This window comes from Phaethon aethereus (genome assembly GCF_964289735.1).
Source record: "Phaethon aethereus genome assembly, chromosome: 5".
In the NCBI taxonomy this organism is placed as follows: domain Eukaryota; kingdom Metazoa; phylum Chordata; class Aves; order Phaethontiformes; family Phaethontidae; genus Phaethon; species Phaethon aethereus.
In genome coordinates, this window is record NC_138579.1 from 70,386,402 (window position 1) to 70,453,301 (window position 66,900).

The 66,900-nt window shown below is 45.5% G+C and overlaps 1 protein-coding gene across 1 annotated transcript; it reads left to right on the forward strand.

The window, feature by feature from the left end:
* Positions 1–25,397: 25,397 nt before the first annotated feature.
* Positions 25,398–60,336, forward strand: DAGLA (diacylglycerol lipase alpha; the record flags this gene model as incomplete). Its single annotated transcript, XM_082000572.1, has 19 exons — positions 25,398–25,492; positions 26,037–26,248; positions 28,663–28,764; positions 29,358–29,496; positions 35,804–35,891; positions 40,290–40,424; positions 41,118–41,195; positions 42,439–42,563; positions 43,755–43,911; positions 44,234–44,317; positions 44,449–44,526; positions 48,633–48,713; positions 50,928–51,070; positions 52,661–52,741; positions 53,802–53,874; positions 54,957–55,153; positions 55,516–55,645; positions 56,659–56,840; positions 59,409–60,336. The coding sequence occupies 19 exons, from the start codon at positions 25,398–25,400 to the stop codon at positions 60,334–60,336; spliced, it is 3,108 nt and encodes a 1,035-aa protein (XP_081856698.1).
* Positions 60,337–66,900: the final 6,564 nt, after the last annotated feature.

A 66,900-nucleotide genomic window follows, 5' to 3' on the forward strand; every position in this document is an offset into this window, starting at 1 on the left:
AAAAGTGTTGTTTTTCAAAATTCAACCTGCTGCTGTCTAATAACTTTCCTTTACGCTTGGCTCATCTTTGTCGGTGTCTAAAACGTATGTTCTTTCCTTTATGAAACACAACTCGGATCTCTGTGTTTGAAAGTTCAGATGTGAGCAGTCGTAAATGAAGTTAACTCAGTGCCACTCTCCGTTGCTGAGTGGTTCTGGAATGGTAAGTGGACCACTTTGCTTGTCTGCTGTTGAACTCAGAACCAGACCTCTTCTAAAAGTGCACCAGCTGGTCTTCAAGAACTTCAGCCTCAGAGCCCCTGGAAATGGCAGAGTTTTCTAGACCAGTTGCCCGTCTCTTGTTCCAGGATATCCCTACGAAGGCAATCTGTCCTTCCATTTCAACAGTCCTGTGTGACTGCTTTACCTCTCAGCCAGATTTAATCTTTTAAAAGACAGTACCCTTTTTGTGACTCTGTCCTGTCTGATCCAGTTTGTCACCATTTCCATGGTATCCAAGCATCCGCTAATGACAACCGCCTCACTAAATGAGAGCATTCAGATAGAAACCTCTGTATTTTTGCTTGGAGGGGAAGCATGTGCCCATGATCCCCTGTCAGAGGAAGTTAAAAAAGTTCCCATTTGCTCTGCTGAATGGCAGATAAGTTACATCCTTAAAAGAAAATGAAGAAGCAGTAATTTGCAACTCCTCTCTTAAGTTCCTGTTGTAGTGGACGCTCTTTTTCTTCCCTGAATAGAATGGAGAATGATGACAGATTTCTTTGAGAGAGTCTCTCTGTGCTGTGGGATTGCTCTTCCCCTCACCTTTGTCATTTTCACTTATTTTCTAGCAGAGAAAGAGGCTGCTCTTTCTTTTCAAGTCTTCCATCCGAGGTTAATATGGGGCTAAAACTATTTGGCACATGAATAATGAATAGGAAGCAAGAGATGCCTTTCCTGCGATATGTGCATGTTCTAAAACTGGAAAGAGTAGAGCTTTCCTCGAACTTTAGTGACATGAGAGGAGTGCAGGGCAAAATGTGTTAGTATAATTGCGGTGTTAGAACTTGATTCTGAAGGAAACTGTGGGTTTCTTCCTCCAGAAGCCCTTTCCCCTCTAAATTTCCTGCCTATGCCTGGTTCAATACTTTGCTTTTGGAAAAAGGTCTTTTATCCTTATTGTTGTGGGTTTTTTTGTTGTTTTTTGTTTTTTTTTTTTTTTTTTAAAAGGAACACTTTCTTCCAGATCTGAGAGCAAACCCTTTTGAATACCTCAGGGTCCATAACTGAATTTACCCGAATAGGAAACGACATTCACAAATACAGTGTTGTCCTCGGTGCTTCACAATGTTGCTGGCCTGGAAGAGTCTCAGGTAAAGATCTTTGCTGGTTGCACATAACTTAGTTTACCTTGCTTTATAGGACCCCAGCTCTCTGCTGGTGGGGAAGCAAATTTATCGATTCTCTGAGGCTTTGTCTTTCTCTTGGATGAGGGCGGAGGAATTAGTACTGGCAATTTTGGAGGTGGGAACCACGTAGGATGCTGCAGAAAATGCTCGTTCTTCTGTGAACGGGCGGCTGAGTAAGTGTGCATGCATTTGAAGTGCCTCATGGGAGCCTGCTGGTAATATTTACAGAGTTTGTGAATTTGGAGTATGTGGCGTATGAGTTTGCATGCAAGCCCGGGAAATGTCAAGTATGTTTAATTTGCCCCAGTGAAAGGGGGTGTGTGTGTGTTTAAGCTTGTTTGGGGAGGGGTGGGCAGAAAGCCTGAAAATCCACTGTGAGGTGTGTAGCAGGTATTTGGGGAGAAGAAACATGAATATGCATACTTCGGCAGTTTCTCTATAATCTAGTGTGCCAGTTTGTAGGACACGTTGTGTGTGTATGTGCAGGCCATGTGCTTGAGTGGTTAGACATGCGTTGAGGAAAGCAACAACTCTACCCATGCCCTTCATGGTGTAAGGAACCCGTATTTTTGTGTCCCTGGTTCTACTGGCTCCTTGTGTGTTCATTCCCGGGAATGGCTTGAAAGCCTCTGGTTAGGAGCTTTAAGGTATATTGCATCTGACCTTTATTGTTTGGGACGTGCAGCGCCTATTTTGTGATAAGTTACCCTGACCAGGTCCTCAAGGGGATGGTATCACCACAGAAATAGTGATTTTTTTTTTTTTTTTTATTATTATTATTTTTTTCCTTCTACTGGGAGTGGTAAAGAGCAGAGGAGTTCAGCCTGCTGCTGTGTGCTGTTTGCGTAACAGATTGTCACATCCTTGCTCTCCTGCGCTGATGGGTGTGTTTGGGCCTGCTGATGGAGGAGCCGGGGGGGGGGGGGGGGGGGGGTCTGGGTGAGGTCAAATGGGTGTTTCAAGACAGTAGGCTTTAGCAGAGAAATAAATTGGTAAAGGAAGTGTCCAGCATCGGGGACAAGAAAAGGAAATGGGCCGTTATGGGACTTGAACTTTTGGCACAATGTGCACTAAGAGCCTGATAAGGACCTGCTGCTGTTCTGCATTTTGAGGTTATGCTGTAGAAGCTGGGGAGGTGAAGCAGCAGATCTGTTCTGAGGCTGCTTGCAATGACTCTGAACTCTCAAAAATCTTTCTTGAGTGCAGAGAGTGGAAGAAAATTCACTGTTTATTCTCTGAAATGAGTAAGCATGCTAATAATATAAAGCGTTAGATTACTTTCTGAAGTTATGTTACAGCTACTACTGGATATACAGGGTGCTTTTGTTAGCTCCTCTGAGGTAAGTTGCCTGGGTAGGCTGAGGAAGAACACGGAGTTGCCCAAGGGAACATGGAAGTCTCTCCAACACCGCGTATTCCGGACAGTCCTTCTCCAAGCTACCTGAGCTATTTATTCTCTTGAAACATTGCAATGTTGTGCAATGGACAAGTCAATGTCCTTTATGTCCCCAGCTGCTGTTGTATTTATCCTATGAAAACTGGTTTTCCAGCTGCTCATCCTTCTTTTGTAGTTAACTCTTCATGTATTATAACCAAAAAAGACTTGAAAGGAGTATAGTGGATGGGTTTTTAATAGAATGGAGGACAGCAAGAGACAGAAAATTCTTGGTCGTGCTTCCCACTTAAATGTATTCATAGGGAATAAGGCCTGTCATTTGTATGATTGCAGCACTAGACAAGGAGGCATGCTTTGTGGAAAATAACATAGTTAAACCGAAAGGGAAAAAATTGCATTGGTTCCTGTTGCTGTAGCTGCAGACCTTTTGTATTTTGTGTCGCTGTTTGGTATATTGTGGCCCTGAAATTAAATCCTTTTGAGTGCAAAAGCATGAAAGGGTGTGGTTAAAGCTATCGGGAACCTTTTCACTTTAAATTACTTGATTTATGACATGAAAATCTCAATGTTAACATAGATTTGTTTTGCAAACCATTCAACTGTAAGTTACATGGTGTTACGCCAAAACACTCCCTCTTGACTAGCATGTGAAAATACAGCTCTTGAGCCTTTGGTCTAGACCACAAGGGCTAAACGCTCCCGAAGAAAGAGTAAGTTGATCTTTCAGTTCTTTCAGCAGGCACCATTTCAGTAACATGCTTCATTTAATGTTAATATTTGAGGAAGTCTTTTGGGTGGGGAGTGTGAGTGAACCCCCTTTTCTGTTCCTGTTCTGTTCTGGACTACTTTTGTCATTCCAGTATGTCTGGGCTCGCAGCTTTTGTGTCAACAGTATGAACTGCAGATTGGTCTTTGCATCTGGAGGTGCAAGCCTGTCACTGTGGAGAAGGTGCCGTGCCGGAGGGTGGGATACTGGAATTCCTGGTTGTCCAAGCCTGGAGAAAATGAGTCCATTTGTTTCCTTGTACTTTAGATGAATAAGCTGGCGTTTGCTCAACTGCCTTGCACCTGACTGCTGCCTCTGTGCAGGAGTTTTCCAGAAGTTTGCATTTCATAATGGAGTTTTTGTTTAACCTCTAAATTTTTGAAGAGAAAAAGTGACGGATGCCAATTAGGAGAGAGGAAAAGGGAGGAAGATATGATTATCCAAGACTTGGTGGCCCTCAGGACTCTGTGGCTGCTGCTCCCTTTTTGTAGGAGTAGGAGAGATGAGAAAAGTGTTATCTTTATCTTTTCTTCAAATACGCATAGCGTTCCTGCTGCAGAGAAACAAGGCTACTAAGACTTCATTAGATATTTCTGCTACTGGAAAAGGAGATGAAGTTGGAAGCAGCTGTGGCTCTTGCGTTCCTATGGGAACAGATAGGCGATGCAAGGGCTTGAATTCTCAACTATAAGGGAATTTGTCAAAAAAGGTGGGAAAGAGATTTAATTTCTGAGCTGAGTGGGGAAACTAATATTCATTCTCTCCCCGATTGGCTTCTGACTGCAAGTTTTCCTCTGCTGAAGAGGAGAGAAGACTTTCTGCAGTGTCTTCAAGGCTGCTTCAGTGCTCCACAGCCACAGAGTTAATGACAAGTTGGACAATAAGATGCATGAGTCCACCCTGCTGCTGTTTTACCGACTCAGCAGTTCAGTGCTCTTTTTGTATGGAGGGTGGCAGCAAAAAGACCGAATGCGTCTGCTGGATGAGACTGCAAACGCAGCTCTGTTCCACATAGCAGTGGTGCTTGTGGAGCATGGTTGGTAACCCGGTCTGAATGAATGCTCCAGACTAATCTATTTCTGAATCCATTCTTATCACCCCATTTAAAGTAGGTAAGATGTTCAGGGCAGAGACATCCTGTTCTGTTTCCACTGCACTGAGCTGCAGCCTGTTGTTAAAGCAGTTCCTAGCAAATGCAGGACTTTGCCCAGTCCTGGCTAGCACGTCTCTCTTCCTGGAGAGATCGGCTGACATGCTGTAAGTAGGTTCTCCCTGTTCAGAAAGGTTGGGTGGTGTAAGATTCATGGTGTATCAAGGAAAACAGCCGCGTTATGTGACCCAAGAGGAATTGCAGGCCCAAAGTTCGGTTGTTCTGTCTGGGAATTGAAAAGGACCTGGCAAAAAGAAAGGAGCTTGATTAATGAAGAGGTTTAGGTTTCTAACAATAAGTGTCTTGTTTCCAGCTAAATTCAGTGGAAAGCAGGCACCTGCTTAGGGGTGGTTCCTTGCTCGCTCTTGGATGGGTGCGCTTCCTGGTCACAGCAACAGCTTTTTTTTTTTTTTTTAAGGAGAAGAAATCTGGTGGCTTTGCCAGTTTGTCACAGTAGCTAAAGGCTCAGGGAAAGAAGGGGTTTTGGTCTTAAAATGGATCTTGTTAGGTGAGTAAAACCCATCATTTTGCACTTAACCTCTTAGAAAAAAAGATTCCTTTAATGTTCTTATATATACATAATTTTTAAGCTGTCCATCCTCGTTCTTTAACTGTTAGAAAGTCAACACAATGTGGCCAGTGAGCAAAACTAGGACTGTGGCTCACGTCTGATCGTATGAGCAGTAGGTGTGGTGTTTTGAGACTGTGCAGGGGTGCTTTGTCAGCGCCGCGGTGAGTACGGTCTGCTGGTGCAGCGATAAAAAGAGGTGCTGGGGCCCTGACTGAAGCAGTTGTGCTCAGTGGAACTTTCCCATTTTGGAGCTTCCAGGGCCACTTCTGCCACTGTGGCTGTGTTGTGGTGAGGACATCTGGGTACTCCTCTCTGTAGGCTACTGACTTTTATTTTAGTGTAAGGGGGATAGCTATTAAGTCTTCCCTACCCCCAAAACTATAGGCTTTCAGTTAGTTGGTAGCTAAAGATGAAATATAATACCTGCTTGGTACTTTAAGCCCAGCGGAGTGAAGTTTGTGCAAATTGTATTGTTTCTTCATAAGTACTTACACTTTCTGTGTTGCCAACATTGTAAAATGCAATTTAAATTAAGATTGCTTAGGTGTGCAGAAAAGTTTTCAGTGCTTCAGTTAAAGAATAGCTCTGCCTTCTTTGCAGGCTTTATACTGAGGGTGCTTACTGAAGACTTGGAACTATTTAGAGAACATGACTTCAGCTTCCTTGTGGAGGGGCGAAAGCTTGCCCTAGAAATGTGGGGGGTTTTGAGCTTCTGTTCTTGACTGCAAAAATCACAAAATTTTTATCTCGGATCTCCCTGAAATTGGTATGTTGGAAAGTTGTAGGCACTTGAAAAAAACCTGAATATTAATTGTGTGCTTCTGGTGCATGGCTCTTGTGTTCTCCGGAGATGGACAGCGCAAAGGTCACTTCTGCAGCCCTTGCTGGCAGCCCGGAGCAGGAACATGATGCCGGGCTGCTGTCGGCTGAGGGAGGGCTGTTAAAGCAGCAGGGTCTTGCTGTACTCGTTCAGCGTCTTCAACGTCTTCCCTCTTAGTCCTCTATCTGATGTTTTACTTCTGGATTCTTTGACTCCTGTGCTGGTAACGCTTTTGTTTTCTAAATCCTTTTCCAAGTGACTGGGTCAGAAAGTAAGTTGTTGTCGTACGTTTTGTTAGGGGTTGCCACATCTGGTAGCTGAATGGAGGTGAGGCCACTTGAGTGCTGTAGCCCAGATCCAGCCAAAAGAGAGGCTGAGCACCTAAGTCCTGGTAGGCCCACGCATACATACACAACACATGCATCAATGTAAGTATAAATAGATTCTCCTGTGACTGCCTGGAGAGGAGCCAGGGCAGAGGCTCTGCTTCTCTCTCTAGGTTAATGGAGTTCCCTGCCTGCCATAGTGCCTCTGTGCTCCTCTGCCCTTGGTGGGGGGATAGCTCCTGTGATGGGCCTGGGAGGAGCTGGGTGAGGGTGGTGTTTGGGTTCCCCCACTTGCCACCGTGCCTCTGTGCTCCCATGTATGTAGATGAGCTTTTTATGTCCTAAGCTAACACATTTCAGACACCAGATTGTCTTTCTGCCCCTCCGCTGCTTCTTTCATGTACAGCCTATCACTGGTGGAAATGCATAATTTTTCCATTTTGCTGTGTTTGTCTCCTCCCTGGTTTATTAGGGTAAAGCATAGGGAGAGGAGGAGGGAGAGAGGGAAGAAGGCGTGTGTAGGCTGCTGGTGGTGCAATTTAAAACCTACTTGTGGAAAGGGAGTGGGGTCATTCTCGTGTCCTTTGTAAACTTTTTTTCCCTTTCCGGGTGAATTTCAGTCTGGCAGCTGGAACATCTTTAAAGTTTCTGTGGTGCCAGGAGAGATTGTTGAACTGATGGTGAATTATTCATAGTGTCGTTCTGCCAGTATTCTTATTTCCTTACTCCAGAGTGATCGTTGTGGCCTGTTGGTATCATTCATTCAGTTGAAGTAGGGTACTGTATGCTAGTGTGTGCTCTTCTGCTGGACACTCTGATCCTAGCTGTGACTGAGTACAGTGGAGGAAGGAAGAAGCCTGTGGACATTAATTTTTATTCCAGTTTAATGAATGCTTGATTCATCATGTGTTGGGCAAGTCATTGGTCAAAACTGGGTGCTGTAGCAGACTATGCTTTCTGGGTCTGTTAGCTCTGTTGTTTTCCTCTTTGCAATGAAAATAAAATCATAAATTATCTGTGCAGCTTTCTGCCGCATGATATATTGAATGCTGTGCATCCTAAGACACACAAAAAGATTAGTTGTTCATGTGAATAATAGCGACACTAATTTATAAATAAGAATTCTTCATTATCTTCCTTCCAGTAGTCCCATAATCGCAAACTGGTTCTGATAATGAATTCCCTGCACAGTGAAAATACTGCAGTGTTTTCATCGGGCACCCTTTTGTAATGCATCTCTGGACATGTACCCCCAGTGCTACAAGTTTCAGGGAAGGAATGCAGAAAACTGCACTAATGGACAGCTGCGTAGGGGAAAGGCTGGAGAGGGGCGAGTGCTTGACCAAGCATGGATTCTTGAGGTCATCAGAATTTGAGTGGCAGATGTTAGAGGCGTAGATTTTTCACTGGAGAAAGTGCGTTGCCTGTGGAGTGTGGGGAAGGGCTGTCAGCAAGAATGCCATGAAAGTATGTGCAAAGCTACCTGGCATGGAAATGCAATTATCATGTGATCTGTTATTGAGTACTTGGGAGATCCCCTTCTCAAAGAGATTGTGATTACAGTCATATTTTGGAAAAGAATTGGAGCCACCTGACAAGATTCTTTAGCTTTTGTCCTTGCATACTGTTGTACACACACATGATCTCAGACTGTGGTGGTCTGCGAGATCCATTGCAGAGTTTAAGTTGAACAAAACATTTCTACAAGAATGCAGGCATAATTCCTATAATTCATTTTCAAAAGGGCTGGGAGAATTTTCCCACATTGCCCAGAAAAGAACTGTAGGAAATCTCAGCTTGATTCTTTGTGTCTGTGTTCAGAGTTTAAGTGACTGAGTGAAGAAATTGAGGGGGAAAAAAAGTAGCACAGGATTACAATGCAGAAGAGCTCAGACCTGGGCTAGGCTTATGTTGGATACTTGCGTGCTTGATTATGCATTAATCATCTGGGTTAATTGCAATATAATATTGCTCTGAGGTCTTTGAGCTCTAATCAAAGATGAGGATCTGAATCGAGTACTGTAACTGAAAAAGATGAAATAAAGATTTTTTTTTTTTTTGCAGGCTTTGAAAGTTCATTTGCAACAACAATAAATGAATTAGTTACCAAACCCCAGATCTTATGCTTGTGATCTCTTCCAGGATTATAATAACGTCTTCACCAAGGACTGTTTCAGGGGTTTACTTCTGAAGCCCAATTGAAAAGCTCCAAATGAATGGATGCTTCATGGTTAATTGTAATACAATTAAAGGAAAGGGAAAAAAGTCCACACCTAGATAAATCCTGCAGAAGGCATTGCCACAAAGGCAGTAAATTTAATTACAGGGATAATGATGCATTGCCTACAGCATAAAAGGAAAAGTACTTTCTCTTCTAATAGCCTAGAACTGTGTCGGCTCAGATCCAATCACTTGTCCTGGAATATATCTGAATAAAGAACCTTCCCCCCCCCCCAATAATCCTGTTTAGACTATAAGTTCAGGTGTGAAGACTCATTTAGCATTTGGAATTCTTATTTGCTAGACTATAGGAAAGGTGGCTTCTCTTACAGAAATCAATTAAAAAATGCATCCTTTTCCAAAGAGCTGTTGGAGTAGTGAACCTTTCCCTTTTCTGAATATGAGCCTGCCTCTATAAGTTCTCTAGACAAGATTTGGGGTCAGTGTCTGTTCTTTATCTTTCTTATTGATGGAAAAGTGAAATCACTTTCCTTTGTTTTATAGAAAAATGCAAAGTTATTGATGTCTTAATTTTCCAGCAGAAGTTAGCTCAATAGAGAGAGAGATTTGAACTAGGACCATCTGGCTTTTGTCCAGGACGTACAGCAGCCAGGTCCCAGAGCATTCATCCTCACAGCTCTTGTACTTGCACCTGGGAGCAGATAACAAGGCTGTGTACAACTCTGAGGATGACCCTGCTGATTTTCATTTCAGGAAAGATGACATTTTTCTCGTTCAGTTCAGACAGGCGTGGACTTCAGTGATAGTTTTAGGAGGAACACATAATGCCAGTCTACGCTCTTTTGAAAAGAAAATAGCACAACTGAGTCAACTTTGAAAATAGGATACATTTTTTTTTTTTCTGGAGGGTCTGTAGCTGGATGCCAGGTGAGCTGTACAGCTGGGCTGTTTGTCTAGCAAATCTCTTCACATGTTTCTTGCTGGCAGGTAAGATGGCTAGTCTTGTTGCTTCTGCCTTTGCTGTTCACTGGCACCAAACTGGTGTCATTTAGGTGGAGCTTGTACCTAAATTTTGTCCGCTTCTCTTTGGCAGGGAGAAGATACTTAGCTCCTTTCCCAATCCCTCTTTTATGATCCCTGATCTCTTTAATCTTATTTTCATGATTCTCCTCTCTATATTTTAGTAACCATGGTTTTGATTTATGGTCGAAATAGTCTCCTGCTGCTTTTTTGTACCTCCTGCCATAGTCCTAGCAAGCTGCAACACTGGAGTTGGAGGACTCCTGTGTGTGTCCGTGTTTCCTGCACTCGATTAGCTTGGGGAAGAATTGTTCCTCATTTTCTTTCAGTATAACCAGTTGTTAGCCACAGAAACAGACAGTTGCAATCTGTGCTTTTCAGTTCATGTCTGTACAGCTGCTTGAAGCCAAGGAATGCTTTTTCTTTTTCAATGCTATTTCTGCTGTTGCAGCTCTCCTCTTGTCACATGGGAGGTCTGCTTCTGCGTCACCTCCTTTCACCTCACTTTTGTCTGTCTTTGCTAAACTCATTCTAGGTACAGAGCTGGATGGCCAAGAGGGTAGCGATGCTGTCCCTGTAGTGGCAGGCTTTTCTAGCTCCTACCAATATGTGCTTAGTAACTTCTCTAGCATCTGCTAACAAGAGACAGCGAGGAGAATGTGGAAACAAGGAGGATGGTGGCAAAAGTGAGGAAAATTCATGTCTTCATGAAAATATCGAGGCAACCCTTGGGACAGGCTGCAAACACTTTGAGATCTTACACAATCAGCTCCAAGCTACAGCAGGCATGCATTTGTATGAAAGAGTATGTAGGAATCCCCACAGTTCGCTTCATATAACCCCTTCATGTAACCATCTTCTGGAGCCAGAGTAATGAAATGGGCAGTAAATGGCTTGTTATATGATGTTTCCTGTTAGAGGCCCAAGGAAAGTTAGCTGGAAAGCATCCTGCAGCTGGGATTTTGGAAGAGCTGTAAGGTAGAGTAAAAAGGTATAGATGGTCAATATATCGAGGAGACACCTGAAGAAAATGGAGGCGTGCTCATTTAGGAAATGAGTATGAAAACTTGGGCATGCCATGAGTGGGAGATGTGTGGTACCCTGGCTGAAGACAGGAATGTGTGGCTGTGCTACCTGTAGGACTGAGTTTGTCAGACATTTGGGGAGCAGAGGATGGGATGGTAACTAGCTGTTCAACTCCAGGGTCTATAGTGATGAACCCACAGAGAAAAATAGCAGAAGTCTCTAAGCTCTGTGACAGAACAAGAAAAAAGTGCGAGTAAATATGTGTGAGACAGAGTAAGAGTATTTGTAGGACTCATAGATGGAAAACTAGAGGACTATAGAACTTCAGCAGGAGATCTGCTAAAATTGAGTTCTCTGATTAAGTCATTACTGAGCTAGAAACGGAGTTCTCTACTCATCCAATGGCTCTCCCTGGGGAGCAGTGGGGAGAGATACTTGCTAGCGAGAGGTGGGTTGAGGTGCGCGAGCTGTGTAACGGCCAGGCAAGGCAAGCCTGGAGGTTTTGTAGATGAGCTACGCGTGCAGATTATGCGCTGTATGTGTGTGCAGAAGGCGCTGTGCGTGGGCGTTGCAGAGGAGGGACGTGTGTGCTGGTGTTTAGAAGTGGAGCTAATGGAGGCTCGGTCTGAAGAGAAGGGCATTTTAGCTCAGGGCTGTGGAAAGATACATATAAGGCTTAAATATGACACCAGATCAGAGAAACCTGGGCTTGATTCATCCTTGCTTACATAAGCAAAATGAAAATAGGATTCTTGCCTTCTATCACGCGCATCCAACTCTGAGATTCAGGAAGAGCTGAGCTACTTCGGCTTGGCAGGATTCAGCCCAGGATTTCAATTTTTGTCTTGCTGTGTCATTAGGGAAGCACTGGATGGGCAAGCGTTTGTAGGAAGAGAAGGATGCATTTGGTCTACGTTTCCCGGTGACTGGCGGTACGTAGAGGGGTGGGATCTGTGCTGTCGTTTGCTTTCTTGTGCCTCTTGCAGCAGTGCTGCACGTGTGTGGTTACAGCATCTTTATCTGAAGCACCAGCTGGAGAAAGTGTCTAGAGGGAAAGCAAACCGGTAAATCACAAGGGAGCTGCTCGGATTTGATTTTCCACTGACTCTGAATTTGGGACTTAATTTCCTAAGCTGGGAGTTGGAGCTGTGTGCACTGAACAGTTGGTGATTTTACTTCTTGCAGGCATGCTGCACTCTTTCTCGGTGATCTCCTCTGGGTTCCTAATGGACAAGCCTTTTGGGCTAGAGAACAGCTGTCAGCAGCTGGAAGGAGGAGCTCTGCTTGTCTCAAGATACTCCAGGGCATCTTAGCAACAAAAATGTGGAGAAATAGATGGAGGGCTGCAAAGCAGTGTAATCGAAGGAAGCCACAGAAAGTGTGGAGACTGAAAAAGGGAGTAAGAGAATGACAGAATAATGGTGGAGTGGGTTGCCAAGAGGAGAGAAAAGATGTATAAAATCTAAAGGATGGGATGAGAAACAAGGGAGGCTTTCAGAAAGCGGTGTGTATAGGGGTGTGTGTGAGAACAGGACTGCTCTGAACACAGGAAGGTGCCGTTACTAGCAGGTCTGGGACTCTGTATGAAAGAGGAGCTGTGTGTAGGAGAAGAGTGTTGGTGTGTGCATAACTGTGGGACGAGGCTGCTCTTAAAGCTCGTGTGTGTACAGAACGGTGCAGCCTTCAGAGGGTCTCTGTGAGGTGACTGGGGTTTGGGTTCCTGCAGCACTGAGCCCTGGAGGGTGTTATTTATAGCAGCAACTGCTGAGGCAGGAAAAGTTTGCTCAAGCTGTCATTTGTGTGAGCCAGGGAGCTGGAGTCTAGCTCTCCCTCCCTCCTGCCCTTGCTTTCTTCAGATTTTCACTGTAACTAGCAAGCTTTACATGAGCCGGGTCAGAGCTGGCAGCTTTCTTTAGAAGACTCTGTTCTCCAGGCAGGAATAAGGAAAGATTTTTCTTCTGGGAATACTTAGCCTGATCATTTGTTTTATTTCAAGAGCTGTTCTCGTGCACTGAGGTGGAAGCCACGAGATGGGAGGGGCAGAACCACATTTCTTCCAAAGTTGCAGCGGCAGAAGCCAGCATCTGAAAGTTCAGAATTAAGCTTTAAATGTTCGCTTTGAGCTTAGGAGCAATAGAATAATCTTTTTAAGAATCTAATCTGTACCAATTTGAGCTGGTCTAGGATGAGAAAAGCATGTTAGTCAATACAAAGCTGTTCTACTGTCATTTACCTTGAAAACCTGTTTCCTTTGAAGTCTGCAAAGCTTTGAGTACCCAATGTGATGGACTGAGAACAGCGGAGGGTCAGTATACAAGGTACAGGTGGTTAATACCTGTGTTTCTGTGACAGACGGTGGCAATGCCCTGTTGTCACATTCTGTAAGGCCTCTTACAGTGTATATATGTAAGTGATACTATCCAAGTCAAGGAAATTCCCAAGCTGAAATTCACAGTTCTCTGCTATAGGATTTTAGCAAATGTGATGTCTATGCTGTGTGGGATGTACATTAAAGGTAGTCACTGCTGTGCTGGCGCTTGTGTTGGTAAAAATGCCTACCTTTGCCTGTGCACGTGCCTGAGCAACACACATAACACCCTTCACCAGGTAGAGCTCGTTACTTTGGTGATTGAGCTTTTGCTTCATTAATGCCCCAGGGTAAACATTCAAGTGAAAGTGGATATGCTCCATGATACAGGCACTGGATTAGTGCCAAGAGAAGCCCTTCTCTGGAAAGCAGAGGGCCTCTGGATGTTGGGAGATCATTAGACTTCACAAGATCTTGTTGGGGGAAAAAAAAAATTATTTTTTTTCCTGAGGTTACTTCTGTGAAGTCAGACTTACACTGAGGAGGGGAAATGATCTCAATAGAGTTAGGTTCTGAATAGGATGCCACAAATATCTCTTTAGGTTCTCTTTTATTAAATGTGTTTGCAAGAATAACTGATACTTCTGCTTGCAGTATATCCTGATGTTAGATTAATTTTCAGTGAAGGCTCTAAGAAATCCAGCATTGTGGGCCAGAAATAGAAGAGTTTCTGCTTAATAAGGTGGAAGACTGATGCTCTCAGGAGGAATAAGCTATTGGAAAGAGGGAACCTGGGAAAATTTGAGGAGTAACGGGAGAAGGCAGACGTGCGTTTGCATTGAAATACAGGCACGGTATTCTCAGGGAAATCACAGCACTTGAGAATTCTCCCTCTTTTGCAGAATGAGGTGGGCCCCTTGAATAGGGTGTTGGTGTCTGTCTACTGGGAGTTTCATTTGAACATTGGAAGAAAATGGTTTGGGGATCGTGGGGGGACTGGTACTTCTAGGACTGTGGTTTTGGAGTGACCTGTTAAAAGGTAGTTGTGAAATAGGTTAACTGCATTCGTGGAGCTGTTTGCAGGAGTAGAGGTGTAATGGCAGAACTTTAGGAAAGGGTAATGCGTAGTGAGTTATAAGGAGCAATCCTTAGTGGTGAATTACATGGAAAAACAGTGAGAGCTTAATTGAATCATTTACAATAACCTAGAGAGAGCTCTCAAATTCAGCTCTCATCCTGGGTGATTTAAGGACATGGCAGAATATGCGTGGCCTTTGAGATGTATGACCTGGATGACCCAATCTTTTCAGTCTCATTTCTAGGAATGTAAGATACAGGCATGTCCTTGCCCAAAGTAAAGAATATGAAGCAGAAGTGGCAGTGTGAACCCTAGTGGAGGCACAAGCTGTCTGACAAGGTCAGCAGATGCATTTTAGTGCAAATGTAAAAGTCAGAGACAGAATGTAGGGGCCAGATGTTTGATTAGAAACAGAGCTGTCAGCCTGTGGTCCCATGATCAGGGACATGATTGAGGGAAATGGCTGGAAAAAAAACCACCAGGCAGCACCAGTAAAATGGTAATAGGTTGTTTCCAAGTAAGGTTTAGACTGAATCCAGTTTCTAATGTAGTTGAGCCTGGCAGTTTCACGTAGTTAGCATGCACATTTAATAATTACAGTTTGTATTAAGAGGAGGTGTGCTAGGGTTCAGGCTACCAAAGAGCTGCCACATAGCTGTGATTCTTGGTGTTTTTGACTTGTGGCTGGGCATATACCTGCCTAACCACTTAGTAATGGGATGTGAGAAAAGGAAAAATCACAGGCTAAGTTGTAGTGGGTTGTGAAGCAGAAGAAGCAGCACGATCTGTGAACCCTGCTGAACAGGGGGTTGCAAGAAGCTAGAGGCTCGGAAATTTTTTGTGTGCCCCTATTACTCCTGATTCTATCCCCTTCAATGGTAAGGGGGAGGGAGAAGAGGCACTGTGTTTAATTCCTTAGCATCTTGCCTTTCCAGAGACACCTTCCCTTCCAGTATTGAGCGGTCCTTGGGTGTGAGCAGAGCCAGCATTTCTTCCTCCTGTCCTGGTAGTTGCACGTGGAGGAAACCACTGCACAGTGATTCCCTTCGCCTGGGAGCCTGGTGCTGCCTCTCTGCTGCTTGAACGGGTGTACTTCTGCTTGCCGGCACGCTTTTTGGGGAGGGGAGCAGGGAAGGACTGCCAAGGAGTGGTGTTGACCGTACAGTTTTCCCCAGTTTGGCACCGATCTTCTGTTCTCCCACTTCTTTCACTCTTCTCGTATTGGCAGCGGTGGTCCGTTTAGCTCCCGTAGAATGACTGGTGGCTTTCCCTGTATGTGACTCATCCTCTAGGGAATTCCTGAAGCAATGAGTCAAGTTATTGGGAAAACTGTTTGCCCGCTAGTGTAAACTAGGAAGCCAGTGAGCCTAGCTGTGGTACCGTAGAGAGGCAATTATTTTTTGGTGTGGCTAGGATTGTCCCCTGTCTTCCTAAATGCAGGTGACTTCAAGATTAGCTGTAGCAGGGATACATTGCTAAATAGATTTTTTTTTTTTTTTTTGCCTTGAAATATGTTCTTCCTGACTTTTTTTCTCCTGTTTTTTTTTAAGGTGGCTGATCTGATAAGCATTCCAGTGTGGAGTAGAACTGACAGACTTGAATTTGCCAGTATTGTAGTGGAAAAATAGCTTGCCTAAAGAAATGAGGCTGTCAGATTGGCACCAGTCAGCTACATCTGAAATACTCTTTTCGTAAGTACCGTTTACCACTTCATTTTGCCCAGGCTGGCTTAATCCAGCCCTTTTTATTTTTACTATAGGCAAATTAATGGTTGTGTGGTTTACAACCATGAATTAACAAATTTTGAATGGGATATTACAACGAAACCAAAGAACTTTGGTCCCCAATAATTGTGTCCAGGAAAAATTAACTATTGTACCACATATGTGAGTGTGGGCTGACAGGGATTGTTTGCCTTGCCTGCTGATACAAGTCAGATTCGGGGTGCCCAGCTGCTCAGCATTTTTGAAAGTGAGGTGTCTGCTGTATCTACAGACTTAGGTCAGCTCATCTGAATGTTATCTTTCCACATCCTTTACCTGCCCCATTCAAGCCAAGTGTTTCTGGTCACTGGTTGCTGACTACTAAACATTAGCAGATTTTACTACCCTGTGGAACAGTAAGTTCTATTTAAAATACAAAATTAGTTTCACTTTTTATTACATTTTTTCCCCCTAGCAACTTGGACATTATTTTTGCTCAAGCTTGGAATCATCAGAAAGCTCAGATTGTGGGCTTCGCTAGCACAAAATGTAGGTGGTTGCAGATATATCAGCATTGATACAACGATTGGGTGTTGTTTTTAACTAAATCAGTGTCATCAGACTCGGATTGTGCTCTTTCTCCACTGCTAGGTTTTCAGTAAAGTGGCTCATTTTAAGGTAAGCTTATCTGTCGACTTCTGTTGTTTCTTGACCAGTTATTCATGAAGACTTTTAATTTTCAGTAGTCTGACAAGCATGAAGCTTGGAGTTAAATTGTGCTCCTACTGAGGTCAAGGAGAAAAGTACTAGTAACCCTGGAGCTGTAGGGTGAGGCTCTTTTCACGTCTCAGAACATTATTCTTCCTTTAGTTTGGGCAGTTGAAGTGTCTCATGGTGATCACTGTCTTTATGTACTAAAATGAAAGTGCTTTTAAGAGGAGGACCGTGCTTATCCCAACAAACAACTTCTTTTTGCCCATGGACAAATCCTGGCCTGTGAGGTATCCCAGCTGGAAAAAAAGGGGATGGTGGACTTCAGATCCTGCTAGTTTGTTTTTTTTCCTATTTACACACACATCTTAACTGCAGCTAAAGCAGGCAGCACCCTTGGCAAATTTGCCTATTAAGTGCACTTGCTGTAAATGTGTACTCTGCTCAGGAGAGGGTGCTGAGTGCTGCCAGGGTAGCAGTGTTCAGCTTGTGTGTCCTGAAACAGACGGTGGTGCAGAGGTGGTGGTGGGTGTCAGGGGATATCCTCCCGGAGGGAACCGATGTGATCTACAGTGTCGTGGGTTTGTAGGACTGTGATCCCTGGGAACAGGCTCTGAACTGATGCCAGTTGATTAGAGGAGGCATATTCCAAAGTAGAGAACGTCTTTGTTTTCTCTTTAATTCAATTCCTCTTTAATTCCCTTATCCTGCTTTTAACTGGTGGCTGTCAAATTGTGAAGTGCTGTGAATAGTAGTGTTTTGGCATTGTTTAACTCTACTTAGGACCTTTCCATACTCTTGCACTAAAAACAGTATTTGCAAAATAATACTTTTTTCCTGAAAACATCACCACTGTTGACAAGTATATGCCAAGCATATACACTAGTTATTCTGGTATCTCTATAATAAAAAAACAATCATTCTGAAAATGGATTCAACTTTGCAAAGAATAGCTTTGTCCCTGAAGGCAGCAGTGGCATGGCTAGCCAGCCTGCCAAAAGCAAATGAGCCACTGTCACAAAGCTAAAGGGGAAAATTTTACCTGGTTTCCCCTTGCATATTGCATGTTTCTGTGTGACTCCACTAAATGGTGGCAAATGGATGTTGCCAACTTGCAGTGTATTTGGGTTTTTTTTCTTAAATGATCACTTTCTCATGTTGTTAGCCAGGGGAAAAGCAGAAAAAAGCTTGAAAACTTGAACGTTTTGTGTGCAGAACCTGAAAATCTAACTGGAATATTGTAATGGTAGCATCTCCTTTTAAAAATACTTGTGAATTTTGACATCTCAGTTAATGGCTTAGACTACCTGGGACTATTAATACTATTGCTCAAGAGCAGGTGTTATGTCAGTGTTGGACCTTTGCAGTGTGTTGTGCACAGCATTGTTCTACAGGAAAATAACCAGTTTGGAGTGAATAGCAAACGTGATACTAAATCTTCTGCATTAGTAGCAAGGTTTTGAGAGCTGTTTGGGTTTTTTCCTCATGAGAGAAGAGGGACTGTTTAAGAAAAACTCTGATAAGAGGCTTTTGAAATTCAAGGGTATAGATTGTAAGGCAGCGAGGTTCAAGAAGGTAATGGGTAAGAGATGTCTATGTTTGAAGATAATGTGAGGCTCAGGAGAGCTGTTTCTACCCAAAACAAGAGGTGTTTGGAGTAAGGGACAAAGGAGGTGGATTTAAGCAAGGAGCACATGCATTTAGACATATTGATGTGTTTATGTTGCCTGAGGCAAAGGGGCTTTGTGAAGAAATATTAGGGAGCAATAAGCTGATGGAGATGGGCCAGTGTTGGGCCACCTGGCCAATCTGTTCTTGTTACAACCAGTATATTCTTGTGACCATGATGATTGCACTTCCAAGGGTGTATTTATGCCAGCATTTACAATTTAAGCTGGTGGGACGTACAGGTAAGTTCTTGTCCCCTGAGTTTTGAAGGTCAGTTTATACTCCAAGATGTATTTTGGGTATTTGTGTCGGTGGGCAGTATTGTAATTCCAGATCTAACCTAATCATGTTAGTTCTGTAATGATGACATTGTAGTGGGATGATTGTGGTACAGTGGCCTTATCCTGGGGGAGCTGCATCTGAAATGTGCCAAGCCACAAGAGGCTTTTTGAACTTTTCCTTTCTCAAAGCCTTTCCTTTCTCAGACTGAAGGAACCTTTCCTTTCTCACACTAAGCCTGATGGCTTAGTCTCATGGCTCTGGCACTAACTCATTTTATTTCCTTCTCCTTGGAAAATGGGAGATTATAAAGGAGAATCTTAAAAGTAGGTGTGAAATTGGTATTCCAGAATTCCAGACCCCATTGATTTTTGCCAGCATTCCCTGCCCATGCTGAGCAGTTTGTGCCTTATTTGTAAATACGGCTCTTAGATGTTACATTAATACATACAATGTTCTTGAAAGTACAGATCTGTTCCCTTAATCATATCAGTCATGCTAGGACTATCCTCACAACCTTCTGGCAGCTGCTGTACCATCTCCCCTCCAGGAAAGGAGCTTCCCTTCCAATTCCTGCAGACGTTGCTCACAATAGATATCTTCTGCCACTTGTAAAAGGCAGCTCTGTCTTGGAAGGGCTCGTCCTCCTTTGGTGCTTATTTGTCCTCCTTATATTATGAGCCTCTGTTCCACATTGTGTCTGTTGAGGAGGTATTCCTCTCTCTTGTAAGATGCTCTGAGAAGGGCATTTTCTGAAGGTTTGGCTATTTTTTCATCTGTCCTACCACTTACTTCTGTTGTTTCTTGCTCATGGTGGTTATGGGTAATTGTACCGGGGAGATGCACAGCAACAGACCTTGCTGTCTAGTTCACACCGCACGCTGCGTCCTGCAAGAGGTGCTGGAGGAGAAATGGGTTTGTATGTGTGCAGACATAGGCAAGTAACTGCCTCCCAGCCAGCTTCAGGACACTTTGTATGGATGTAACCACATCCCCCCCTTCTCCCTGCAAGGGAAGAACAATTCCCAGATTGTGAGGAACCAAGCTCAGAAAGAGCTCTATTTAAGGCCCTTAAAAATAGCTTGACGAGCTATTCAAACTGATGAAGTTTGATCCAAGTTCTAACTGATGATTTCCGTCAAGTACAAGAAGTGCTTATAAAAAGGTGTGTTTAATGGGAACAGGAGGTTTCTGTGAGCAGCAAGGGGTGATGACCCAACCTGGGGTAGAAGGCCCATGTCCCATGTGGGACATCTTTGTGAGGAAAGGAAGGATGTGGGGTTCAGGTAGGGGTGACTTGACGGGGCTGGAACCCAACCTGTTAGTGAAGTCCTATTTCAGGGGAAGAGTTTGTATTTTATGAACCAGCAGATGCTTAAGGGTGTTAAGCATGCAAAATGTAATTTTTGGTCACCTGAATTTGACAAACGTGGTTATCTTACAATGCTGTTGCTTTTTTAGTTCACTTCGGTATAAAAACACTGTGGCATCTGCAAGAAGTGCAGAGAGCTTCAATAACTCTGAAAACTTCAGGAAGAGGAAGTGCAGGTACACTGGCGAGGGACAGATCATGGTCCTGTTGATAGGAGACGAGAAGAGTTGTGCAGTGGAGTAGTGCTTGTAGTTGCCCTGCTGTGTGGTGGGAGGCAGAAGGCAGTTCTAGAGGACCAAACTGGATGGAGTTAATCTGGCGATGTTCAGGCTCTGCCCTGGGCCTGCCTGGGCTACTTGGGTGACTCTTGGGGTTTACTGTCGAGAAGCCCCTATTCTTTTCTTGGGGCTTCTGAGCCAGGCTGCAGCACCCATGCTGCACCCTCAGGACAGCATCTCTGGACACCTGGGCAAGGTGACCTGGTTGTGCTGGCAGGGGGAAGGGCAAGTGCCTCTGCTCTGGTAGCACAGACGAGTGGAGGAGCATTTCCCCAAGGAAATGCTGCTGTTTGAGCTGCCATGACACAAAGCTTGTTTCGTTTCAGTTTTCCAGATGGATTTTCCTAAGCAGCTCTAGCAGATGATCTGTGAGAGCTGGCAGTCCCGGGCTATGACTTCTCAACGGGACGGCAGGTTGGGGCTGGATCGTTCCCCGGGAACATGGTGGCATTGCATCCAGCACTGCAGGAGTGTGCCGCTGGGAGGATCAGCGTGCCGGTACACGTTGCTGGATTTCTGCAGAACAGCAAAGGGCTTTGTCCTGTAGTGACTCCTGCAACCATCTACAGAGCTAAGACCTAGAAATCCCCTTTCTTTTGGGCTTCCTCTAGCCCTAAGCAGTGAAGATTAAGGTCTGGTCGCTGGGCTCTGAACTATTATGATTTGGCGGGAGTTTGGGTGAATAATACTGTAGGACGCTAGATTTGAGGCAGAATTTGGGGAGACCAGCAGGAAGAAGGTGCTGACAGATAGGAAACACAGATGAGGTGGGATTGCTTTGTCATATGTGAGTTGTGTCAAGTTGCGAGCACGTCACCATCTCAGGCCAAGTGGAAAGGTAGGTGATGAATATATTGGGCGAGCAGGGCTTCCTCCTGCTAATGCCTCTGTGCAGACATTGCCAGTGGTCTGTCAAAGTGAGAAGAAACTACTGGCACTGGCAGATCCCATTTCAGCTTGGTGTTGGCCTCCCATCTTCTGCTTGACAGGAATAGCAAGTAATGGTCTGAACTGCAGGAGGTTGAGTGGGGACGAGGGACATGTTTTTGAGCGATCGAGGTGGGAATGCTGAGGGAGTCCACAGGCCCATGGGGATCCAGGCACGAGGAGTTTCTGGGGAGAGCTTGCAGGCAGTTATTGTGTTGGGCCGTGTGTGTGCAAATGTGCCTTGGGTGTCTCTGTGATGCTGTGAGCTTAAAGCAAATCCTGCTCATGGTTTTGGGTGCTGGGGAGTAGCTCTCCTGGGGTGTTGGCATGGTGTGGGTGGTCTCCTGCAGTGCAAAATCTACGCACAGCCCTTTTCCTTCACCTATGGCTGTGTTCAGCTTGTATTTACTTGTATACCTTCTTCTGAGGCTAATGTCAGACGCGATGGGATGTTGGATTAGACTAAATCTCCTAGGTTTAGCTGGAATGTTGTCTCGCTGTAGCATTTTTCTCCCTTGCTCTTTTCTCTAAGCCTTCCCCTACAGACAGCTAATTCTCCCCTTCCCCCACATCCTGTCATACCCCAGAGCATGTCACAAGGAATTAACGGCTGAAAAGGCCCGGGAGAGGCTGCTCCTCTGGAACAGTCTCTCCTTTCTGTGACTGGGGTGGCCCCCTCTCTGTGCCCCTTTTGTGTCCCGTCCAAGTCCCTTCCCCCTGGCCAGTCGGTATGCGCCAGAGGAGAGACCAGCGGCCCTGAACCTCTCCCAGTCCCGCTCTGGCAGTGCTGCCCGATGCCATCCGCTGCAGCCGAGGGACTTCCCGTGCACAGCCGGGGCTCTGGGCCAAACCCGAACCGCTGCCGCGGTGCTCCCGGTCCTGCCGGCTTCTCGGTGGCAAGAGGGAGGAGGTTTGTGCTGCTGTGCTTGCTGCTGGAGGGCTTTCCTTCTCTCCTGTCTCTCTGCATCTCTGACAGCATCGCCCGCTCTCGCTCCCAATCCTTCTTCCCACAATTCACATACAATCCCCTCAGAACAGGGATGATGTCACTTCCTTCCAGAGGGTGCCGGGGGTGTGGAAGGAGGGAGTCACGACCCCTGGCTCCGTGGCTCGCGGCAGCCCTAAGGAATAAATGAGGTTGCTATTTTGGAGGGAAGGAGTTGCTCTGAAGATGATGCCCGTCTCGGTCGGCAGGCAGTCACCACGCCATCCTTGCCTTTGCTGAGTGGGATTTTCAATGGATGCAAGAAGAGTTTGCTGTTCCCTCCTTCCCTTGTGATGTCTGTCTCCGTGGATATGCACTTTTCCTGAAATACCCTTACGGGAGAGAAGAATGTGTAGCAGCTGGACCACATGCCATGTAAGATCTCTGCTCCCATAGATGTTTCTCTGATCTTAGGGTTAAGGGCTCCGGACTCTTTGCACACAAAGCTTGTGTCTGCATGTGCTTCCCCTTAACTTCAGTGTTGGGAGCTTGGGGCTTCTTGTATTGGGGTTCAGCTTTCAAGGTCCTGGGAATTTTTCACTCCTTGCAGCAATTTTAGGGGCAGTGCAAGGTGTTCTTGCTGTTGCAAAACTAGGGTCAGTGGTCTCTGGGCTGTTTGCACTTTGACCTTCCACTTTCCTTCCAGTTCCTCTGCTAGACTGTGTCTTCGTCATCTTCAAATGTAACTCCTGGGATCTGCTACCCCAGATGAAGCCAAAGAGTCCTCACGTTGAAAGCTTTACTTTTTTTTTTTTGTGTGTGTGTGTGTGTGATTTACAGTCTCAGGTCTTCTATCATCTCCCTTCTTTCCAAACTGGGGACAAGTCCCCAGACCTCGTAGTTTAGATTTTCAATAAATATTCTTTGAAAATTAATTGGGACTCTTTCTGCGGTACGCCAGGAGCCTGGTTAAGCATATAGCTAGGAGTGACAGTCCCACAGTGAGTGTTCTCATGTGTGACAGTGAGTGACAGGCTGCTCTGCTCCATCCCCATCTGTTGCTGTGGGTAAGGAATTCACATTAGATGCTTGCTGCTCTTGCCGATACCCTGCCTCTTAAGCTGGCAGAGGGTGGTGAAAGCAGGCAGAGCACAACTGCTTGCGACTGGAGAGGTGGAAGAGTTGTGGAAAGTACGCTGGTGGAATGCAGCCGTAAGCCGAGGGGTGGTGGGAGCTGAGGTCTGAGCCTGGCTGGGAGGTGCTGCGGTGGTCAGAGGCAGAGCGAATGAGCATGCTGGAAAGTGCGTCCACCATTTACCGAGCAGGGTTAGCAATATTCAAGATATAAGTGCTTCATACGGGCGGTGCGTGACAGGCAGGCGGGTTATACATGGCAAGGCTAGAAGGAGTTGCCAGATGGCCAGAGGAGTTAGCAGTTTGAAGGGAGAGCTGCAACGTATTGAGTGCTCTGATTATTATGTGCTAAGGAAGTGTGAATCCAAATGGTGTTGTAATTTCACATTTGCTTTGTTTGTGGAATAGAGCGTTTCCCTCATCCAAGTGAGTAACGTACTGGAAGTGTGTCAGCCTGTTAACGATGGAATCTCCCGGAAAGCGTGAAAGATTTGTGTAGGTTTTCAATACTTGGTGACTGAAATGGGTAGGAAGGTCTAGTCCACTAGCCGTGGAGAGGAGACTCCTCTGTTTTGGGATGGTCTGCACAGTAGGTAAGTGATGGAGTAACTATACCTGCCCAGTGAATAGGTTTTGGTAGGACGAGACAGCTTCTGCTACTGCAGCAATCAGTGCTGTGATACAGTCTGTGTGCTGTGATTCTGTGTGCTGTGATACAGTCTGTGTTCTGTCACAAAACCAACACTTGTGTTACTTTGGAGGTTCAAATTAGTTTAAATGTGATCATGTCACTCTTTCCCTTATTTTACCCAGAGCACTAAATTATATACATAATGTATAGCCATCATTTACAAGTTTGAGCTTTTTTGTGTGGTGCATGAGGTATGGCAGGTGATATTCTCTCTGAAGTGCTGTTGGAAATCCTGATTACATCATAAGTAACAAATGTGGACTCTTTCATTTTTTCCTCTGTGAGCCTAACAGCAAATTGCCAGATCTGTCCAAAGAGCAGTTATTACTTCAGAGACGCAGCTTTGGAGTGGCATGGGCACTGCAGGTCACGGATGGAGCGCTCTGGCAGCAGAGCGTGAATGTGAAGACTGGGAGGTTAGTAGGGTTAGAGTAGAAGAAGTGCTGTGATTTGAGACTGACATGCATCAGTTGGGAGAACTTGGCACTCTTGAGATGGCGGCTGGGAGCGCAGAGGCGCAGGCCAAGGTGTGGTGTCCCTGGTCTGTGGTATCACAGCAGGGTACAGGTAAGAAGTGCGACAGGGTTTAGGGTGCGGAAGAGAGGAACAGGAATGACTGCTGCAGTCAGGAGATCGCTGGTGGCTGTGGACAGACTGCATAGATGCAATCTCAGAAACCAAAGGTTGACAAAGCCAAATAGAAGTCACGATTACAGGTCGTGGTTGAAGTGTGTTGTACAAGGAGTGAAGAAGGAAGGTAAGGTGTGCTACCGGAAAGGACTGAGCTGCTCTGATGCAATGGACTTGGACTAAAGCAGGCTGGAGTATGTACAGCAGAACTGCAATGGTGTGGGAGAGCTGTGTTGGGAGGAGGCGTCTGGATAGCCCTCTGGAGTCTCGTGACTTACACCACTGCTGTTTCTTTTTTAAAAGTGTTTGTGAAGCTTTAAAAATAGGAGTACAGACAAAATGTGGGGAGGAGCAGTGAGCCCCTCAATCTTCAACCTTTTAATTGTTAGTGCCTGTCAGGGCCAGTGGAAACACAAAGGAGATGTGGAGCTGGCAGGGTGCTTCTGTGCAACTGATGGTCGAGTGAGAGATCTCCTAGGAGCTTGATCCCTCGGCTGTAAGTGGTTGCTGTTGGGAGCCAGTCAATAGCTTTCCCTGATGCTACCACTAACTGCTAATGGGTATTTTGGCTTGCAGAGCCAAGTGAGGGAGGGAACTGTTGGGACAACAAAAGAGGCAGGCAGCAGTGCCTGGGGAAGAACATGGTAATGGCCCTTTTTTAGGTTGAGGTCAGTATTGCCTGTCCAGAGCAACCCGCAGTGACTGCTTACTAACATGTAGGATTCCAGGTAATCTTGTGAAGTGGAGCTGGGTGAGTGATGATTATGTTCAGTGAGTTACACACCTGCTTCACCTAATACTTCCCACTCTTTAAACTGTACATTCCTCTCCTGTGCACTCCTTCTTGAGCATGCCATGCCCCCTGGTGCTGGAAGAAAGAAGCTCGGCCATCTTTGGTGTAAAATAGGATAGCTCTCAAGTGCAGACCTTCTGGTGTGGGGTTGTGGGGCTCTCCTGAGGGAGTCGAAGAGGGTCAGCAGGATCTTTGATTCTGTTCTTTTCCAGGAGGTGAGTGTCGTGCCTGCTGAACTTCCTCAGACCCGCTAGCCATGCCAGGGATTGTTGTGTTCCGCCGTCGCTGGTCTGTAGGCAGCGATGACCTGGTTTTACCAGCCATCTTCCTCTTCCTCCTGCATACCACCTGGTAAGCGAGAAAGGCAGAATGATGCTTTGAATTCTCCCATGAAATCTTTTTGCTACTCCTGTTTCTTGCAGCTGTAATTCTTCCTGCGCTTAAACATGCAGCTGGAAGGCTTGTTTGGGGCATTTGTGACAGACACCAACATATTTCCGGCTTCTGGTTCTTTGGATAAGTTCTATTCTAAATTCTAGTTCCAGTTCCAAAGAGGGAGTCTGACCAGAGCTCCCTGCATCCTCCTGTGCTACCCAAGGTTGTCCACTGGAGTTTGGGGCTGTGTTTCTGAACAGGGGCTGAGGAAAAACAATTGGAATGGCAGATCCCATGGGATAATGTGACTTGGGACAGAGCACCAAATTGTTCTGACTGGGATAGCAGGGCCTCTGGATGGCTTGTGGGGAGGAGATTTCCAGAATTGATATTAAGTTATATTAATTGTAAGTAGCTGTGGGACACTGAGGATCCTCAGTAGCTTTGTGAGGAGAGCAGGTGTGGGATATGCGGCTTTCTTTGGCTTACTGCTGGTAACAAGCTGGTTTGTGACTGGCAGGTTTGTGATCCTCTCTGTGGTGCTCTTTGGGCTGGTGTACAACCCCAACGAGACCTGCTCGCTTAACCTGGTGGACCACGGCAGAGGCTACCTGGGCATCCTGCTCAGTTGTATGATCGCAGAGGTGGCAATCATCTGGCTCAGCATGCGAGGCAGTATCCTGTACACAGAGCCCCGGGACTCGATGCAGTATGTGCTCTATGTCAGACTGGGTAAGAGGCAGCGGCCTGAGGCCTCCTAATGACTCAGCCTCCACACTGCCATCTGCTATCGCAGAAGACTTCTCTCCCCACACCCTGACAAACACACAGCTTCTGAAAGACATCCAGATGGCCACTTGTATGTGATATGCATCTGAATACATCACATATACTGCACCCTGTCATTGCTGTAAGACTCTCATGCAATGCCCCAAATATCTTTCTAGCAAACCTTTAACTTGTCATCCTCATTGCGATGCAGGTACATCCTTTTGCTCTAACAGAATATGCTCCCCTTCTGTCTTGCAACACAGATCTGCCACAGTGAGATGCATCTACACCTCTCCCCCACCTTTTTTCCACACGTTTTCCTATGATACAGGCATATGTCTGTGTAAATCATGATGGTTCTGACCCAGAGGCATGTGCACGTCCTTGCCTGTCATACAGACACTTAACTCTACACCCACCTACCCTGAGACATATACTTGACCTCTTGACTCACATGTGATGCATTTCTCTGTCCAGCAACCTGCACTTTGATATTCCACCTCCAGGCACCATGGGATAAATAGGTTTACCACTGGCTCACTGTGGTTGCATCCTCTCTCTTAGAGTGCATATTTGCCTTCCTAAAAACATTTCCTGTCTCGCTCACGCGCCAAGAACAAGATCAGAAAAGAGATTGTTCCTTAATCTTTCATTCAGGGCTTCCCTTTTAGCTTGTCTTCCCTCTTCTGTTCTGTTGTTTTCCAGGTACAGAAGCTTGATCAGATTTTTCTGTGCTGAATGAAGATTTTAAGAGAAAAATCTTTTGGAGATGCAGAGTCAAGCCCATTCCAAACAAAGCAGCTCATATTTTTGCATCTCTTTTTTTTTTTTTTTTGCTGGATTGTTTTCATGTAGAATTCACTAAAATACGGGTAACCTTGCTTGGAAGCTCTGTCTAGGAGAGATTTCAGCCTTTGAGTGCTAAGTGCAAATCATTAACATGAATAACAAACAAATCTCTCTCTCCAGTTTCCCAGACACACTGCAGTCTCCCTGGGGAAGCACACAGAGCCTGACAGTTTGAGTAACACTGTGTTAAAACCAGAATAAATGGGGCAATGGAGGTAGAGAGAATCCAAAGAGCCATTTTCCTCCTCAAGAATCATGTGCTTGTCTTCCTTGTCTGCCTTAAACAAATACATGGGTTCAGGATCTGTATTTACATGGTATTTTGGGTCTTGTACATGCTTGTTTCATGGCGCTTTTAACTTTTAATGGGTTCTTCAGTTCTGATGATAGAAACAGGAGTGTGACCATTGTGTGGGCAAGGTCCACGTGACTGTCCCGTTTTAAGCGTGTGCTGTTTAGTGCATATGAATCTAGGGAAAGAGTTCCAGTATGAACTCGGGACAGTCTCATCTGAGATACTGCTGCTCCTGTCCTGCAGCAGGTAATCTCAGAGGGGAGACAAGCCAACGTAGGCAAAGCCTCGCTTTTTTTAAGAGCATAGGCTGGGCTGATCAGGAACCAGGTCCAGCCCTGGTTCCTTGCACACTGCTGTTGAAAACCATTTTCTATGTGGCTGGGCTTTCCAGACTAGTGAGAGTCTGCAGTAAGCCACTTATGCAAAGATACTGTGCCAACGTGTAGATAAGGAGGGTGGATGGTTAGTTGGGTAGGCTGGAACATGGGTTTAGTCTCAGCTCCACCAAAGGCTTGCTAGGCATTACTAAGCAAGCTATTTACCCTCTCCATACCCAATTGCTCACTTGTACTTTAGGGTTGTAACGTGTAGCAAAAGCGTGAGGATGGGAACTTCAGAGCAGTAGTTACCAACTGTTTTGTTCCAGGGAGCCACTGTCGACCCCCAGTTTCTTGTTCCTTGCCAGGGTAGCACGCAAAACTGAGGAGCCAGTAAATGACTTCTTTAAAGACTGTGTCCTGGGAACTGTTACTGGAAAGGACTGCAAAGGGCAGAGGTGCTGGGAACATTTGCTAAGTGTAGCAAGCAGGATTAGTCCTGGATACACACTGCTATTTATTGCATATCTTTGAATCAGGCCAGCTGAGGTGGTTAAGAGCTAGGTCCTGTTACATGGTGATTCTTGTTACCCAAGGGAGCCTTTCCACTGTCGTAGGTGGAAGGTAGGGCTATCTGATTCACACCTCCGATACAGGCAAGGGCACTGACAGCTCTGCGTGCATGTGGTTCTTGTGTCATTTAGGAGAAGTTAGTGTTAAGGACACATTACATTTTAGGTTCACTTTCTTGAATATCACCTCCCAAAGCATTGGGGCCCAGTCCTGCAGTCACTTCTGTGCAACAGTCCTGCTAAAGAACCTGTCTTTGTGTTTCTTCTCTGGAAGATGGGGAGAGGCAGTCGTTAATCCTTAGGGTGATGCTGCTACTATCCATTGTGTTCCTTTTGTTTCAGCGATCTTGGTGATTGAGTTTGTGTATGCTATTGTGGGCATCGTTTGGCTGACGCAGTACTACACTTCCTGCAATGATATCACAGCAAAGAGTGTCACTTTGGGTACGTATTTGGAATGTGGTTTGTGTGCATTCCTGTGTATGTGCAGACATCCTCTTGCCTTGGAGAGCTAATTCATTCATGCATGTGGGGATTGACTGTTGGAAGTGGATTGTAGCTGTAAATGTGGTGCTTGTTTTCCTGAGACATTATTGCTCAGAACAGTTGTTCTATTCATTTGTTTGTGCTGTCTGCACTGAGGCAAGAATTCACATTCCCATGGAAGGGTCTGGCTGGGGAGCCTGTACGAGCTGGTTCCCCTTCAGTTCAAAATGGCTTTACTGTTTTCCTGGAACGCCTTTTCAATCTCAGCCAGTCTCCTGCAGGGTTGATGCTAATGTCGCGGTCCCCCTAGATACTCGATGACTATTTAATGGCCTTCTGCATGGGCAATTTCCTAAAACAGCTGGAAAACCTAGCTGTGGTTTAGAAGCTAGAGGATTTCCTTTTGCTGCAGCTGGCTGCAAGAGTATTTGGGGTAACTTTCTCTGCCCTGTGGTGATGGAGAGGTGGGTCTGACGTGTGTGACAAAAAGCAGGAAGCGATGCTGCCAAGACTTATGGGCAGAGCACCTGACTTCTCTTCTTTCTCTGCAGGAATGGTGGTGTGCAATTGGGTTGTCATCCTGAGCGTCTGCATCACTGTCCTGTGTGTCTTCGACCCTACAGGACGGACGTTTGTCAAACTGCGTGCCACAAAGCGGAGACAACGCAACCTGAGGACATATAACCTGCGGTAAAAGCAGCATTTCTGGAAGGGTGCCCTGCTTTTTTTTGGTTCTTGACATTCTCCTTGCCTTGGTTCAGGGAGTATTCAGCTTCAGGCATTGCTTCCCTTTGCTGGCGAGGGTCATTTTGGAAGAATGCAGCTCAGGCTGTCAGGTGGTGTGTGTGGGCATCTGTATCCAAAGGAGGCGAAGCAACGCAGTATCTGGCTGGATTGCATGGTAGTCACTGGATTTGTGAATCCTTACGAGCCCCTTGAGCCAGTGCTGACCACAAAAGCTTGTCTGTCTGTCCTGTAGCAGTGTTTTGACTCATAACAGTGAGGCATTGCTTAGATTTTTGCTTAGGTTGAGGCAGCATCTTCTTCCAAAGCCCCTTTCTTCCTTTATTTTTGTCTCCAAAATACAACCTTTTGGCCCGAGGTTTCTTGTATTTGGTCTTGGCTGAAAAGCACTTTCTTTTGTGTTGGCAGTCAGATCTTTTAATTCAGAATTGATTGCATCTTTGAGCTACCCAGATGGGGATATGAAAGCTTTTTTCACTAAGCAAGGCATTTTTTATAAGTTTTTTTTCCAGTAGTGGGACAACACAAGCAGGCTTTGTTTTCTTACGCAGTCTTGACATATATAACTGTCAGCAAGAAATGTGGCTTTGGTAGGACTTGAGGGCATTAGGCTTTGAATGCTAAAAAATGAGGCTTTTAGAAAATACTGTGCAAATTTTTCGTTTCTCATTGAGAATGTACATTCAAGGGGTGTTCTGAGTACATGCTCTTCTAATGTCTTGAAATGGGACCCTTCAGGTTGTCTTTTTGAGGAAGAACCAGGCTTTTCTAAGGATGATGCAACATGTTTTGTTTGAAGGAGCCTTTTTTTAGTAACAGAAAGTATAAGACATTCTTCCTAACCTTTCCAATACGTTACTAACACTACCCTTGAATATTTGGAGTTAGTGCCCTGTTACCCTAACGTGTGTGATTGCTGCATTGTGATCAGGACATTCCCGGGGAGATCGGCGTGAGAAGTTGATGATACAGTGGATCTAATACCTCACACTACATCAATGCGTTATTTTTCCAAAGGGAAATTGAGTGCCACAGATTGCAGTTTTTTGCCACAGAACTTAATTTTTGGGATTATTTTGATTTACTTTTATCTCTCCTGTGAGGAGTTTTTTGATCCCAGACAACTGAGTAAAGGTATTTGTCCCTTGGGCCATGGCCAGGTTTTTCCCTCCAGGCCTGTAACATTTTTGGAGAGCTTGTGCCTGCTGTTTGCAGATTTCCACTCTAGAAAGGGAGTGTTAACAGATGTTAACAAGCAAAATGCTGTGGGCTATAATGTGAAAGGGAAATGTAAAATGTTACTATGTGTTCACTACTAAAGTAATTGTTTTCAAAGAATATATGTTGAAATTCCTCACTTGCTTAAAGCAATCCTTTCCAAAGAACATGTTATGAAATTCTCTGCCTGTTTCTGGATTGTGATCCTGTAAGGTGCCGAGGGCCAGCCATTCCTATTGAAATCCTTCGGTCTGCAGCAATATGTGCCTTTGGATGTACAGCAGTAATGTGACCTTTGTATTACGCTTAAGCTGAGCCATATTTCCTCTGTCTTTACTCATGAAAAAACTTGATTTGTTTGTCACATTAAGGGGACATTTAACTTCGGCTTCCTTTTTGTGGTGCTCTGCTGTAGCTGCTGGACTCTGTTACACAGTGGTTTTCATTTACCAGTGGCATTGTGATGTGTGTGGGCTTTTATATTCTTGCAGAGCTGAGAAAATAAAACAACAAAACAGAAGGCTCAGCTAATTGTGCTGAGGTTTTTCTAAGAAACTTGCTTTAGAGCTCGTACTAAATGTGTGGAAGTTCAGTATTAGGAAGAAGGAATTTGGGAAAAGCTGGAGTGAAAATAGCTCAGAGCACGCTTTCTTGTTCAACCTCCGCGGTGAAGTTGTTAAGTTCTTTGCATTGCTGCCCGAGTTCTTTGGCATTTGGTGGAGCAAATTGAGTACTGCCAGCTCTGTCTTAGGACACTCGTATTGCTGTTCCTCTTTTGGAGTTCTTTCGAGGTTATGGGCTGTTGTTTTAAAATGCTCAGGCATGAATTGATGGCTTGCCCTGCAGGATTTTCTCTTTCTGTTGCAGGAAAATACTCCTTTACTAGCATCTTTTTCTTCCAGGTGCAACCAACTTTCTGTGCTTGGGCTTTTCCTGATGTGATCACTTGCCAGAAAATAGAGCTGGTCCTTTTTCATTGTCTGACCTGTGTTGAGTTAGTCTGTGTTCACCTTAAAAAAAAAAAAAAAAGACCTTGCATTAGAGGAGCTGTGGACTTCATGTAGATAGCAAGGCGCTCTGGCACAGAATCACAGAGTCACCCACTTCAGTGCCACGAAACCTGACTTGATCTAAGGGTTGTTTTCAGGTTTGCCAGTCAAAAATAAGGGACTGTCACCCTGTGAAATGCAGTAACTAGGACAAGCTCACAACAGTGGAGTGAACTCTGCTACAGTTCATTTTAAATAGGGTTGTCCAATTAGTTAATTTTGAAGCTGAAATTGAAATGTCTCATAAACGAAATGTGGGTTGAGCTAAACCTTCTGTATTCAGCCTTTTTTAAGCTTTTCTAAATTGAAAGAGGACCTTTTAGCTTGCTTTCCTTTTTTTGATTAAAGTTATGCACTCTACTTGAATAAAGAGTGCAAGTTGTTTCAGTTCTGAGACTGTATTATGTTTAATGTGTGTTTTTCCAAATAAGCTATTTACTGGAAAAAATCACACAGCTCCTCTCATACTTAGTGCTCAGGGTCTTTTGCACTATTCCCAACCCCTTGCCCCGAGGTAGAGTTTTCCTACTGAGTGGTAGTACATCCTAGCACATGATGCAGCTGCCAAGTTGCCAGTAGACCCTCCTTCCACCTGGAGCACCGGGTGCTCTTCACAGAATCACTAGGTTGGGAAGGACCTTCAAGATCATCAAGTTCAACCATTAATCCAGCGCCACCATGTCCCCTAAACCATGTCCTGAAGCGCCACATCCACACGTTTTTTGAACAATTCCAGAGATGGCGACTCCACCACCTCCCTGGGCAGCCTGTTCCAATGCCTGACCACTCTCTCAGTGAAGAAGTTTTTCCTAATATCCAATCTAAACCTCCCCTGGCGCAACTTGAGGCCATTTCCTCTCGTCCTATCACTAGTTACTTGGGAGAAGAGACCGACACCCTTGTCGCCACAACCCCCTTTCAGGTAGTTGTAGAGAGCGATAAGGTCTCCCCTCAGCCTCCTCTTCTCCAGACTAAACAACCCCAGTTCCCTCAGCCGCTCCTCATAAGACTTGTGCTCCAGACCCCTCACCATCTTCGTTGCCCTTCTCTGGACACGCTCCAGCACCTCAACATCCTTCTTGTAGTGAGGGGGCCCAAAACTGAACACAGTATTCAAGGTGCGGCCTCACCAGTGCCAAGTACAGGGGCACAATCACTTCCCTACGCCTGCTGGCCACACTATTGCTGATACAGGCCAGGACGCTGTTGGCCTTCTTGGCCACCTGGGCACACTGCCGGCTCATGTTCAGCCAGCTGTCAACCAGCACCCCCAGGTCCCTTTCCGCCGGGCAGCTCTCCAGCCACTCCTCCCCAAGCCTGTAGCGTTGCATGGGGTTGTTGTTGCCAAAGTGCAGGACCCTGCACTTGGCCTTATTAAACCTCATACAGTTGGCCTCTGCCCATCGATCCAGCCTGTCCAGATCCCTCTGCAGAGCCCTCCTACCCTCCAGCAGATCAACACTCCCACCCAACTTGGTGTCATCTGCAAACTTACTGAGGGAGCACTCGATCCCGTCATCCAGATCATCTATAAAGATACTGAACAAGACCGGCCCCAGAACCGAGCCCTGGGGAACACCGCTTGTGACCGGCCGCCAGCCGGATTTAACACCGTTCACCACAACTCTCTGGGCTCGGCCATCCAGCCAGTTCCTCACCCAGCAAAGAGTAAACCTGTCTAAGCCACGAGCCGCCAGTTTCTCCAGGAGAATGCTGTGGGAGACGCTGTCAAAGGCTTTACTAAAGTCCAGTAGACAACGTCCACAGTCTTTCCCTCATCCACTAGGCGGGTCACCTGGTCATAGAAGGAGATCAGGTTGGTCAAGCAGGACCTGCCTTTCATGAACCCATGCTGGCTGGGCCTGATCCCTTGGTTGTCCTGCAGGTGCCCTGTGAGCACCCTCAAGACCAACCGCTCCATAATCTTCCCTGGTACAGAGGTCAGGCTGACAGGCCTGTAGTTCCCAGGATCCTCCTTCCGGCCTTTCTTGTAGACGGGTGTCACATTGGCAAGCCTCCAGTCTTCTGGGACCTCCCCTGTTAACCAGGACTGCTGATAAATGATGGAGAGTGGCTTGGAAAGCTCCTCCGCCAGCTCTCTCAGTACTCTCGGGTGGATGCCATCAGGCCCCATAGACTTGTGGGTGTCCAGGTGGTTTAGCATGTCCTTGACTGCTTCCTCCTGGATTATGAGGAGTACATTGTGCTCTTCATCCCCATCTTCCAGCTCAGGGGGCTGAATACCCTGTGGATACCTGGACTGGCTATTAAAGACTGAGGCAAAGAAGGCATTAAGTACCTCAGCCTTGTCCTCGACCTTGGAGACAATGTTCCCCGCCATATCCAGTAGGGGATGGAGATTCTCCTTGCCTCTCTTTTTGTTGTTAATATATTTGTAAAAACATTTTTTATTATCCTTTACGACTGTGGCCAGACTGAGCTCTAGCTGGGCTTTTGCCTTTCTAATTTTGTCCCTGCTTGACCTAACGAGATGGTTGTACTCTTCGTGAGTTGCCTGGCCCTTCTTCCAGAGATGATAAACTCTCCTCTTTTCCCTGAGTCCCAGCAAAATCTCCCTGTTCAGCCAGGCCGGTCGCCTTCCCCGCCAGCTCTTCTTACGGCACATGGGGACTGCCTGCTTCTGCGCCTTTAAGATTTCCTTCTTGAAGACTGTCCAGCCTTCCTGGACCCCTTTGTCCTTCAGGACTGTCTCCCAAGGGACTCTCTCAACCAGTGACCTGAACAGGCCAAAGTCTGCCCTCTGGAAGTCCATGATAGCAGTTTTGCTGACCCCTCTCCTTACTTCACTCACAACTGAGAATTCTATCATGTCGTGGTCGCTAAGCCCAAGACGGCCTCCAACCACCACATCTCTCACCAGTCCTTCTCTGTTTGTAAACAGCAGGTCCAGTAAGGCATCTCCCCTGGTGGGCTCACTCACCAGCTGCATCAGGAAGTTATCCTCCACACACTCCAGGAACCTCCTAGACTGTTTCCTCTCTGCTCTGTTATACTTCCAGCAGATGTCCGGTAGGTTGAAGTCGCCCACAAGAACAACAGCCAGCAAATGCGAGACCTCCGCCAGTCGCTTATAGAATGTCTCATCTGTCTCTTCATCCTGGTTGGGTGGCCTGTAACAGACTCCCAGCAGGATGTCTGCCTCATTGGCCTTCCCCCTCATCCTTACCCACAAGCACTCTACTTGGTCTTCACAATCTTCGATTTCTATGCAATCAAAACACTCCCTAACATACAGAGCCACCCCACCGCCTCTCCTTCCCATTCTATCCCTTCGGAAGAGCTTATAGCCATCCATTGCAGCACTCCAGTCATGAGAAACGTCCCACCATGTTTCTGTGATGGCAACTACGTCATAGCTGTCGCGCTGCACAATGGCTTCCAGCTCCTCCTGTTTGGTGCCCATGCTGCGTGCATTGGTGTAGATGCACCTGAGCCGGGCAATCGATTTCAACTCTGGCACGTTGAATCTACCCCTAGGTTCAACTCTAGTGAGCCCGGTTTTATCCCCTCCCCCCTCCAAATCTAGTTTAAAGCCCTCTCAATGAGGCCTGCCAGCTCATGAGCAATAATCCTTTTGCCCCTTGGCGTCAGTTGCACTCCATCAGCTGTGAGCAGGCCCGGTGCCGTGTAAACTGCTCCGTGCTCTTGGACATCCTGCTTCCAGCAGGTATCAGAGAACAGCAACAGTAACTTCATTACGGCCATCCCACTCAGGCAGGACACCATGTGTATAAACACAGAGGCTAGGTCCTGGCCAGAACAGCTAGATTATTGACCTTCCTGTCCTATAAAATGAGATAACTTGTTAATCTATACGTGGACCAAGATAAATCTAAGAATATGGTTTAGCACTCATTTTACCAGTGGTAGCGTAGGCCGCGTCACTTCGCATTGGATCCTGCTATTTGCTTGCAGTCACGTTCTCCTGCCTGTCCTCATGTGCATACTTTACCCTTTATCTATAGACACCGCCTGGAAGAAGGGCAAGCCAGCAGCTGGACACGCAGACTCAAAGTTTTTCTTTGCTGCACACGGACAAAAGACTCTCAGTCGGTAGGTACCAAATACCTCCCCTCAGACAGCAAGCTGTGTGTATTGCTGATGATACATGGGACTTGGCAGGGCATAGCAGCGTGAGTTTCCTGCTGTCGAGCCTGGATGATGTGTGTCTCATTTCGCTGTGAGTGTTCCTTGAGATCAGGAGGCACAGGGAGTCTGGTGAGCCTTGACAGTAGTGCATGCGAGGACTGGAAATGCCTTCCAGAAAGCAGCAAGCTGAGCTACCCTCAGAATGACCAGGCTTGAAATTTTGCTGCATGCTGGTTCCTTTTCCTTTCCTTTCAGCCCAAGTAGCCTGAATGAGCACTTGCATTTCTGCAGGAGGGTGCCTGGGTATTCCCTGCAGAAACAGAATGGTGTTTCCATCTAAACGCAGCTGTAATGTCGCTGAGTAGGGCAGTTTCTTTTCAAAATTGCTAGTCTTAACCCTCCGGTTTTGAGTATTTGTAGTGTGTTTGTAGTGACTTTCTCTGAAGGTAAGGTTGGTAGTGCTGCAAAGTGATGTTGTTAATGTTAAACTCTTCTCCTGAAGTTGTTCTTTACCTCACTGTTGCAGTGAACTGGGATAATAATTTTCAGTGAAGACACCAGTGGAAGAAATACGTATTTTCACTATGTTTAGGTTTAACATTTGACAGCACTTTGTGGTCAGCTTCAGTTTCCCTTTATCAGCCAGTTTGCTTAGGCAGTTTCTCCTGTTGTTTGCATCACTCATATGCTTAAGAAGGAGAGACCTCTTGGAAAATGTGAGAATGTAAACCTGTCAGAGTTGGCAAAAGAATACTTTTGGATTACTAACAGTCAAAAACTACTACTTAATCCAGAGATTCACTGATCTAAGATCACTGATTTGAAGCTTTCATATGCTACAGTTGGGATTTTCTCTTGCTGTTATCTATCTAGCAGGGAAGGGTAAGGGGTTTGATATTGCTTCCCTAAAAGTTAGCAGTCCATTCTTACTGGAAGCAATGGGAGCAAGTTTGTGCCTCAGGGTGGTATTCAACAGGGTGCTTGAGGACCTGGAGAGGTGAGTACTAAGGTGGAAAGTTTTGCTGATGACTTGTAATATTTAAGTTGGTCAGAATTACGAGTTTTTGAGAACTCTTGAAAGACCAAGCTGAACCAGATAGAAGATTTCTTCAAAGATAGAAGAAAGTCCTAAAGAAAGATGAGGTCATGTGTGTACATCTGAAGAAACAAGTGAAACTACTTGCGTACGGTGGGCTCTGAATTAGTTACAACCTCTCGGGAAAAGAGCTAGGAGTTATCGAGGACACTTCAGCAAAGACACCAGTGCACCACAGTGGCCAAAAAATCAGAAAAACATTTAACTTCAGTAGAAGGGCATAGAAAATGACAGGGAAAACACCAAGGGACCGACCACATCAGTGATGTCCTCACTAAATATAGCTTGGTGTTTGGGCTCATAAAAGATGCAGCAGGAAAAGGAGCATATTGGAGGGGATATGAACTTTGTATGGGAGGAGAAATGAGACTGGGATTTTAACCTCAAAAGGGAAAGGTGTAGTAAGGTGAAGAGCTGTGTAAGAATAATGGAGAATCAGGTGAAGGCTACCTGCACATTTGTTCATCACAGATGGCAACCAGTATGAATTAGATTGAAAGGATTTGTTGGTAAGTGCTGTGTAGTTATCCGCAGAGTGCAGTTTCCAAAGTTTGGATGGCTGGAGGAGTTGTCATAGCCCTTTTGCAGAAATCCAGCAACGGGTACCAGCTCGCTGATCCTCACAGCGGCACGCTCCTGCAGTGCTGGATGCAATGCCACCATGTTCCCGGGGAACGATCCAGTCCCAACCTGCCGTCCCGCTGAGAAGTCATAGCCCGGGACTGCCAGCTCTCACAGATCATCTGTTAGAGCTGCTTAGGAAAATCCATCTGGAAAACTGAAACAAAACAAGCTTTGTGTCATGGCAGCTCAAACAGCAGCATTTCCTTGGGGAAATGCTCCTCCACTCGTCTGTGCTACCAGAGCAGAGGCACTTGCCCTTCCCCCTGCCAGCACAACCAGGTCACCTTGCCCAGGTGTCCAGAGACGCCTGTCCTGGGGGCACAGCATGGGTGCTGCAGCCTGGCTTGAGAGCTCTGTCAGGCATCCGAATGGCCTGTTTTCTGAACAACACTATTTTATTCAGGAATGCAAAGTATTTCACTTCATGTCAAGCTTTTTTTAACAAACTCTTCATTCTGCAGTGGCTGTTTCTATTTATTTTTTTTTAGTTCAGCATAAAAGCAGATACCAGAATCTCCAAATTCCTTGTGCTATTGAATTTCCATTTTACATTCAGCTTGAGCAATTTCCAGGCTCTTTTCTTTGCAGAAACAAGCTCTGACTTTGTGTGTCCTGGCATGATAGTGTGTGGAATGAATGCGTATGTAACAGATCAGAAATGAATCCATTGCTGTCTCTCCCAGTCTTTATGGAAAAAAATGTTGTAGCAGAGGATCATTGTCCTCTGAGCTGGAAAACAGTTCTGCAGAGTGGACATGGCATCAGGGCAAGAATCTGTTCTTACGGGTTTGGAGTGAAGTCTGAATTGCGAAGACTCCATCAGCTCTGCCAGCCCCAGAGCCTGCAGGGTTTGTAGCAGAACACTACAGTCAATCCTACAATATATCAGGTGCTCCAGCAAAAACTCTTCCTTTGGAACAGAACATATGTGTTGAACTTCCATTACGGCCTTTTACTTTGGTCAGAGTATTAGGGGGTGTCGCTGTCACTTTGGGTTAAGGGATATTTGCCATGTTTTACTTCGAGGCTGTTTGTATTTCTTGTGTGCTTATAGGAACTATGCTAAGATTTATGGGGTCAGTACTTCAAGGATACTGCAGTTGTAATGTTGGAGAGGTTAATGCCAGTCCATTTGCTCTTCAGAGGCACAGCTGGCATGGAAACCTGCACAGTTGGCACCTGAAGCCCCATTCTTAATGGTGATTTAACTTGCTTTTGTAGGCAAGTGAAAAATGATGGAAAGTAATCCTGCACTCCAGGAGTTTGTCAGAGATAAAAGAATGTAGGTCATTTCCTGAAGACTGCTAGGGAGAGAAGGGATTTACTTTCTTCTCTGTCAAAGAGAGATGGAGAGATCCTGTCCTGAAGACCAGCCTTTCTTCGAGTGTACGGCTCAGGCTTTCTACAGGCAAGACTGCAGTCACACGGCTTTTGGTGCTGAGTAAAGGCTGCTATGAAAATACAGGTTAAAAATTCAGGATAAGGCTGTGACAGGTCGTGATAGGAAAGTGTTAGAGATGGCAGGACTCAAAATGACTGACCACTTGTGTACTACAGCACTTGCTCAGTCCTGCTTTTTGTTAATCCAACCTCTGGGTCACCCTTGTGTTTAAGTTTGTTGGTCTGAGCAATGGCCAGACCAGCATTGTCTCAGAGCCCATCCCATCTCCAACCTCCCAAACCATTCTCACTTAAGGTCTTGGGGGTTTTTTGTAGTAACATTTCTCCTCAAAATATCTTTCTTTGTAACTCTGCTTCAGAGCCTTTGCTTGACCCTCTCAGGACGCTTCTACTTCTGTCCCTCCTGTGGTGTCTTACTTTTTTTGGGTTTGATCACATTCTCTTCTGGGAACTCTGCATTTAATGACTCAGATCTTTTTCCAGGTTTTCCTTTTTAGGCCCTTTTGCTTGTCTGTAGTCCAAGATAAACCTGGAAAAGCCTGTAACTTGGTCAGCTCCTTCAGTACCAAGAGCTCCTGTGTGTAACACCTGCTTGCTGTAATTAACTCTTTGAAATCACGTAGCAAAGAGCATGGTGGTGAGCAGTGAGCAGCTACAGAGACTGTTCAGTGGTACGATTCAAAAGCTGTTGCTTTCTCTGTGATGTGCCTGTGATGGTGAGGTCTGGGTTAAGTATGGGCAAAATAATCCCAGGATAAAGTGACAGAATTGAAGAGGCTGTTAAATAGCACAAAATCAGTGTTGCTTTTTTTTTTTCCCTGAGTAGCCTTTGTTCAATTGAAATTGCTGTTGAGGAAAAAGGATGACTGAGATGGTACTGGATTGGGAATTGGTTCTGCTCTTATTTCCTCTGTCTTATTTACAATGTAGAGATGAAAACATTTCCTTTCTCTCCCTTTGTGTCTGTTTTGCTGTTGAGGCGGTCTGCTTGCCCACACATAAGCACAATAGTACAAATTCAGTCTCAGCTGAGGCCTCCAAGTGTGACGATGTAAAATAAATAAGATATTAATATGATTAGACCAGATACGGTGTTCCCTGAAGGAATCTTGTGGATGTTTTGGAGAGAGCTACAGAAATCAGGCCATTTCTGCCGCATCGGTTCTCGTTCTGTGTCCTGTTTTGAGGCTCCCCACACCCAAACTCCTCCTCCTAAACTCTTCTCTCCCTGGATTTTGCAGGACGCCTACTCTGAAATCGCCTACCTTTTTGCCGAGTTTTTCCGAGACCTTGACATCGTCCCATCTGACATCATTGCAGGCCTGGTTCTTCTGCGCCAACGGCAGCGGGCAAAGCGCAATGCCGTGCTGGACGAGGTGGGTGGAGGGGGTGCGTTCCTGTGCATGGAGGTAGTGGGCATTTCACTTCGCGTTTGACTTACCTGCTGCTCTTGTGACTCATTGTGCGAGAACTGCATGACTCTATCCGCCTTGTTTCTCTTGTGTGATGGGCTATTGCCAGTCACTGAGCTGTAAAATAAAAATACTAACTTCTTTAGCAGCTTCTTCTGAGACTCCCAAAGGGCCCAACTGACACTGGGTCAAGCTTGTGAAACCTGTCATCTTTTCTAGGCAGGTGATACATACAGATTTAGCTCTTCACCCCAAGTGAGCAACTGCCTTCAAGGAGGTGGTAGGTACTTGGGAGTGAATGGGAAGATTACTCCTCCTATACAGTAATGTGGAGAAGATTCCAGCATCTGGGTAAAGCTGCAGGAGGAAATTTAAGGAAAAATTCCTCAATTCCCAAGCCATTACTGGCATTGAAATTTGCAGATTGTCAATCCGGTATAAAATTGGGGTTTTTGTTGTTGTTGGTTCCCCCCGCCTCCCGAGGTGGTGTTCAGACAGCAGAAATAAGAACAGCAGAATTAGAACCAGTTGAAGGGACTGCTTGGGATACTTGAAAGTATCCTGTCCCAGGTTACGTAGTGCTTTTCTGTTTCTCAGGTGTAGATTTTTGTCTTGGTGTAACAGAGAAGAATTTTTATGTATGTTTGTGACTTACAGGCAAACAACGACATTTTAGCTTTTCTGTCTGGGATGCCAGTGACCAGGAACACAAAGTATCTGGATCTGAAAAATGCGGTAAGTCCACTGGACTGTGATCTTGCAAACTCACCATGCTTCCCCATGTAGCCTGTTTTCTGTTTCTCAGTGGCTTCTCTTATTCCTTTCTGCCCCTCTCTGGAATAGTAAAAAAAATTAAAGCTTAGTGCAACGGAATATAACAACGCTTGCTTTCTGAAGGTTTTTTGTCTTCAGATCACTTTTAAAGCATTATCAGCCTCTGCCTTCTGCTTTATGGGAAGTGGTAGTATTTCCACTCGCGTGGGGGAAGGCCATGTGAGGTTTCACCAAAGCCAGAGGTACGAGTTGAGTGCTGCATCCAGGAGTGTCGTGCAGAGCTCCATGTGGGACTACCACCAGCAAAGCTCGTGCAGCTATCAGGCAAGGCTCCATCTTGATAAGGGCAGGGAGCTGCCTGGAGTGAGATGGAGCCTTCCTTCCTGGGGCTGATTGTCAGCAGTTCTCAGGGTGGAAATGGCTGCAGTCTGTTCTGTGTGGATTAAGCTTGACTTCTTCTGGCATGCTGCTACTGCAGCTCTTCGTTGGGAAAACTGTGTTCCTCTGCCTTGATTAGGTGATATTGCTCCAAGTGAGGCAAGACTGACCCAATCCCAGCATCTCTGATCAAGTGATTCTGTGGTTAACCTGCTTGTGGCTGTGCTATACTGAGTTGTGCTTAATGCTAACATCCTGCTCGTGCTCAGCCTGTCTCTCCTTCTGAATAGGTGTGTGTGGGGAGAGATGTCAGCAGAGCTTATAGAAGACAGCGCTGAGGCATGTGGCCCCAGACTGGGCTTGTGGTCCTCCCTGGGCATCTTCCTTATGGCCTGTGACTATGTGAAAGCAGTATATTTAGAGAGCTCATCTTCTTGGGACTTAAACTAGTTTATCTTCTCCGCAGCTAGGGTAAGGTGGGGCAAAACCCACAGAGGATGACCCTCCTTTGCAGCAGGGTGTTTGATACGCAGAGGAGAATTTCTCTAGAACTAACTTCTAGTTTTGTTAAACAGCCAGCGGGGCCCGTCTGCTCAGGCAAATAGGCATAGCTGTACTGAGCTGTTCTTGGGAGGGGAGGGATCTTGCCCAGCATAACCAGCTTGCTCTCCTGCAGCCACCTGGAAATGCTGGCAGCGCTGTTCTGGTGGTGCGGAGGAGGCTGATGCTCAGAAAGAAGGGTGTACGTGTCTATGATGGAACAAGGGAAGCACTGGAAAAACTCACTAAGAATAAGGCCTTTAGCGAGTCTCTTGGTCTCTTTCAGCAAGAGATGCAGCGATACAAAGAGGTGTGTTACTACATGCTGTTTGCCCTGGCTGCCTATGGCTGGCCCATATACCTGATGAGGAAGCCCACATGTGGACTCTGTCGCCTGGCCAGATCCTGCTCGTGAGTGGCCATCCTGTCTATCAGTCTGCCTTCTCTTCTTCCGTTTTCCCTTCTGTTTCTCCCAGATTTAGAATTCTCCTTTCTTTCATCAGTTTTCTCTATTCATCACCCCTCTATTTATTCTTCGTCCTTTTCTTTTCTGCTTTTTTCTTCTTTTCCCTTCTCATGCTTTTTCTTTCCGTCTCTTAGTAACTGCGCCCTCGTAGTCCAATGTCTTTCTCCTCAGTGTCTTCCTTACAGTTGCTTATGTGCTTATCTTGTTAAATAAACGAGACTGTCCTATGCTCTATCCTCTCTGGTGCACTAAGGATCCTGTCAGTCCTGTGCAGTTTGAAAAGCCAGCAGAAAACTCATCTGGCACAAGACTGCTTTCACACAGAGTCAAAATAGCAGTCCTGGAGCTCAGAAATCGGATTTCGTGGCAAGCCCAGATATACAGGGAGCTGACATTTGGGTCTTTATTAAAGCATTGGCAAGACTTGGCCAGAGTTTGTGCTGTGTTCTCTCCGACTAATTGTTTTTCTGCCAGGCTGTGTAGTGTTCACCTCATGGTAGCAACGCTGTAGTTCAGTTCAGGACTGCATTGTTTTAAATGTTTGCTTTCAGCTGCTATAATGCTGTCATCAGATTCGCTTTGGGGTTGAGCTTTTTGCACTTATACAGGCAGTTTCTGTGCTGAGCTTACTAGGAGGAATATACTTCCTTTTGAGTACTTTGATTTGTGAAGTGTCTCATGAGGGAAAGAAGGAAAAAAATAGCTGTGCTGCTGTTTTTGTTCTGGAATGATTCTAGACCTGTTTTCTTTTTTGTTATGAATAGGTGTAGATCTCAGTAAATGCTAGCTGCTTTGCGTGTTGAAGCAAGGTAGGACTGTGCTGTGAAGCATAGCATCCTTTGAGGAGAGATCCCAGCCCCACCATGTGTTGATTCCGTGGCGACTGGTTGCACTGTAGCTCTCTCTGGTGCTCAGAAGGAAAATTACACCTGATCCCAGTGCCCCTTTTTGATACTGAAACATGAGTTGTGTGCTGTTTTGTGCAAGAGCTCCTACAAGTGAAGGGAATCACTGCTGTTGAGATGAGGCCAGTGTAGCATGCAGGGTCTGTCTTTTGCTTACTTCTAGTAATTTCACTCTAAAGCCAATCTCCTCCACGTTCCTCTCTTCCTCAAAGCTATTTTTTTCTTCTATAGATGTTGCTGTCTCTGTCCTTCACGTCCCCGCTATGCACCTAGTGTCACCATTGAAGAGGATAATTGCTGTGGCTGCAACGCCATTGCCATCCGGCGCCACTTCTTGGATGAGAATATGACCTCAGTGGACATTGTTTACACATCTTGCCACGATGCAGTAAGGAGAATCTGCAACCCCCTTCATATTTGGGGCATGCTCCTAAGGCCCTTCCTAATGGGATTTACGTGCTTCCAGGTGTAGTGGTACAAAGAAGGAAACTTAAGCCTGTTTCTGACCCTAGAGCTTCCCATCCTATCTCTCCATCAAGAAATTCTGCCACTTGGACAGAAATATTTGCTACTGCCAAAAATCAGATCGTTCAGAGGAGTGCTTACCCATAAGGCATAACCTGTCAGGCTGCTCTCAGCTTTTCCCTGAGCAGGAGAATAATAAAACAGGAATGTCTCACCTGGTTGTTACAGTAGTGGATCTTTTCCAGGTTTATGAAACGCCTTTCTATGTGGCTGTGGACCATGATAAGAAGAAGGTGGTCATTAGTATCCGGGGAACTCTGTCTCCAAAAGTAAGTGCACTGTGCAGTGGCCTCACATATCCTTGGCCACCCTGGCAAACTTTCAGGAGAGTCTGAGACCTTCCTGACTTGCACGTGGGGTTTTTGACTTACCTGAAGCATGGTGACTGCTTTTCTTCCAGGATGCCCTGACTGACCTCACTGGGGATGCAGAGCGCCTTCCGGTTGAGGGTCACCATGGAACGTGGCTGGGACACAAGGTGTGTAAAAGAAAAGAAAACAAACCCCAAACAAACAAAAAACCCCCACTTTTTCTAATGTTTTGACTTTTTAATTATAGGCCAGAAAAAATGGTCTTAATTGCTTGAGGTGCTTTTACAAAGGGTGTTACTTAATTGCAGTGATATGGCTTTGAGATGTTAAAATAAAATCCTTAGTTGTAACAGTTAAAATCACTATGTAATTAAAAACCCCATACAATTAGTAAAAACCAAACTCTAAAAGGCATCTGCGGAGACCTAGAACAAAATTCTTGGAGTAATTCAAATTGCTTTTTCTTTCAATGACCTTTTCAGAATTTGGCATCAAACCCTGGGAATGTGTTTAAAATCCTGTTGCAATGGGATAGGCGTTGGACCTCATAGAAGGATACTGGCAGGCCTCGCGTCTCTGTAATTAGACTGATCCATGTGTCTGTGCTAGTGATCGAGACTAAATCAGTTTACTCTAGAGCTGACCTTTGCCCCAGTCCAGCAAAGTAATGACACACATGCGGAGTTTTAAGATTATGGGGAATTTTGGCAGCCTTTCAAAATGCAGTGCCAGATTGGGAAAGAAAAATACAAACTGGCGGTTATGCGTGTTGGAAAGAACATAGCGGCTGCTGGAAATGCTGCTGCTCAGGGAGAAAAAGCTGCTGTGATCATCTGATCAGGGTCCCTCCAGGGTGGGATGTTGAGCTCATAACAGCTTGGGTGCAGTGAGCTGGGAGCTCCTGCTTCTTTCATGATGCCCTGCCTGGATGCCAAACCTCTTCTCTGTGCTTTGATGCGCTGCTTTAGGAAGTAGAGCGTTAGCAGCTGGCAGATAACTGCGTACTCAACTGCTTAGCAGGGAATGGGTCTGATAAAGAAGTGGTTACCTAAGGAAGTGTTGTTTGAGCTCTCTGTGGTCTCCCAAGTCTCCCAGAGTGGGTCTTTTTGAAAACAATGTTGTGTACCTGCTATTTGGCTAATGGGTATTTCCTTTGTTTCCTCTAAAATGAGAAGATGAATCAACTTGGCAATTACATAGGACATGTTATGGAAGCATAGCTAAGTGAGGTAGTATTTTGTTATGTAACTGATATTTAGCTATGTGAATCTTTACTCTTTGTTTAATGCTTCTGAAACATTATGTTTACTGTCAATAGTAGTGTCAGTTGGTTTTGTACTAATTCATTTAGCTCAAAATGACTTTGTACAATCAGTGTGATCAACAGTTTACACAAAGAAAGGAAGGTAAAAGGAAACCGGAGAGGAAGCAAGGGGAATTTGTTCTATTTTTAATGTGCAGAAAAGCTAGTAATAGATACTCGCAGAAGCTGGCTTTTCTTTTGATCTTTATGTGAAAATACTCATATGCCAGTGACCTACATGAAACATTATCAGATCATTCCCTTTGTTCTATATTGAGTTTTTATTTGGCCTTTGTGTTCTTTTTTGATTGCTGCTAGTACAGAAATATAGCTTTATCTTAAATTATCAGGATTAATCTTCAGACAATAAGGTATTGTTGATTCCTGAGGGAAACTAATGGAGATAATAGAATTTAAAAATGTCTGCCTTAATGCATTTTTAATGTCCAGAAGTCAAATTTAATGTAAAAATAAATGAAGTGTCTTGCTAACACTTACATTTAATTTGGAGGAGAGTACTTGGCTGTTCAGGAGCTTCCTGTAGGTTGTTTGATTTCTGTTATTTTTCTTGCTGATTCTGTCCTGCACACCCAGCAGGTTGGCATGGCCCGTTATCTCCACCTGTGGAGCCTGCCTGTCACTGTGCTTCACATGCTGTTGATCAGACATCCTACGAATTAAAATTCTTGGTGTTTACATGAGCCGCCTTACCACTCCACTGGTACCACAGCTGGAAGTGTTTGATTGCTTGGGTTGCTGTGAATGCCACAGTTAAAATATATATTAGATTTCTGAGCTATTTTGGATCACAAACCACAGCTGTAACTAAGGTTTATGGGTTAGCATTTAAAAAAAAAAAAAAAAAAGGATTGTGATGATCCCTAGGGGAAATTAACTACCAAAAAAAAAAAAAAAAAATCTAACCACTATTTTTGAAATAAAATCCACTAATTTTGTAACAAAGTTAATTTAAAAATAATCATCAGTCAAGGACATGAATCTGTACTTAATTCTGTTAAAATTGTATAGAACAAAACTGCTAAAATGATGATGTTTTGGAGATTTGTTTCCTGGTGTTGAGCCAACTGGAATGACAAGAAGTAGCTGCTAGTAGGAAGCCCCAAAAGCTCAGCCATGATAACAGCTCTCACCAGTTTGATAGAAGTCAGTAATAGCCATAGCTTTCAAGCTCTTTTCTCTACAAAATAGACCCCCCCTGTGGTGGGTTTTCACACACACAATTCAAGTATCACAGAGCAGTTTTGTGCCTTCAAACTGCAAAGCAATACAGAATATTTCCTTTTCACTTTCCCTAGATCTTCAGTCTGGTTATTCACATGTAAGGTTTGAAAATTAAGCCCAGATAGTTTATTCCTTTGAAACTTATGAAACAGTGTCCACTTTAATGGAAAGTCTAAATGTAACTTTGCATTGATAAAAGTCTTGTTTCATAATATTAAAATCGCTGTCTGTATTAGAATATACTGTAATTATCCAAAATATAGCTATAAGGCTGACTAACAGCCCATTAGCAATATCACCATGGATTTAGGTCATGCTTTTCAAAAATAGAATCCTAAATTCATGTCAGAAATTTATGTAAGTTGTCTGCTGTTCACTTCTCATTAGAGTTGGAAATGGAGATTCTTCTGAATGCAGTGGAAGCTGGCAAGTTGCTGAGAGATCTGAACACAGGCATGAAATACCGTGGCATCTGCTTTTTGATAATGACGGTAGCATTACAGATGTCCCATTTACAGGCTCAGCAGAATCACCTGTGTTCTGCTCTTTCTCTTCAGAAGTCAGATTGGTTTTGATGGTGTGTTTGATATTGAAGACTTTGAAAATTCCACATTTCTTTTGCTTTCTGAGAGGGCCATGAATTCTTTTATGTCTCTGAGATTAAACAGCGCGCAAAAAATACTTGTATTTATACTGTTTTCAGGTAGGGGTGTAGTGGAAAATAGCAGAGGAGATGATGTCCCCTGGTTTTTGACCAGCCCAGGCAGTGTGAATTACTTGAGGTCTGTAATCACCAAATCAGAAGTAGATGATTTCTGTTTACCCATGTTCACCCTGGACTACATCACTGTTTTTCAGCCTTTGGAGTTCAGGCTTGCTTAGCGCTGAAGTAAACTGCAGTAAAGGCATAACCGAGCATTTATGCAACAGACCAAATTCTAGCTGCTTGTTTATAACAGATCAACTGCATTTGTAATTATTATACAGAGGGAGAAACAATCTTCAGATGCAGCCATCAGCAGAGAGGATAAATGTTTAGAACCAGGCTATCAGCTTGTTTCCCATCTTGTAGCAGTTCTTGGCTTCTAGTCAATAAAAACCTTTAATTTGTGATTAATGTCCTTTGACAGCTGAATCCCCTTGATAGTTGCCGCCTTCTCCAGTCATCAATAATTCTTCCTATACAGGTAGTGCTGACACTTTTTCCCTCCAGTAGTGTCTTGGTGTTTGTAGTATTTTCCCTGTGAACTTGTTAGGCTAGTTCATGCTTTCATTTGAAGATTTAAATGGAAGAGTGCGGTTTTACAGTTAAGGCACTGATGTGCACAAAATCAAAGTTTGTTTCTCTGCTGTACTGCAGGTCCCTGTGTCTGCTGAACTGCCAGATACACAACCTTGTGTTTAAGTGGGTTGTTTTGTGTTGGTTGTTTTTCCTTTCCCCCCACCCCATACTTTGCACCATGAGCCCAGGAATAGGGCCTTTGAGTATTATCTTAAGAACTATCATTACTTCTAAACAGTTTGTGGCTCTGGTAATCAGTGAGCCAAGACATCTGCCTAATGAAGTCTATTCCTAAATGTGGAGTGGAGTCAATATTCTTCCTCAACCCTCTGCGTGGCTCTCTAGAGCTTATACAGCATTTGGGGCAGTATAGCGTCTGCTAGATGTTTAGATCAGGGCTGATATGCAACCTCTTACATCCTGTTCTGTCTTCATGTTTCCCTCAGGGAATGGTGCTCTCTGCTGAGTACATCAAGAAGAAATTGGAGCAAGAAATGGTGCTTTCTCAAGCTTTTGGACGAGACTTAGTGAGTATTAGTTTTCTTTTATACTTGCAGGCTATACCAAAGACAAGATTTCCAGAAAACACTGGGTTTAGGGAAACCTCTGTGTCCCTGAATCTGTTGTACTAATTTTGCAAGTCTTCCTTCAATTCCTATCCCTCTGGCTTGCCAGACAGGCAACTAGTTACTCATTCCTCCAAGGTTTTTTATTTTGAAACCACCAGTACTCCAGAGCTCCAGATATATATATATATTTTTCTTTTCCTCAGGCAAAGCTAAGGCAGGAAGTCCCATTTGGTGGCAATGCAGGACAGGGAACATTAAAAACAAATCAACAGGAACTAAAAACCCATCTCTATGGAGATTCTCTTTGGAAACAGCAATGGGATGCCATGCTGACTGTCTGTGTGTGCACATTTCTTGTGATACACGAGAGCGATCAGAGAACCCAAGAGAGATGTTACGAAGCAGCTTACCTTAGTTTATATGGCAGTCATAGCACAGTCTGTCCCCACTGGAGAGGGAACTTCTGAACTGCCTGATTCCCTGCTGTCACACAGCTGTCCTTTTCTCATGCCCAGAGAGTGCCTTGGCCTGAGCAGTGCCCATGGGGAAATTAGCTCAAGGGGGGAAGAGAGGGATAAAAGTTCCCTGAAACTTGAGTGCCATACCAGAAAATGCTGCAGCATCTGCCTTGTGATGTTTGGTAGATGTTGGGATAGATACGTAGGCATCTGAATTCTTCATATGGTGCTTTATTCCTCTCTGCCCAGAAAGGGAAAATTGGTCTTGTTAAGTGAGCTGTAACTCATAAGGAATTTTTCCTGATGACCTATAGAGTTCAATTTCTGCCTGACTGGTAAGGATACGGTGATGTTCGAAGCTCTGTACTTTGATTGTCTCCTGTGGGTGATAATAAGTATCATATTCTGTTCTGTTTGAAGCTGGCTTTATGTATGGTGGGTCCAACTTCTAACTGATGAAAAATGGTGTAACTAGCAGGACCTGACCCACAACGATGGAGAGAGCTTGATTAATATGCAGTGGAGCAACTGTCTGGTGTGTAGAAAATTAACTGCTGTCTGAAGCTGAACTCTGAAGAATATCTGAAAAACTGCTATGGCCAGAACATAAGTGCCATCCCAGGTCCTACCAAAGGTTCATCTAGCTCAGTACATTGTTTCTGATAGTTGCTAGCATCAGATATTCAGGGAAAAGGTATAACAAGTGAGGTGTATAAAGTCTTAAATCTCCCCAGCTTTCACCTCACTGACTGTAACAGGCATGATGGTGGCATCAAGGTGGTCTTGAAAAAGAAAATGACACCAAGATAGATCTTTCATTCTTGTGGCCTGGTCTTATGGTCTATGTGTGTGTTCTCATCTTATGCAGAAGTTCAAGTACAGCCACCACTGGGTGACCTGGGACTGTGGAGAATCGGATGCTGGATTCTCTTTCCCTATGTAAAGCCTAAAGGGCTTTACACTGGCAGAGCTCTGCAGAAAAAAAAGACTGAAACTTTTCAAACATTGTCTTAGTGAACTTCTGGGTTCTAAGCCATGCCTAGCACTCTAGCCTCTGAATAACAAGAACACTACAAAACGTTAGAGAACAGTTTTGTCTCTGAATTACTTGAGCAGTGGCCACCTGTGGAGAGCATCTAGAGTTAGAAGACTGCTGTTCAAACTGCTAGTTAGGATTTCTGTTTTTTTCAGCCTGCACAAATGGTGGAATTAATGAAAGCAAGTAATTTCTAGAATCAAGGAGACCTCAGATGTGTGAGACTGGACTCTTGATATTAACAGAAGGCTGTCAGATTTGAGGAGGAGCAAAAGGCTCATATCAGATCCTAAATAACTCAAACAGCTTGTGTACGTTTCCTTTTTCTTCCTACCTTTTTTATTTCTGGGAAGACCTAGTAGGTCAGGCACTGACTGGAGATGTAGGAGAGAATGCCACAAGAGAATGAATTCTAGCATCCCTTCAGAAAAAGCAGGGCAGGAGTGTGCTGGGACTGCCGCTGAAACTTAGACTAAACAGTCTAAATCAGTACTCTGCTTCTGTTTCAAAATCTAACATACCCTCAGGAGTTCCCATTGGTGTCGGAGCTGGTTAGCTGGAATCTGGAGTGCTCATTTATAGGAAAGGCTCACAGCTGGAGAAGGGGACAGATTCTGGGGGTTGTGGGACTTACCTTTCAGTCTGACTTCAATTTCTTGTTTTGTTTTTTGTTTTCAGGGGAGAGGAACAAAACACTATGGCCTGATTGTGGTTGGTCATTCCCTAGGGGCTGGCACAGCTGCCATCCTGTCCTTCCTCTTGCGTCCGCAGTACCCATCACTGAAGTGCTTTGCCTATTCTCCCCCAGGGGGGCTGCTGAGGTAGGTGTTGGGGCAGGAGGACGGGTGAGAGAGCGGGTGTGTAGTTGTTGCTGGATCAGATCTTGTTTGTGATGCTCTGAGGAGCAATAAAAAGACAAGTCTCTGCCCTGAGCAGCTTGCAGAAAAATGGAGAGGCAGTCTATAGGAGCTGAGGGTTGTTGGCAGCCTTTGCTCTGTGTTATAGTTCGGAGTTAAGGTTATGATGGCAGGTGGCTGCTCTCCAAAATATTCTGGTTTATGACTTAGTTGTCTGTGGCTATAGCTCTAATTTCACCCTGAGTAGTGGAAAATGCAAGTTGAGTGGACCAGGTGCAATTTTCTTATTCTTTGCACAGTGCCAGTGTGTCCTCTCCCCATCTGCTGTGAATAGATGTATGGTAAGGGAGATACTTGACCGAATGTATATGTCTGCATCAGTTGATCTAGTTGTTTGGACTCCTTTTGCAGCTGACAAAGAAACTGGCACTTCTGGGGTGTGATTTCTGTCATTCTGAAGTGGGTGCATAAAACAGGTCAGAGGGATTACGCTTCTTGGGTGCCTGTTTCTCTCCCACGGCTATAGGGGGAAATCTAGGGTAGCTGCCTCAGAGATGTCTGAAGAGAGGTGTGGTGAATTCCTCCCACTGTAAATTGGAACAGACCTGCTGGTCATGTTATTTACATGGCAGCCAAACACAAACATCCTACTTGATTGCTGTGAAGTGAGGTACGGTCTTTCTAGTTGTGACAGACATCATGGGGGCACTTGAAAGCAGCTGTGGATTACAGAAGCTTCTTGTGACGGTTACTGCATCATGTTCCAGGAGCAGCCAAGGGTTTTAAACCATCCTGCTAATGAATCTGGGTACTGGCATGCCTTGTTATGATAGTAATCCCTGGTCTTCTGCAGCTACAGAGGAGTTGCTCTGTAGAATGTTTCATGAGTGAGTTTTACAGCTTTTTGCTCAGAGCTTCCACTCCTGAGATCCCTTGATAGCTCAGGATAAGCTGTGCTGTGTCACATCTACTGTTTTGGAGTTAAAAGAGGTGCCTCTGATTGCCACACTTTTGTTGCACTGTGTGTCATGCCCAGGATCATCTCTAGGTCAATGATGCAGCTTCTGCCTGTGGTAACTGGTTCAGAAGAAGGTCTCTAGGAAGGTAGCTGATTGCAGAACTAGCTCATAGAGTGGAAGCCTTAATTCCCTCTTATCTTGGTACTTAAGTTGCTGCAGAAAGTGGCCATCGTAGTTCTACAGTCTGTTTTTAAAGTAGCCTCAGGAGCATGGAATATCTTCTTCCTTTCTGCTGTCCTGGCCATTCCCAAACTATTGGAAAATGACTGAGGCATTGAGTTAAACTACTTCCTTTTCCAAGTATATTCAGAGCCATATACCAAGTAATGTTGCTTGGGGCAGGGGATGTGAATATCAGGCTTTTTCTTTATGAGAGTGCAAGTCCCAAAAGCCTTGAGCAGCTTGGGTTGTGTTTTTTATGGCCCTGATTCACTGTTTGGTAACTTCTCTGACACCAGTGGCAAATTAGGAATGAAATGTAGTTTGCTGCTAGTGAAACTCTGTTTGCTTCTTCTTGGTCCTGTTTCTCTTCCAGTGAGGATGCCATGGAGTATTCAAAAGAGTTTGTGACTGCAGTCGTGCTTGGCAAAGATCTAGTGCCCAGGCAAGTTGAGAAGTGTCTGAATTTCTTAATGAGTATCTGCTGTTCTATACCGAAGTAACCTGTTTCAGAAACACCTTGGTCATACCTGTCTCCAGCTTCCTCGTTTGCCTGTCCTCATGTGCTTCCTACTTGTCTTCCTAGTTACCTGTGTAGCTGCGTCTTTTACCTGGGCACCTACATTGGTGTTTCGCACACCTTTTTACAGGCATATCCTTCCTGTCTCTCAGCTGCCTGTATGAAAGACAAGGGTGAATCTCCTGTCTCTGTAATTATACTCATTGTGGCATCTGACATGTCAATGCCATCTTCCTGGTTGCCTGTGTTGTCTCGGACCTCTTTACACTCTGCCCTGAAGTAGATGTGCTGTCATCTCATTTTGTACTATTTGTCCCTGAATACCTATTCCATATCATCTCACATCTCTGAACCAGCTCCCTCATTTCTTTGTCTTGGCATTTCTCACCTCTCATCATCTTCTGGGACATGTTCTGCTGAGCAGGGCATTGGACTGGGAACCAGACAACCTGAGTTTTACTTTTGCATCTGCCCTGTTGTGTCACCTCAGATAAATGCTGATGTTTCTGTACGATATAAGGCACGTAGAAATCAGTGGAGGGAAAGTACTAAATGGTATTGAATATGACTTTTGGTAACCTGTGTGACAAAATCTTGTCCATCCTGTAATCTGTTCAGTAGTGTCATATAGCTCTGTGCCACCTTTCTAATTTATCTGTTCTGTGTCATCCTACACTTGTCTCTTGCTCACTTGTTTCTATGATTGCATCATCTCCCACCTTATCTGTTCATTGACCTCTCTCGTAGCTGTGTTCACTGATCTGATTCTGCTATTACATTTCATACTTGTTTATTGTCATTCCTGTGGCCTCTTAACCCTGATTACTGGTCCTGGGTGATGCCGCAACCCACCTCTAAAATGATCTGCGTTGTAGCATTCTTGTAGTATCTTTTGTAGCGTATTTTCTTGTTCTTCTGCACTGTATGTCCCTACTGTCCTGTTACCTGCCTGCTGCTCCCTGCCCAGGTGTTACAAACACATCTTCCTCTTTTCCAGAATCGGTCTCTCTCAGCTGGAGGGATTTCGCCGGCAGCTTCTGGATGTTCTTCAGAGAAGTAACAAACCAAAGGTAAGAGTAAAGATTAACAGACACCTGAAGGTGGGTCTCTGAGCAGTGATGGTAAACTGTTAGTGTCAGTAGCAATACTGCAGACTTCTCCTGCCCTCCAGCTCTCCTCATGTCCACTGTGACTACTGTTTAGGTAGCAAGAGGAGTGATGGCAAGAGCTGGAAGGCAGCTGGAGAGGTCAGGGCAAAGGGCTGCACTCTGTTTGCAGGCTGTGTGACAATTCTGGCTCACATGCTCTAAGCTCATCACAGATCTAAACTAACTGAGCAAGGAATTTTCTCATCTGAGGCTGTTTTGAAGTCTGTGTTCTAACTGTAGCTTTTCTTGGCCAGTAACAAATGGCAAGGGGCTAGGAAGTACAACACCTGTCTGCTGATAGGCACTGCTGCGTGCTGTCTGTCTGGTGCTGTTCTAGGATAAGTGGTCTGTTAATGCTTTGGAGACAGGAAATGTGGACAGTTGTTCCTCCCCAGGCTTCTTTACCGTTACACTAAGATGAAAAAAAAACATAAGACACTAAGATTTTTAGGGGTAAAATATTATAGAAATGACCTGTAGAGGGAGAAAATTGAGCTTACATTTATTTTTCTTCTTAGCATTCTATGTTGTTTGTGTTTTGGCTCATGGATTTTATGGGGAATTTGTTTTTTTTTTTAAGATTTCTTTTAATGTATAAAGAAAGGCCTAAATAGAATTTTTTTCTGTGTTGTATAGTCTTTTGCTCATTTTTGTACGTTAAAAATTTAGATTACACCTATCCTGTTTATCCTGGAAGATATTAAGTTATCAGCTAGTGAACAAGTCAGTGCTTGCTCTAGATCCTTAACTCTACAAAAACCTCCAGCAAAAAAAAAAGAAGGATGAGATGTTGCTGCTTGTAAGGTTAAAATTGAAGAAAGGAAGAAACAACTTTTCTGGGCAGGGTTATCTATTATTTAAGCAATCGGGGCACAAGGACCTGGTTTTCTCTTTTCTGGTGTTAGGTATTCAGTTCAAATCTCCCAATAGTGTCTTGTGGGATGACTCCGCTTTTCCTTGATGTTCTTCTCAATGTTCTCCCTCCTTTCTCCTGTGTTGAACAGTGGCGAATCATTGTGGGTGCTACGAAGTGCATACCCAAGTCAGAGCTCCCTGAAGAGTCGGAAGAAAATTCGGTAACGAGTAATCGCCTCTGGACCCATCCCAGTGATCTGACTATTGCCCTGTCCGCAAGCACACCACTTTACCCCCCGGGCCGCATCATCCACGTGGTGCACAATCATCCTGCAGAGCAGTGTTGGTGAGTAGGCGCAGAGCTATGAAGCCAGCCCATGGGTGGGAGTGCAAATTTTCTTTCGGAAGGGAATCCCCAAGACAGGGACCCATCTATGAAGGAGGTGGATTGGTGTCCCCCCCGCTATCTTATGGTGACAGTGATTGAGACTGTGCTGTCAGAATAAAAAGATAGTCGTGTCACTGGCTAGTGTGGAGTTTTGGTGCAACGGCAGTAGCATGTGTACTTTAATATCTTCTCCCTCTGTTTTTTCTCCTGTTTGTTTTGTGTCTGCAACCTGCTGTTTCTTTTCCATGCCAAAATATTGGCCTGCTCTTTCATCCCTGGCTCCCTGTTTTGTCCTCCGTTTGGATCCCAACTCCTTCCAGTTGCTGCGAGCAAGAGGATCCCACTTACTTTGCTATCTGGGGTGACAATAAGGCGTTTAATGAAGTGATCATTTCGCCAGCGATGTTGCACGAACACCTCCCGTATGTGGTCATGGAAGGGCTCAACAAGGTAACGCAGAGAGTTAGATCAGGTGTGGGGAGGGATCATTCAGTGCAATGACGTGGGCTGTGGCCTTGCATGCCTGAGACACCCAGGTTTGGGGAAGAAAGGCTCGGAGTAATGATGCTGATGAGGTGAGCTGTAAATACAAAATGAACAAGATGTGGTGGTTCTAGCATATGAGCTGATTAGGTTTCTTGTGTGCTTATTGGAGAGTCATGAAGGTACACTTGGTGGGGTCCAGTTTTACTAATTCTTGTTGCAAAAGCACTTAAGTGCCCTAATAAAACCAGTGCCTTGTCACAGGCCTTTACGTATATGGAAGAGGTTGTCCTTGCCCAGGAGAGCTGGCTGTTTAAATACACACGGCCATTTACTTTGGAGGGGAGGAGGAAAGAAGATTGTGCTCTGGGCCAATCATACTCAGGCTATTAGTGTTGAATGCCATAAAGTCTGGAAATGGAATGTAGATCTCCATCCCAATACGCAAAGTCCCAGGCTAGGTCTTCTTTCCAAATTTAATGTCATAATAGTGTGAGGTTGGGTGTTGGTTGGGTTCCTTCTCTCAGAAGCTGCCCATTACAGACTGCGATTTTGGTGAAATCCCAGCTGCGACAGAAGTCCTCTACGCTGCGACTGCAGCCCCTCTGTTGGTCTGAGGCATGACAGAGCTTATGTGTAATGATTGTAGAATGGGTCTCTGCCGCTAAGGTTTAGTTGCTAGCTGTGCAGCTCTACCATGGAGATTTAGCCAAGTCTCCTCTGTCCTGCTGGTCTGAAGGCTGCTCCTGCCAGCACCCTGCCAGTCACTTCCCCAGCATCGGACTCCCAGCAGGGCATTCTGACAGGATAGAGTGTCAGAATTCACTGATAAAATGCTTTTATCTCAAGACCTTGTCCTGTGCCTGTGGAAGGCATTGGTGAGAAAGAGGCAGATCCAGCAGTTTGAAGGTCTTGAGCTGAGCACAGCAAAGCTGCCATCTCCAGTAAAACACTACTGTTGCTCTGCTTGCCTTGCATAGGTCTTGGAGAATTACAACAAGGGGAAAACAGCTTTACTTTCTGCGGCCAAAGTGATGGTGAGTCCTACAGAAGTGGATCTCACCCCAGAGCTCATCTTCCAGAATCAGCCCTTGCCTAGTGGACCCTCAGTGCAGATCGGAACTGGAGCCGTAGCAGTGGACAGAAGGAACAGCAGTACTAAGTAAAGATTTATGTTTGATTTCTTTGAAGCGTTGTTGGCTCTAGGTGTTGGTTCTTTCTCTTCTTTCCCTTGGGGTGTTCTGATCAATGTTTGTGGGAGGCATGGATCCAAGGGCTGCCTTTGGGGACTTGTGGGACTTTCACTTAGCTTCAGTATGTCTTGTGTCATGTTGGTGGTGGGGGGGAATCCTTTGTGTTGCTCAAGAATCTGTGAGTGCAGCAAGGTCAGGAGAACCTACAAGTTGAGGGTATGCAAGAAACTTCCTTTTCTCCTTATCCAGACAAATGGGGTTTCCCCTGAAACCATAAAGGCAAAGCTTGCAGTCTTGCAGCCAAATTTCTGTTTTCCTGTGTGATTTATGTGCCCAAAGATAGCCTATATAGTGATTCTCAAAAGCTGAGAAGCAGTGAAAGGCATAAGCTTACCAGAACATATGTGCTTAAAGCTGCTTTATGATGTGTCTTGTGTAGTATTATAAACAGGACAATCTGGGAACGTGGATAGAGGCGAGGGGAGAGCAGTTGCTGTCCTGTTTGTGAAGGACAAGAGCAGGAGGCTCAGTCCAGGGGAAAGCAGGTGAGGGGAAAAGGCATGTTCCAAGTGCTGGAAGTGTTCGTACAAGGGTTGTTTTCTGAAAGCTGGACCATCACTGAGCACTGACATCAGTAGTCTGGCAAAGGCCAAAAGGTGGAGGAACATCTAGAAGGTGTACAAAGGAATGGTTTAGGGAAGAGCTTGTTCTTTGTAGTGTATGTAAACAGCTTTCCACCATGAGCCAATGGCAGAGAGAGTCCTTGCCGATTTTCAGATAACTTTTGAGGCACTGCAGGACCACAGACTTGCAAGAAGCAAAGAAAATAAATATAAAAATGTGGGCAAAGACTTACTTCAAAGGTAGAACGCATGACTTCCGTCGCAGAATTGCATCACAAAGGGCAAATTTGCAGACAAAACAGGGAAGATGAGAGACGTAAGATGGTGATAGCAAATGGGACTTGTGAGGGGAAACAGAAGACAGCATTGTGGGTGGGAGAGGATTATTTCTTTGCAGAGGGAGCACTTCTATGGAGATTTCAAGTAGAGACCCAACAAGAAGCTCTGTGTGTGTGGGAAGAGGCAGGGTGAGATGGTCTGTGCTGAGTGATGGACGGTTGAGTATCCTTGAGATAATGTGAGTGAGATTTAAATTTAGAAGGAAGATAAGACGGCAAATAATATGAAAATAGTTAAGGTCCTTGTCACAGAGAGAGTGAATGGTCAGAGATGGAGGAGAGCTTAGAAACAGAACCACAGCTGTGATGAAACAGCAGGAACAGGGATCGGCCCACGTGTTTGAAGGCTACAGTAAGACTGAGAAGATGAACTAGGTCAAGCAGCAGGGAGAGGAGTGGTGTTTTCTGTGCCGTAGCCAGAGCAGACCCAAGGAGCTGCTTCCCTTTGAGGTGAGTGAAAGCAGAGGGGGAATTCTGAGATATGAAAGGGAAAGGAACAGGGGAGAGGGCAGGGAGGCTTAAGGGAGGTGCTAGAGTGGAAACAGTTGTAGGTTGTTTGTGTTTAATTGAAGGTTAGAGCCAGCTCTGTGTCAGACTCCTTTTGTGGGGGTTCTTGAAACCTGTTCTGAGATCACTATTAACTCTATTGAAGTTACAGAGGGATCAAACATTAGTCCAACTTCTAAGCCTTTCCCTGTACATCATGTCCTTTTGGCAGGTGCAGTAGTCCTCTCCCAAGCTCAGGCTCTTCTCCTAGATATTTCCTTAAGTTATTGTCTTTAGAGCTGTTGCTTTGGCTGCTGCTAATCCCAGGCTTTGTGTGTGCCTGGTGTGGGGAGCTCCTTCCCTGTGTCTTTGACGTGGTGTCTTTCTGGAGGAGCCTGCCTGATTCTTAAAAGTCTTAGGGTGACTGGAGTCTTTCTAAAGATCTTTACCCATTTTAAGCCGAGTAAATTGTTTTTTTACCTATTTTAAAATCTGCTACCTGAAATGGTCAGGGGCAGTTGTTCATGGGCAATGCTCTAACAGCCTCCTGGGATTTGTGATGGTAAGGTAGGGATTGCCAGCATGGAAAAGGAGGGAAAGGCATGGCACTGGAGTGGTTCAGAGTGTGAGAAGACAGAGAAAATAGTAGGTTAACTGTAGGCAAGTCCTTTAACCTCTCTTGCCTCAATCCTCTCTAATACTAAGGTGCTGGGTGAGAGAGGGGTTTGAATGTGTGGAGACTGCACCATGTTTTTGGGCGTTTCAGTTAGGAGCGCTGCAAGTTTCACTGAGAGCAGAACCATGGTCCTAAGTGAAAATGGTGCTTGGGAGGGAAGACATTTAGCTCGGAGAAAAGGGAGAAGGGCAGCCTGAGTTTGCAGACGGAAGAAACTGTACCTAATATTTTCAGCTGGGAAGACAGAGAGATAAGAGGTTTCTTGCAGTTGTGGATGGCTCTGGTTAGAGCCATGACATGTGCCCTCAGTGTGCATGAGGAACTCTGTGCCCAGGACTTGGTTTCTCTGGCTGTTCTGGCAGCTTGTGCTTCTGGGGAGTGATGCAGCCTCATGTTGTTTGTTTCTCATTGCAGGAGCAAGTCCCATTCTGAAATTAGCTTGGAGGGGTTTTATGAGACAAAGCCACTTTCTCCTGTGCAGAAAGATCCTGTGGAGCTGCTTCTCCTGGATACAAAGGAACGTCTGTCTGTGGAGCTGCAGGACCGTCGTGCCCCTCTCGCGACCATGGAGAGCCTCTCAGACAATGAATCCATCTACAGCTTTGATTCGAGGCGCTCCTCTGGTTTTCGGAGCATACGGGGCTCCCCCAGCCTCCATGCTGTCATGGAGAAGGATGAGACGCACTGCTTTTATATAGACCCTGTTATCCCTGAGGAGAACCCCTCTCTCAGCTCACGGACAGAGCTGCTGGCTGCTGATAGCCTCTCCAAGCACTCCCAGGAGACTCAGCCCCCCGACAATGTGCTCAACAGCAGTGGCACTACCCCTCAGCGACGCTGCAGTGAGGAGGGGGCCAGCAGCGAGGGGGACCGCGTTTCCTTAGCCCCTCGTGAGGAGCTGTCCCTCCAGAATGGACGGCTCACTGATGTTCCCAGTCCCCAAGTGCTGGAGTTCGCTGAGTTCATAGACAGCCTCTTTAATTTGGATAGCAAAAGCAGCTCCTTCCAGGACATCTACTGCATGATGGTGTCAGACAGCTCCAGTGACTTTGCAGAGATGCCCAAGTCCGTCAGTGATCAGGAGATCCTGTTGAGGGCCCAGTATGAACCCAACCTAGTCCCAAAGCCCCCGAGGTTGTTTGCAGGCTCAACAGATCCTTCGTCGGGCATCTCTGTCTCACCCTCTTTCCCCCTTAGTTCATCCGGAGAGCTCATGGACATCACTCCCACAGGCGTGAGCAGCCAGGAGTGCCTGGCCACTGACAAAATCCGGACTTCCACCCCCTCTGGGCATGTAACAAGCCCTGCCAAGCAGGACGACCTCATGATTTCGGCCCTCTAGTGCAGGGTAAAGGGGTGCAGCTCCGAGAGCTGATCCCGTAGGCTGAGTGCTGGGATAATACTTGGAGGAGGTGGTCATCGGGCAGTTCGGATCAGAGGAGACAGCTGGAAACGTTCCTTCTGGGGTGACACAGTGGTGGCACACTGGTGTCCGGAGGATGGATTGTGCTGGAGTCCCATGCTTGCAGCTGGGAGAAGCAGCATTGCCTCACCAGGCCTGCTACACTGAGGGGGTCTGAGTCACTAAAGGTAGATGCAAGTTCCCTACCTCAGCCTGTCTCACTTCGTTTAAGAGGCAGATTCCTTGCCCCAGGGCACCTGCTGAGTTTGGGAGTGATATGTCCTGCTTCAGGGAATCCCCTGGGGTGAAGGGTGGATTCTCTGAAGCTCGAGGATTGGACAGACAGAAGCAAGGGGGCCAGGCCAGATCACCCCCTTGGTACCGTGTTGGTGGTTTTGGAAATGAACGGATTGAGACTTTGGGCCCTGTTGCACTACCATGTCGGATCTGGCCCAAGATCCAATTCGTCACACTTCCACGGGGATTGCTTTTGTAGGACACTCTCCTGTTTTAAAGCCATTGGGGCTGTATTCTCCCCAAATGCAGTCTCCCTTCCCCTGGCCAGGCACAGCAAGAATGGGGCTGGCACTGTGTTTTCCCTCCCCTGGGTACTTCTGTGTTCAGTGACCACCAGGCTGCATCTGAAAGGGAAGGACACTGTTTTGAAGAGCCAAAGCCCTCTGCCACGACCCTCCTTTGCCAGAAAGCGTTCTCCTGGATTTCACCATCATCACTTCACAGTCTCTGGACCACTCGGAGCTGGCGACATTCCTGCAGGACTGACAGGATTCTCATCTCAGAGCTGCATGGATGGATCAACTTAAAAATTTAACAGGCTTCTCAACACCCAGCATTATTTGCCAGGCCCCTGCGGAGCCTCGGAGCCTCTCCTGGACTCCGCGGGGTCCTCACACCACCCATATGCAGTAATCACAGATCAGTGCCAGCCTCTGTCATTGGGAGTTCAGGGAAAAGATGAACTTCTACAAAGTATTGAAATCTCTTGTATGTTTACAGAGCTGCTAAGCTCTTTGGAAGGTATTTATTAAGCAAACAGGGAGGATTTCCCTAAGCAAAAAGCATGTTCATTCTCTCCTTCCTGTGCTGTTCCCTCGGGGGACCGAGGGAAGAGAGGATGGGCAGGTATGATTGCAAGTCCCCTGCTTTTGAAGTGGATCGGAGTCTGGGGGAAGCTGCGTGCAACCCTTACCCACCCTCCCTCATTCACCTCCCCGTTGCACACCACCACAAGCAAAGCTTGACCGAGTCGCTAGTAAAACTACCTGAGTGCTGCTGTGCAGAGCCTCAGTGCCTGGAGGAGCCTACGACAGACCTGTCTGGGCAGGGACTTCCCAATGATGGAAGCAGGAGAGAAACTACCTATCTAGAAATTTAAACATACTGTGACTGGTAGAAGGCCTTTAATTGATAAAACACCTTCATATCAAAGCTCAGCGGAGTTACCAATCAGTCTCACTGGAAAAGAAATTCCTGTTTTAACCTCCTTATAATCACAGAGATGTTATTGCCCTCCTTTTCCCTCCTTAGCTGTGGTATTTCCATTGTGGGAGGATGATGTGCTTCCCAGGAGCTTAGCTCATGACAAATCCCTCGGCTCCTGTTATCACTAACCTCTAGCTGTGTTCAGTGGGTAGTTTCTGGAAGCCCCAGGCATGGGTCAGGGCTGTGCTCTCCTGGGTGCCACACAAACAGAGCACGAGCGGTATCAAATGCCATCAAGTCAGAGCGAGAGCACTTTATAGCCAGTGTGCATTGATGTAAATGACTTCAGGTGCACAGACGTGAACTGGACTTTGTGTCCAAGTGCCGATCTCCCACTCAACCATGTAGCGTGGGATACTGTGTCCCCCGTTCCTTACGAATTACATGGCCTTTAAAAGTGCAGGGACTCTGTTAAATAAATATTGTCCCTGTGGTTTAGGTTCCAAAGGTGACCTTTTCTATACTGTCTTGAATCGGAGGGAGTAAGCCCCTCAGAATTCAAGGTAATTTGTAAAGAAAAATGCTTTCATTCTGAGCAACAAGAAGTTCCTTTTTCCTTTGTAGGTCCTTCAGAAAAGAGCAGTGTTCTTCCCCTTGCTGAGAACTTGTGTGGTTCAGGAGCTCATATAGAACAGCTATTTAAGTGCCATCGGATCATTCGCTATGGCAGACCACAGGGTAAGGCTGAACTGCTGCACGCACCCTAGAAACACTAGAAAGGTGGTGTCCAGAAATACGCACAATTAAATTGGGTAGTTTTGAGGGGAAAGGGGAGCTGAAGTGTAGGGAGGCTGAGGCTAGCAGGCTAGCTCACCTCCTGACGCAGACTGCTGACACATGTTGGAGTGGGGAAAAGGAGTTCATTTCTGCCTTTAATCGTCGGCAGAAGATGGGTAGTAATAACACTTAGCACTTAGGCAGAGCTTTATATCTGCAAAGCACTTTACAAACATTAATGGAAGAATCATCTCTGTCCCTGGCCGTGAGGTATTAGGAGATGGCTGTCTCTGAGACTAGGTGGAACTATTGGTGCCCTACCTGAGGATGGTGGGGAGATGACTCAAGGAGAGGAAGGTGAATTACCTCCGTATTAAGAAAAAATTATTTCAGTAGTGACCTGATGATGTTTAATGGGTCACAATATTGCACTAGAAAGTCACTTCTGACCTGGGCGTACCTCCGCTGTGTCCTGGGATACGCAGTCATGGTGCATGACTCTTTCCTTCTCTGTGCCACTGGAACTGTATCCCGGGGAACGGGGTTACCTTGCCCTGTTCACCTGTAGCAGGAAGCTGCCTGGCATGCTGCAGTTTTGCTTTGTGCTCTGTGACTATTGGGCTTCTTCTGAAAAGCCTGGAAATACCTAATGTTTGTGACCTGGGTTTGCCATAGATCAAGGCAGTAAAGGTGCAAAAGAGCCCTTCTAGTTAATGTTCTTACTGCATCACATTATGGGTAATTCCTGTTTCTCGTTGTTCTGTCTTGACAAACAGATCTGTTCCTAGTCCTCACAGAGTAAATCCACATTCTTTGCATTATTTCTGCTTTAAATGTCTCTGTGTCTTGATTCTCATCACTCCTTTTCTCTAAGAGCATTTGGACAGGCTGATCTCCTATTTCATCCTGGAAGACCATATCTGGAAAGCTAAAAACCCTAAATGCTAAGCCTGTAGCTACCTCCTTCATTTGTAGTGCATACTGTTGCCTGCTTTCTCTGCCCTCACTCCACTCTGATGTGCAGCTGTCCTTGGAAACAAGAAGCGTCTTCAGATTTCTTAATCTCTTGGTTTCTGGTTCCTACTCTTGAGCTTTGTGCCTTCTAATCTTTGTATGTTCCCTTGATATTTCAATGGGATGTTCTACCCCATGTGGAGGCAGAGCTGGAAGTGCACTTCGTAGTGTCTGGCACCCCAGAACCCAGCTGAGCAGACAGCAGTTCACCCAGTTCAATGGCACGTCCTTAAAATTTCCTCTAAGAGCGTTTTGGTAGAGGTGTAAAGCCGAGGCCACGCAGTTCCTGAGAGCAGAGAGTGGGCTTTGCGCACCTTAAAATTAACATGCAGTAAGTGAAACTCTCTGCACCAATGCAGCTTTGCCAAAGAGTCTAGCTGGGCTCCCTGCCCTTTCCACGATCCCTTGGTGTGGCAGATTTCAGCTGACTGTGTAGCTGGCACTTGCCGTTGCGTGCTTGTTCATGATATTCTCAGCAGGCTGTGGTGGAATATAATCCTGAAGCCTTGAAACCTTCAGGGGCAACATGGGAGGCCCTTAACTAGGTGCGTGTTGAACTCCCTCCAACAGCTTAGTTAAGAACGGCCTCTGACCCTGCTGCGAATGCGCTCACAAGGTGTGAAAGATTTGGTACTGCTGTCCCTTTTTTTGCACCTATAAACTGTACTCCAGCCCTTTGGGCGTGTCCAAATTGGAATAAAATAATCCCGTTGATAATATCCCAGTGAGTTTTGATCGTCAAGCCCTTAGCACGTAATGTTGGCTGGCTGTGGTTTTGGAGACTCTTCTGCATCAATAATAATTGCTTTTATTGCTGCTTTAATTGTAGCAGTGCCAAGAACATAGACAAGATCCTGCTGTGCTGAATATGTACCAGTGCTGAACAGAAAGAAAGCCTTTCTCCAATACTTGACATTATCCCCTCTCCTTCTCTGGGAAGCTGCCCTTTCCATTTGGAACATGTATTTTCTCCTAAACCTGCCACCCTCTAACCTCTCCTCTTTTCTTTGCTCCCTATTCCTGTCACCTAACCAGGAGCTAACTTCTCTCTCTTTTGGTTGCTCTCTCTCAGGATGATGGTGTCTTAATCTACATCCTCGATAGCACCACTTAAGCATGGGAAAGCTATTCCCCATGGTCTCGTGATGATCTGGCACAGTTGAATGGGATTTCTGTCTTCATTCGCGTGGGAGAGCTGCTGCCATCTCTGGTGGCTAAGGCTATCCGAACACCAAGAGGTTCTTTAGCTACCTCTAGCTTTTGCTTATGGCCTGTGGTCAGTATTTTTTCAGTGTTCACTCATAATTTCTGCAACTTTTTAAGAACTTTATCTCATACAACTTCTTGAGTATTTTGCTCTTTACAGAGGACTGACATGGCAAAGCTGATTGCGAGTGTAGATACACAAGGCCAGTGACTCCCTTTTATACACTTCTAGGACGTTGTTGCTTAGACTGCAATAATAGCTGAAAACAGGGCTTAGGTTTAGGTGGGAAGTAGGTGTTGCTGTCAATGAACAAGGGCACGTACGAAGAAAAAGCACCAAGCACAGGGATACAGGATCAGTGTGTGCTCCTTGGAGCTGCTTCTGCTGTGGGAGTCTGACTTGTTGCTGTGTCCTGTCTCTATCAAAAGAAAGAGAACAGGACCGATCTGTATCAAACTGCAGCAAACTGGACGAATATGGCATTACTTTTTCAAGTATCATCTCCTAATAAGGTTCCCCTCAGCTCAGGTTCACTGTTTGTAATCTGGGCCTAATAAAGGGGGTATTTTTGAACTGTCCCTTAATATCTTAAGTGATCTTGTTTCTTTATCAGGTGTCTCTGATTTTTCATTGCTCTAAATTAATGTGGGCCCCAGTCTTAATGCTCTCTCTGTAAAGCTTTTCCATGTTTCTGGTTACTACTGCTCCCCACTTCTACATTCATTTTAATCGTTCCTGTATCCTGCTTTTAGATGGGGTGATGAGATCTGTACATGTTGGAGAGCATCCTGATGATTTGTAAAATGGCCTCTTCTAATATATTCTTTATGCACTTAGCTTTTTTTATCTGCCTGCAGGGAAAGACCAATATTGTCATTGAATTTCCCACACAGATACCCAGTTTAATTTACAACTCGGGGCATACGAATGATCAGAATTATCCCTTGTGTTGATGATTAGTTGGGGTTAATCATTGCTGAGATGCCTGTGCCAGTGTGTTTAGAGTTTGTCTTTTGTGGCTATATCCCTACAGGGAAGACTTGGGAGAAGGAGCGTCAGTTTTAGCTAGCCCAAAACATATGTGCTTTGTTGTGTGCCATCGTACTGGCACCCTGTTACTTGCCCCCTTCCTAGGATGGCTGTTAGACCTTTCTTGTAGCAAAACAGGATACGTTTTACCTATGCAAACGGTACCCGCGTTCCTTTATGCATTTTACAACTTGAACAAATGGGTTTTTAGATGTAGTGAAATTTGGAGAGTCTTAAAGTTTAGCTACTGAGCTACAAGCTCGCGTTTGTTTCTGCTGGTGAGTGGATGCCACGTGTACACGTAAATACTGCACGTACTCATCAACACAGCCCACAGCAAAATCCCAACAGAACAGCGATGCTGGAGGGCATTCTAGCCTACCCTGTTGCATTTCCACAGCAGAAGCACTTCTGTGTTTGCCTTGGGAATCGGCTGGGCTGTAGCTCTGCTTGATGCTGTGTTTGCTTCGTGCTTATGCATACCTGCCGCTGGGATCCTCCCTTCCCTTGGCAGGAGGAGGACGTTCTGGCTGCAGCAGCTTTTCTCCCTTTGCAGCAGGGTAGCAGTACCATTTGATTTCAGTTTCTTTTTTTTTTTTTAGGGATGGTGTTTGCAACTACTGCCTGCAGAACATGTTAAGCCACACAGGTGACTAAAGCCACACAGGTCACTAATTTGCTGATGAAGTAGTTTATAAGTCTTTAAATGTAATGCAGAAACACTGGCAGACATTTAAAATAACTCAGGCCCTCAACAAACCCAGCAGGTTTACTTTTTGCTTAAAAGCTCCTTCAACTTTCCTCCAATCTGTAGCATTACACTTGTTGCTTTCTGCTTAGACAACTGAAGTCTGAGATGGCTTTTGCTGACAGTCCTTCCATGCTGTCACTTGTTTGTCATCGCATTTGGTTTAGTGGGCATGGTGGTGTTGGGTTGACGGTTGGACTTGATGATCTTAAAGGTCTTTTTCAACCTTAATGATTCTGTGATTCTGTGATCCCTTCTTGTTTAAATTCACCCCGCTAAAGCTGGA